The sequence below is a fragment of the Bidens hawaiensis genome, unplaced genomic scaffold (assembly GCF_021521415.1).
Source record: "Bidens hawaiensis isolate Kalapana, Puna unplaced genomic scaffold, B.hawaiensis_p1.1 tig00021509_1, whole genome shotgun sequence".
In the NCBI taxonomy this organism is placed as follows: Eukaryota; Viridiplantae; Streptophyta; class Magnoliopsida; order Asterales; family Asteraceae; genus Bidens; species Bidens hawaiensis.
Window position 1 is genome coordinate 186,247 of NW_027493343.1, and position 70,834 is coordinate 257,080.

Here is a 70,834-nt window from a genome sequence, read left to right on the forward strand (position 1 = left end):
TATATTTAGAGCAACCTAGTCCGATTCTCACGCCGGAGGGTGGTCACAAGGAGGAACCCCCCCCCCCTTCTCAGTGACGAGCTTACGTTGTCTGTTTTGCAGGTGGAGAAGAATAGCCATCTTTGCCAGACCTAACCCTCGTGGGAAACATCTACTTAACCCTAAGATTATCCTTAATCTGTCGGGGTCACTTAGTGTTTCTTCATTTCTATATGTCAATGTGTTTATATATACTCCGTATAATGAATTAAGAATTTAAGATAGCTATGCTCTGTTTTAGTTGTACTACAATTCTACTAATCAAAACTCAACCAAAACAAATTTGAATTACCAATTTAAATTCCTTACTATACTAAAACAATAACATGATAAACATAAATATTCAAATAACAAATCCCAATTTAAACCCAATACATATCACCATCACTTATAAATACCTCCTATTTTATTATTTTCACCATCATTCATCATCTCCCTCCAACAAAACTTACAAATATGTAAACCATTAACCGGAATATCCTCTTACTACTACTACTCCTCCACCTCTTCATCGCCGGAATATTCCCAATGACTTCCATCCACCACCATACTCACCATTGCACCACCACCTCCACCATCCCACTCCACCGTTGCCTGCCACCGTTCCCGCCACTACCACCAAACCACCCACAACAAGAAGAAATCGATCCAAGATACGGCGATGCGAAACGATTAGTCTCATCTGGACCAAACCCAATTCATCATTGAACCAATAATCAAATCTACGATATGGGTTTTTGTTAAAACTTGAAATCTTGGATGCCCATATCGTTTATTCGATCAAACTCATTTGAATCCCGTCAATTCGTTTCAAGTTCAAGATCCATAGTGAAGAAAAGTAGTAGTAGTAGTACTACTACTTTTTATTTTTTTTTCTTTTATTAATATGTTTAGAAGTATAGGTTTATAATTTGAAAATAGGATTGGTGATTCGGTTCTTGTTTAATAATTAATTGGTTAGTTAAGTAATGTTCAAAAATATGCATAAAATTCAAGTTTGGTCATTAATCAGGTTTTATAAAAGTTATCACAGTTGATTACATGATCTGCCACTAAATTGATAATATATAGGTAAAATCTTTAGGTGAATGAGCAAAGTAACCATTGATAATATATCGGTAAACTGCTACTAAATTGTCATCGGTAATATGTCAGTAAAGGGTCATCGATATTTTAGGAAAAAGCATATCGTTTCCAACACAACACAATTGTCGGTAATATATCATTATGCTACCTGTCGATGATCAATCGGTATAATCTTTACCCACTTCATGTTTGCAAATTTGATTTTAATAAGCTACATAATTACTACGCCTAGCGGTATGAAAGTGCATGATATAGTGTTCCTCTCTAATTGGCGATGATTTTATTGTTTTAGTCATATTGTAAAAAAAATGCGTAGAATTATGAGTATATTTAAAGAGTGTATAAGTTAGTCAGTCTATTCTTCTGACTTTCAGTTTCGCTGAAAGAGAGGCTATATATGCTATCAATACATCGACTTTACACTTGTTCAATGACCTCAATTATCTCTATGCGTATTTCGTGCTATTGATATCTTGGAACGGGATTTTGAATACAGATCTTGCTTCAATTTCTTTTGGTATATATGGTTCATTATTGTTTATCCACTTATGTATATGTATATTGTTTACTAATAATTAATGATAGTAAATATTTTCTTATTCATTCATAATAAGTGCTTCAATTCCTAATTATTATTTGTACAAACAAAGTTTAGTTTACTTGACTTTGAACAAGTCTTATTTATACAACACACACCAACTAGAAACTTGAAGCACCGGTTCTTCGATATCGATTAACTGACGTAGTACATAGGATTAGGCATCTTGAAGGTGCGATCTCCGGTGTTGGTACCGATTAAATCGCTCCATTGATCACCTATGTTTCCTCTAATCCTGTATCCAGCCTCTTCTAACTCCTTTCTTTTGCTTGATTTAAACACCACTGCACTATGATCATCATTCGGTCCCCTACACATAGTTTTAAGTTTAACAAATATACATTTTGAAAAAATTATTGATTTTTATAGTATAACTAAAATAAGGAATTCTCAGAGACGGCCTGGAATTACTGACTTTAAGAAGAGCTTCTCCCATTCAGTATAGCCAGCTGCCTTTAGATTTTTTATACGAAGGTCCGTGAACTCTTCATACAATCCAGTGATAAACACGATCTTAAATCCTAACTTTATAAGTCTTTTGTATAACTTAAGAGCCTGGGGTATGGCCTCGGCCTCTGCTTTCTCTATCCAACCCGCAAACGTCGGCTCGTAAATTGCCCTGAATATTCATGACAACATGTTCCAATATATGATTAAAAAAAATCTATCTGGTTTAAGGAAAAACACCATTTTTAACGGTTGCCAATTACCAACTGCCACTGAAGCGCATTTAGCCCAATTGTAGGCCGAGCGTGGTTTAGATGGATTTAGTAGTAGGTTATTAGTTGTTAAAAAAAATTACCAATTGCCTTCAGCAAGGAAATATGGGAGATTAGAGAGTGTGGTTTCATCGACGTCGAAAACCCAAACGTCCTTGCCGTCGCCAGTGACGTTGAGGCCTTTGGCATACGCATAGGCTTCGTCACAGACAAGTTTGCAGTCCTGCTTGTACTGGCTTCCACGCATGTATTGGCCGACATAGTCAAAGCATGCTCCAGGAACTTTTGTCCATTCACGGACGTTGTAGGCCTCAACGCCAAACCGCCAGCTTAAGCAGCGGCCGGAGCCGGAATGGGGCATCACCAAGTAGTTTTGGTCGTTGGTTGGAAATGCAACGGCTGTTGCAATGGTTGCCATAAGGATGAGAAACATAAAACCCATGTTTTGAATAATAAGAAGATGTGTAGTAATGTTGAGTTGTGAAATGGTACTATAAATAACCCTTGTTTGGTCGAATAGGGCTTTGTTTTTCTATATATTACGAGTTTACCACTTAGGGTTCCAATCATTTTACATAATATAAGTTTTATTTCTCATTTATCATAACTATTTTTATTGTCTCACATGTAAATTTAGCATACAAGATATTAGGGCTAGTTGATGTGCAACCAATTGTATGCCAAGTTTCAATATTTATAACACTAGTATACATATTGATAAATGAACATTGTAGAAAATCATATTGATAAAACTTTAAAACCTAACTATACTAAAACTAACTTGTGATCCAAAGCATAAAGTATACCAAAGAAAATAAAACAATTTTGTTCAATATTATACAATTATAATAAGCAAATTTTACACAACTAATTAACTACTTATACTAGTGTATAGTAACCTCAAATTAGTATTAGTTATGATTATCTGTTTAGTTACATATAATCTAGTTAATTAATTTAACAATCGAAAAGAATTTTGAATTAAAAAAATCTCAAAATTTGTTAGTAGGTTATAAAAGCTTTCAATCTAGACACGTGAAAATCATCGGAATGAGGCGGGGTTCCTTTTGTGTATCCTTTGGTAGTTTGGTCCCCATCTTTTATTTTTTAAGCTTGTTGTCTTAGTTATCTCTTTAACTGCGGACAACGTTACCCGTTCTGGGACCATGCTACTCATGATTAGTCCGTAGATTTTTAAAGACATGTGTATATTAATTAAGGAAAAAACTACCTTCAACGATAGGAAAAAAACTTTGAAATCAAAAATAATGAACTATCAGAGTCAAAAGACTCAAAACTAACCAAGTAGATACATGAAACTCTTGCGGTCAAAATAACGTGAAAATGTTGGGGTCAAATTAAATTAACAAAACTATTGAAGTTAAAATAAAATAAACAATGTTATTGAAATTAAAACAAACCGACCAAAGCTTCCACATTCTATTTTTCATACTCTAAACTATGTAATAGAGAGTAGTAGTAAATATCTGTTTATAGAGGTTACTATTCATCGTCTATATAATTATGTGAGTATGTAAAGAAAGAATAATAAAATAAATGTTTGTAAGTAAATTATAATAAGGAATAGAGAGTTAGATGTGACCTTAAATCATTAATTATTATAAATCAATTAGTATAATAGATAGTAAGATAAGATAAAATTGATATAAATTTCAGACCAATTAATTACTTATACTACTAACCTCAAATCACCTCAAATCATCTATATATATTTTAAATGAGGATCCCTGACGCCGATAATGTTTCTTTTTGGAATATTTCAAGTTTTATTCTCGGTATATATTTTCTAATGTAATCAAAATAATGGAATGCTATAATGACCACAAGTGAGCTAATTTTGTCTCGGGCTTGAGACACTCAAGCCCTTGATGACGTTTTATACGGCGTCGTAGATACTTAATTGCAATTTTTAAAGTTTTAATTTTTATAAATATTTAAAAGGTTATTAGTTTAACCAATGAAATTTTTAAAACGTTGGTTAATTTACAGTTTCAGTATAATTTATAATTTAGTTAAATCCTTTATATCGTGCATAGGTAAAAAACCTACAAAAAAATCAGTATTAGTATTGTTGTTTATCTTAACCGATTAAACATTTGTTTTTATGTTTTCAATTCAAATGTCTTTATTGGTAGCTATACCGTGCGCCGGCTAGATAACGGTACAATTACAAACCAAATCGATCTCTCTTAACACATAGCACAAAACGGAAGGGGGGGGGGGGGGGAATCTAGTTGATATTAGTTACATATAACCTAGTTTAATTATTTAACAATCGAAGATAATTTTAAATCAAATAATAATCTCAAAGTTAAGGTGGGGTTCCCTGTTTACCCTTTGGTTCCAATCTTTCTTCTTTATGGTCCTTGTTGTAAGGATTGGAAAACACATATACAACGTTATCCATTCTACAGATCATAATGTTTAGAATTTTTTTGGCCGATAAACAACGAATTGATTATACTCTGTACGAGGTGACTCAATGACGAAAGACCACCACCAGCTGGCTCAACCCAGTCGTACGGAGCCCTTAAGCGTCTCCAAGTTATCTTCAGTTCTGGAGAAAAAACACTTTTTAAAGTTCGGACGCCCTTAGAATGGAACCGGTAATCACAAATATCTCAGTATTTCTTCATTGAGTCACTCATGTTCTCCCCAAAATGTTGTTAGTAAGGATTAAACTTAGATCTCCATTGAAAACCACAACTTTCTACCACTGTGCCATATTAAAAAGCACTTATATGTATAGTAGAGAAAAAGGATTGGTCTGTAGATTTTTTAAAGGCATGTGTATAATAGAGAAAAAAGAATTTCTAGATCTTTTGATTGATTGATAGAGAAAATATATATATATATATATATATATATATATGATCTAACTTGATATGAAAGCTATATGGGTTTGATGAAACTTATAACTCGCTTATTTTTTAATATAAAATTGTTTATTAATTATTAATAATATACTTTAAAAAAATTAATTTTTAATTTTTTATATATCCCTATTTTATAGGATTTGTGTATTAAATCATTGGTGAGAGTAATTTATAATTTAATGAGACTTTATAACCCGTTTAAGGCTATCTGGGTTTGGTGAGACTCATACCCGTGAATTCAGGTCAAATGTATGACAATCATTCATTTACACATAAAACAATCTGGTGGCTTGAGATAATGTAGATAACAACCAGAGATGTATTAAAGGTTTCGTTTATATATATATATTTAAGATAAGATTATATTTGTAAAACTTGAAATTAATTTTATATTTGTAGAATTAATTTTTATATATGTATAAAATTTGAAATAATCTAGGTCTACTCGATTAATTTTTTAACAATCTACTTGATTATTTGAGACATGATGAAAATATTATAAAAAAACAACCTAATAAAAAGACAATGTTATTATTTTTTTTCAATCTCACACACACATTTGGTCACTCCCAACATAACTATAAAATATCAAAACACACACTTAATCAAATATATCAAAAGTTTTATCATAATAATCAAATACATCATGTTTCGGGATAGATTAGGAATAGTGAACATATCAGACAAGATAGGAGAGTGGAGATTGAGATGGTTTGGACATGTGAAGAAAAGACAGACGACGAATCCTGTTAGATCCGTAGAAAACATTACTATAGAGGGGAGGAGGGGTTGAGGACGGCCTAAATTTACATGAGATGAGAGGATTAGACATGATCTGATAGACCTAAACCTCTCAGAGAACATCGTTGAGGATATGAATTATTGGAAAAGTAGAATTAAAGTTAAAGATTTTTATGGAGAAATGAACACTTTATGGCTTTTATCTACCTTATTCTGGTCACACACAATAATGGTATTTTCTTCCCATATATATATATATATATATATATATATTTAAATATATATATATTATTTACCGATGAACTTTGATTTCCTTATATTGCTCCATACATATGTATTCTAGAGCTGATGGTCTTTCTGGAAACCACCTCTTTATCTCTATGGATAGAGGTACGGTGTGCTTACATTCCACCATTTCCAGACTCTATTTATGGTTTTGCTTTTAGTGAGACTTCAATGTGTATGATTGCTTGATTGATTGGAGAGGCTTGTGACCGTAAATGTATTTTTGTAGTAAAGTGTGGTCACTATTTGGTACTCAAGAGCTGATAAACCCACGTTTTATACAAGTAGTGTGTTTTGTTTCTTTGTGAAGTGTCTTCTTGTGTTTTATTTTTCTTTTTTTCTAGAAAGGACTATGTTCTTTTTCTTTTATCATAAGGTTGGGAAAAGTTTGGATAAAATATCTCTTATCGTATAAAGTGTGCGACGGATTTTAGGCCATTGATTTTATTTAAAACAAACACGTGGTCATATATATAATTGCATATACATAACCTAGATCTTTTAGGTAGAAGAGGTTCGTCTTGTCAAACTCTACTATATAAGATTTTAAGTTTTCACTTTATAATTTCTAGCTTATAGATTTTAAAATCATTATTTAAAACATTGTATTTTTGTTTATTTTTTTAATCGTGTCTTTTTTTTTCTTAAAATTGTGTTTTTTTACGTTATTTTTTTTACACATTGTGTATATTTTACAACTTATACCCTTCCTAAATCTAGGAGACTATGTATGATAATGTATCTCTATAAGGCTATGCGTAGTGGAGGAGCTACAAATAAGGACGAATTACGACACGTGGCGTCCAGTAAGCAAGGGTGAGAATTTGTTTTTGATGTGTAATGGTGTAGGGGCTACAAACTGGGCCCACGATATCTTTTTTTATTTTTCTTTTTATAATTAAACTAAACAAATAAAGACCAAGAAAATTAAATAATAAAATAAAAATGTATTTAAATTAAAAAGAAATACAAAAAAAATACAAAACTAGAAAAAACATAACTAAAAAAAGAAACTAATATCTGTAATATTCGCGCATTTTTTCACATCGTCGTTGATACAATAATGCGACATCCTCGTGAAACCCCTCCAATTTGAATGATTCGTAGTCTTATTTCATTTGACGTAATTCCAACGTCTAGTTCAACTTTTCTTGTTGTTTGTCGGATGCTCGAAAGTTGTTTCCTATTTCTGCAGCATTTGTTTCCAAATGACCGACCAACTCATTTAATTGTCCGACGTCTTCACTGTCCGCCGTATTGAATCGTGATGACGACGAACCTTCCCCCTTATTTTTTCTCGATCTCCCGCGTGGTCGAGGCAACTTCTGTACTTCTTCGTCGTCGGCTAAATTAACTGCGTCGTCCTCGAAGAAGTTACGAGCATCGGAGGGTGTGCTTGGTGTGCTCGGATTTGTCGACGACAATGTCGTAGAATTTTTTGAAGGTCGGGATGAGCCGGCTGTGCCCCATTCCATTTCGCGCAATGGCGTAGTTTTTTCCAACAATTTAAATACTTGAACGGTTTCCCAGACCGCCCTTCGGTTTGGCCTTGAGCTCGAAAGTCGCTCAAGGCTTGAGTTATAATGCCGCCGTCGTTATGCACGCTACGCCAACCGGGCCCTTACAACCGGTTAAATATCCCGGCAATTTTTGACAATCGGCGTTAAGCCCCTTCCAGTGTGCTTGAACTGCTTCTTTTCCCGGTAGTCTTCGGGTTACCGGTTATCGCGAGCCAAGCTTCAAATACTTTCTCCCAAAACATCCCGGTGGCTTGAAAAGTTAGCTACAAATTAAAATTATTTGTCACAATTAGTATACATTTTTAATAAACACTAAATACATTTTTAATAAATACTTAATATTAAAAAACTTACCGACGTTGGGATCCTTCGAAATGACGATCCAAGCCCTTGCGAGGGTCACCTCCTCCTCCTCCTCGGTCCATTGCTTGTATGGCTCGCGTTGCGGCGTCGGGTCACCGGGTTGTTTCTTTTTGTGTTTCCGGGTCGGCTTTTGGCTTGAACTGGAGGCCCGTGTCGTTTGCGTCTCCGGCACCGTCACCGGCTCCGACTCCGATGGTGTAGACCCGAACGCCGGCTTTAAGTTTTGGGGCATGAGATAGTTGGCGTACATGTTTAGGTTCGGGTCGGGATATTGAAACGGATACGTCGGTTGGTTTTGGTTGTTCAGGTTCCATTGTAAGTTCACGTTCGGTTAGTTTTGCGAACCATGATATTGACCGAAATGAGTGAATAAGTGGTTCGGTTGGTTCGAGTTGTTTCTAGGATTCATTTTACTAGATTTTTTGAAGAAGTTGGTATGAATTGTGTATGAAATGGAAAAGAATGTGTATGTTTATATATATATATATATATATATATATATATATTGTTTTAATTAATTTTTTATTATTTTTATTTTTAACCGTTGTCAACGGTAATAATATTAAAATATTAATATTTTTCAAACCTTTCCGGCGACAATTAGCCCCCCCCCCCTATCGCCCCAATATCACCGGAGGAGGGGGGCGGTGTTCCTCTTCTTTCTCGCCCCATTACAGTTGGCCTGAAAGCGGGTTCGATATATGTTTGAAAGAACACTTAACTATAAAAACTAATGATTCAATTTAAAAGACATTTTTTTATTCACCAGACATATAAAACATGTTCTCGCCGTATGGTTCTTTCAACTCATAATTATATTTTCTAAAAATACATCTAATAAAATACAATAATTTATTAATGAAGATAACGTTTAATCCTAATTCTAATTCACCTGAAAACCATGGTCTCTCTATAAGTATTCCCCAATTTTGTTCCCAAACTAACATCATATACAAACACTTAGGTGTAAAACCAATTAAGGGTTTTGCTAATTCATTATTTTTCTCAAACGGGACATGCTTATAATTTGATTTTAGGATGAATCGAAAGCCGGTATGACGATCAAGAACATGACAACAATTGCATGCTCCCATTAATGGTGAAATTTTTTTAGGGTTGCATTCATCAAACAAATGGGGAACGAAAATATAGATATAGCCACGGTAATATGGAAATTCAGGGCGGCTTTAGCATTGTCTCTTGGTGGTGTTCTTTATTCATTGATCATACACAAAAGATCGAAAGCTTCTCGATCCCCAAGTGACTATCGTAAACATTCGGATTATGTTGTTTGTTTTCCTACAAAAATCTATTTGTTCATAACTTTCTAATGAAGAATGTTTGTTCAGATTGCAAAAGGCAGGCAAATTCAAAAGGCAATCATCTCCATTTTGATCCTCAGGCATCAGATAAACATGTAAGAACCAGTTTATATATACCAATTTTGTTCTTTTATCATCTTTATATTCAAGATTTTTTAGTCTACAATAGTTATATAAATAATAGAAAATGGGTCGGTTATTGTGTATTATATATGAGGCTGGTTCTATGCGGAACAAAGTTGTTTGCCACTTGTGAGAAACAAATAACAAAATAAATTATGTCTCTCTTTAATCTTAAAAACAACAAAAGTATAAGGAAAAGATTGGAATACAAATTTTATTCATCTGACTTAAATATAAAAAAATAAATCATGAACCAATTTTAATTTTCTATGTATATAACCAACAGATGTGTAAGTCATCTCTAGGTTATCTTATCTAAATATGTGTATATATATAAAGTTATAAACATTCAAAGGTTAAATTAATATATATTAGCATATTAATCTAATGATTTTTTATATACATAACATACACATAGTATGTAAAATGATTTTTTTTTTTTGAAAACATCAACATTTAATAACAAGATTAAATGATTAAGATTTACTGTTTTTGTTCTTGCAATAATTTAGTGAAAGTCTTGTTTTTCTCGTACTGTAGGAAGAAAACAACACCGAATCTCGACAACCAAATATAGAATCTACCAAAGGGTATTCACGAGCAGAAAAGGATACTCATGAGCAAGAGATCAAGAACCTAAGAAACACGGTCAGAATCCTTAAAGAAAGAGAGAGTAACTTAGAGATCGAGTTACTTGAATACAATGGTCTAAAAGAGCAAGAAACTACAGTCATGGAGCTTCAAAACCGTCTAAAATTGAATAAAATGGAAGCTAAATTTTTTGCTCTAAAAATAGAGTCTTTACAAGCTGATATTAGAAGATTTGAGGAACAAATGGCTGACTACAAGAAAGTTGTAGCGGATCTTGAAGCTGCGCGAGCCAAAATAAAGATGTTGAAAAAGAGGATTAAATCAGAAGACGAACATAGTGAAAAACAAAGTTTGGATTTCCAACAACGATTTGAAAAAATGCAGGAAGATGAACAAAAGATTGTGTCGGAAGTTGAAGAGTTAAGAAAAACTAACCATAATTTGCTGTCGGAAAACACGGATTTAGCTCATAGATTAGATTGTGTTCAAAATCTTGCTACATCAATGTTAGAAGATGGCGAGGTAAGCGGATCAATCCCATTTTTTCAGTTTATTTCTAACGAATAATTAACTGTTTGATGGTAAATAAACCAAATCCTGAAGGGTAAACCTAAAACACGAAACTTTCAAAATGGATAATGGGTCAAGTATGGGATCCAGATATGAGATTGGTTTCAAAATTTTCACGAGTAAGGTATTAACTGATACCCTACTACTCATCCAAAATATTCATATCTGTTTACCCAAATCATATTGTGAACATTTTTTTTATTAATTTTTCTTCTTACTTTGGTAATAGAATACTTTACCAATTAACTAATTCTTAGTTTATATTTCTAATTTTATTGTATACTACATCTATATGAAAATTAAAATAGTAAAAAGTGCATTTACCAGTGTTATAAAAGTCGGATTCCAAGGCCTTGGAATTGGCGATTCCAAGGTCCTCAGATGTAACATCCTAAAATTTATAATGTTGAATAAAGAAAGTTACGTTTTGTGATTTCGCGTTATTAATTATTTAATATCGAGTAAAGAACGGATCATGGACTTAGATTAATTGAGATGGGTTAAATGAGAATGGGCCTTAGGTCCATGGGCTTTAAGGGATATAAATATCCCCTAAACCCTAAACCATCATTCATTTCAATCTTATTCTCTAACACACTCCAAAACACACACGACCCGAACCAAGATCCAAAGACGAGGACCCGAGCTTGTTGGTGCTAGATCGTCGTGACGAACCAAAGCAGCAAGACCAGCTCGTGTCGTAGTTCGACTCATTTACGGTACGTTTATATCGAGAACTTGTTCGTTTAGGTTTGGATTAGTATAGAAATGATAGATCTGTGTTTGTATGGTAAAAACGAATCCAACAAAGCTAAACTTACTGAGAAAGAGTACACTGACACTCGCCAGCAGTACTCTTATCGTCCTTATTGGACGTTAACGTCAGGTTCTCGGGGCAAACGTCGGACTCTTCGACGTAAACCTCTGGGTCATGAGAAGAAGAAGACATTTTTTAATGTTAAGGATGAAAGAAAGCGGTTTCAGAAGAATGCTCGCCGGAAAAGATGAGAATTCGCCGAAAATCGCTTAAAAGAAAAAGAAGAGTGAAGTGAAGATAATGGACGAAATACACCCTCTCCACCTTATATACTCATCGCAAGGAATGCGATGAATTTAATGCGAATGAGAGAGAAAGCGTAGGAGCAATGACACGGCGACACGTGTGGATAAAGCAAGCTGGCAACAGATGTCAGAATGGCGCGTGCCATGAAACTCGCGCCCACGCGCCTAAAAAAGCGTTCAGATTGACCACATGCTGTCACGTCGTCACAACTTCCTGCACATCCTGAAACCGTCAGAAGACGCCAACGTCCTCTCAACCTATTGGACTGTCCTTATCCTTTCACCAACCCTCCGAATTTCAAAAAGATTCAAAAAGATTCAAAAATAAGAGGGAATATACCCCCTTACCTTGGAAAGCAAGAAACCATAAGACAAGTAAGGCTACACGTATAAGGCACTAACTCTTATACTTCAGTAATGTCACCTGAAGAAGGAATGAGTAGGGCGGGAATATTCCCGCCCAAAAGAGCCAGTCCGTACGCTTCTAGAAGATCTTTTGTACTATACCTACCAAGGTATGGACAAATAGACAAGATCTGACAAAACCAACCCATGAACCAATCACAGGGTGACAGCTCACTGACAATAGTACGAGGAGGAGCACGCTCCAGTACAAAATGTCACTATCAGCCGCTGCCTACCCACCAACTCCCATCATGGCACGAACGTAGCCCATAGTTGGTGGAAAAGGAATATTATATACAGCTGACCGTACCTGCTTGGAAACCTACCTTCGGCTATAAATACTCCAACACCTTGGAACGGTATCATTATCTTCTCTCTAGCTATTTTTCTTTATATACACTTATATTTAGAGCAACCTAGTCCGATTCTCACGCCGGAGGGTGGTCACAAAGAGGAACCCCCCCCCCTTCCCAGTGACGAGCTTATGGTGTCTGTTTTGCAGGTGGAGAAGAATAGCCATCTTTGCCGGACCTAACCCTCGTGGGAAACATCTACTTAACCCTAAGATTATCCTTAATATGTCGGGGTCACTAGTGTTTCTTCATTTCTATATGTCAATGTGTTTATATATACTCCGTATAATGAATTAACAATTTAAGATAGCTATGCTCTGTTTTAGTTGTACTACAATTCTACTAATCAAAACTCAACCAAAACAAATTTGAATTACCAATTTAAATTCCTTACTATACTAAAACAATAACATGACAAACATAAATATTCAAATAACAAATCCCAATTTAAACCCAATACATATCACCATCACTTATAAATACCTCCTATTTTATTATTTTCACCATCATTCATCATCTCCCTCCAACAAAACTTACAAATATGTAAACCATTAACCGGAATATCCTCTTACTACTACTACTCCTCCACCTCTTCATCGCCGGAATATTCCCAATGACTTCCATCCACCACCATACTCACCATTGCACCACCACCTCCACCTCCACCTCCACCACCCCACTCCACCGTTGCCTGCCACCGTTCCCGCCACTACCACCAAACCACCCACAACAAGAAGAAATCGATCCAAGATACGGCGATGCGAAACGATTAGTCTCATCTGGACCAAACCCAATTCATCATTGAACCAATAATCAAATCTACGATATGGTTTTTTGTTAAAACTTGAAATCTTGGATGCCCATATCGTTTATTCGATCAAACTCATTTGAATCCCGTCAATTCGTTTCAAGTTCAAGATCCATAGTGAAGAAAAGTAGTAGTAGTAGTACTACTACTTTTTATTTTTTTTCTTTTATTAATATGTTTAGAAGTATAGGTTTATAATTTGAAAATAGGATTGGTGATTCGGGTCTTGTTTAATAATTAATTGGTTAGTTAAGTAATGTTCAAAAATATGCATAAAATTCAAGTTTGGTCATTAATCAGGTTTTATAAAAGTTATCACAGTTGATTACATGATCTGCCACTAAATTGATAATATATAGGTAAAATCTTTAGGTGAATGAGCAAAGTAACCATTGATAATATATCGGTAAACTGCTACTAAATTGTCATCGGTAATATGTCAGTAAAGGGTCATCGATATTTTAGGAAAAAGCATATCGTTTCCAACACAACACAATTGTCGGTAATATATCATTATGCTACCTGTCGATGATCAATCGGTATAATCTTTACCCACTTCATGTTTGCAAATTTGATTTTAATAAGCTACATAATTACTACGCCTAGCGGTATGAAAGTGCATGATATAGTGTTCCTCTCTAATTGGCGATGATTTTATTGTTTTAGTCATATTGTAAAAAAAATGCGTAGAATTATGAGTATATTTAAAGAGTGTATAAGTTAGTCAGTCTATTCTTCTGACTTTCAGTTTCGCTGAAAGAGAGGCTATATATGCTATCAATACATCGACTTTACACTTGTTCAATGACCTCAATTATCTCTATGCGTATTTCGTGCTATTGATATCTTGGAACGGGATTTTGAATACAGATCTTGCTTCAATTTCTTTTGGTATATATGGTTCATTATTGTTTATCCACTTATGTATATGTATATTGTTTACTAATAATTAATGATAGTAAATATTTTCTTATTCATTCATAATAAGTGCTTCAATTCCTAATTATTATTTGTACAAACTAAGTTTAGTTTACTTGACTTTGAACAAGTCTTATTTATACAACACACACCAACTAGAAACTTGAAGCACCGGTTCTTCGATATCGATTAACTGACGTAGTACATAGGATTAGGCATCTTGAAGGTGCGATCTCCGGTGTTGGTACCGATTAAATCGCTCCATTGATCACCTATGTTTCCTCTAATCATGTATCCAGCCTCTTCTAACTCCTTTCTTTTGCTTGATTTAAACACCACTGCACTATGATCATCATTCGGTCCCCTACACATAGTTTTAAGTTTAACAAATATACATTTTGAAAAAATTATTGATTTTTATAGTATAACTAAAATAAGGAATTCTCAGAGACGGCCTGGAATTACTGACTTTAAGAAGAGCTTCTCCCATTCAGTATAGCCAGCTGCCTTTAGATTTTTTATACGAAGGTCCGTGAACTCTTCATACAATCCAGTGATAAACACGATCTTAAATCCTAACTTTATAAGTCTTTTGTATAACTTAAGAGCCTGGGGTATGGCCTCGGCCTCTGCTTTCTCTATCCAACCCGCAAACGTCGGCTCGTAAATTGCCCTGAATATTCATGACAACATGTTCCAATATATGATTAAAAAAAATCTATCTGGTTTAAGGAAAAACACCATTTTTAACGGTTGCCAATTACCAACTGCCACTGAAGCGCATTTAGCCCAATTGTAGGCCGAGCGTGGTTTAGATGGATTTAGTAGTAGGTTATTAGTTGTTAAAAAAAATTACCAATTGCCTTCAGCAAGGAAATATGGGAGATTAGAGAGTGTGGTTTCATCGACGTCGAAAACCCAAACGTCCTTGCCGTCGCCAGTGACGTTGAGGCCTTTGGCATACGCATAGGCTTCGTCACAGACTAGTTTGCAGTCCTGCTTGTACTGGCTTCCACGCATGTATTGGCCGACATAGTCAAAGCATGCTCCAGGAACTTTTGTCCATTCACGGACGTTGTAGGCCTCAACGCCAAACCGCCAGCTTAAGCAGCGGCCGGAGCCGGAATGGGGCATCACCAAGTAGTTTTGGTCGTTGGTTGGAAATGCAACGGCTGTTGCAATGGTTGCCATAAGGATGAGAAACATAAAACCCATGTTTTGAATAATAAGAAGATGTGTAGTAATGTTGAGTTGTGAAATGGTACTATAAATAACCCTTGTTTGGTCGAATAGGGCTTTGTTTTTCTATATATTACGAGTTTACCACTTAGGGTTCCAATCATTTTACATAATATAAGTTTTATTTCTCATTTATCATAACTATTTTTATTGTCTCACATGTAAATTTAGCATACAAGATATTACGGCTAGTTGATGTGCAACCAATTGTATGCCAAGTTTCAATATTTATAACACTAGTATACATATTGATAAATGAACATTGTAGAAAATCATATTGATAAAACTTTAAAACCTAACTATACTAAAACTAACTTGTGATCCAAAGCATAAAGTATACCAAAGAAAATAAAACAATTTTGTTCAATATTATACAATTATAATAAGCAAATTTTACACAACTAATTAACTACTTATACTAGTGTGTAGTAACCTCAAATTAGTATTAGTTATGATTATCTGTTTAGTTACATATAATCTAGTTAACTAATTTAACAATCGAAAAGAATTTTGAATTAAAAAAATCTCAAAATTTGTTAGTAGGTTATAAAAGCTTTCAATCTAGACACGTGAAAATCATCGGAATGAGGCGGGGTTCCTTTTGTGTATCCTTTGGTAGTTTGGTCCCCATCTTTTATTTTTTAAGCTTGTTGTCTTAGTTATCTCTTTAACTGCGGACAACGTTACCCGTTCTGGGACCATGCTACTCATGATTAGTCCGTAGATTTTTAAAGACATGTGTATATTAATTAAGGAAAAAACTACCTTCAACGATAGGAAAAAAACTTTGAAATCAAAAATAATGAACTATCAGAGTCAAAAGACTCAAAACTAACCAAATAGATACATGAAACTCTTGCGGTCAAAATAACGTGAAAATGTTGGGGTCAAATTAAATTAACAAAACTATTGAAGTTAAAATGAAATAAACAATGTTATTGAAATTAAAACAAACTGACCAAAGCTTCCACATTCTATTTTTCATACTCTAAACTATGTAGTAGAGAGTAGTAGTAAATATCTGTTTATAGAGGTTACTATTCATCGTCTATATAATTATGTGAGTATGTAAAGAAAGAATAATAAAATAAATGTTTGTAAGTAAATTATAATAAGGAATAGAGAGTTAGATGTGACCTTAAATCATTAATTATTATAAATCAATTAGTATAATAGATAGTAAGATAAGATAAAATTGATATAAATTTCAGACCAATTAATTACTTATACTACTAACCTCAAATCACCTCAAATCATCTATATATATTTTAAATGAGGATCCCTGACGCCGATAATGTTTCTTTTTGGAATATTTCAAGTTTTATTCTCGGTATATATTTTCTAATGTAATCAAAATAATGGAATGCTATAATGACCACAAGTGAGCTAATTTTGTCTCGGGCTTGAGACACTCAAGCCCTTGATGACGTTTTATACGGCGTCGTAGATACTTAATTGCAATTTTTAAAGTTTTAATTTTTATAAATATTTAAAAGGTTATTAGTTTAACCAATGAAATTTTTAAAACGTTGGTTAATTTACAGTTTCAGTATAATTTATAATTTAGTTAAATCCTTTATATCGTGCATAGGTAAAAAACCTACAAAAAAATCAGTATTAGTATTGTTGTTTATCTTAACCGATTAAGCATTTGTTTTATGTTTTCAATTCAAATGTCTTTATTGGTAGCTATACCGTGCGCCGGCTAGATAACGGTACAATTACAAACCAAATCGATCTCTCTTAACACATAGCACAAAACGGAAGGGGGGGGGGGAATCTAGTTGATATTAGTTACATATAACCTAGTTTAATTATTTAACAATCGAAGATAATTTTAAATCAAATAATAATCTCAAAGTTAAGTTGGGGTTCCCTGTTTACCCTTTGGTTCCAATCTTTCTTCTTTATGGTCCTTGTTGTAAGGATTGGAAAACACATATACAACGTTATCCATTCTACAGATCATAATGTTTAGAATTTTTTTGGCCGATAAACAACGAATTGATTATACTCTGTACGAGGTGACTCAATGACGAAAGACCACCACCAGCTGGCTCAACCCAGTCGTACGGAGCCCTTAAGCGTCTCCAAGTTATCTTCAGTTCTGGAGAAAAAACACTTTTTAAAGTTCGGACGCCCTTAGAATGGAACCGGTAATCACAAATATCTCAGTATTTCTTCATTGAGTCACTCATGTTCTCCCCAAAATGTTGTTAGTAAGGATTAAACTTAGATCTCCATTGAAAACCACAACTTTCTACCACTGTGCCATATTAAAAAGCACTTATATGTATAGTAGAGAAAAAGGATTGGTCTGTAGATTTTTTAAAGGCATGTGTATAATAGAGAAAAAAGAATTTCTAGATCTTTTGATTGATTGATAGAGAAAATATATATATATATATATATATATATATATATATGATCTAACTTGATATGAAAGCTATATGGGTTTGATGAAACTTATAACTCGCTTATTTTTTAATATAAAATTGTTTATTAATTATTAATAATATACTTTAAAAAAATTAATTTTTAATTTTTTATATATCCCTATTTTATAGGATTTGTGTATTAAATCATTGGTGAGAGTAATTTATAATTTAATGAGACTTTATAACCCGTTTAAGGCTATCTGGGTTTGGTGAGACTCATACCCGTGAATTCAGGTCAAATGTATGACAATCATTCATTTACACATAAAACAATCTGGTGGCTTGAGATAATGTAGATAACAACCAGAGATGTATTAAAGGTTTCGTTTATATATATATATTTAAGATAAGATTATATTTGTAAAACTTGAAATTAATTTTATATTTGTAGAATTAATTTTTATATATGTATAAAATTTGAAATAATCTAGGTCTACTCGATTAATTTTTTAACAATCTACTTGATTATTTGAGACATGATGAAAATATTATAAAAAAACAACCTAATAAAAAGACAATGTTATTATTTTTTTTCAATCTCACACACACATTTGGTCACTCCCAACATAACTATAAAATATCAAAACACACACTTAATCAAATATATCAAAAGTTTTATCATAATAATCAAATACATCATGTTTCGGGATAGATTAGGAATAGTGAACATATCAGACAAGATAGGAGAGTGGAGATTGAGATGGTTTGGACATGTGAAGAAAAGACAGACGACGAATCCTGTTAGATCCGTAGAAAACATTACTATAGAGGGGAGGAGGGGTTGAGGACGGCCTAAATTTACATGAGATGAGAGGATTAGACATGATCTGATAGACCTAAACCTCTCAGAGAACATCGTTGAGGATATGAATTCTTGGAAAAGTAGAATTAAAGTTAAAGATTTTTATGGAGAAATGAACACTTTATGGCTTTTATCTACCTTATTCTGGTCACACACAATAATGGTATTTTCTTCCCATATATATATATATATATATATATATATTTATATACATATATATATATATATATATATTATTTACCGATGAACTTTGATTTCCTTATATTGCTCCATACATATGTATTCTAGAGCTGATGGTTTTTCTGGAAACCACCTCTTTATCTCTATGGATAGAGGTACGATGTGCTTACATTCCACCATTTCCAGACTCTATTTATGGTTTTGCTTTTAGTGAGACTTCAATGTGTATGATTGCTTGATTGATTGGAGAGGCTTGTGACCGTAAATGTATTTTTGTAGTAAAGTGTGGTCACTATTTGGTACTCAAGAGCTGATAAACCCACGTTTTATACAAGTAGTGTGTTTTGTTGCTTTGTGAAGTGTCTTCTTGTGTTTTATTTTTCTTTTTTTCTAGAAAGGACTATATTCTTTTTCTTTTATCATAAGGTTGGGAAAAGTTTGGATAAAATATCTCTTATCGTATAAAGCGTACGAGGGATTTTAGGCCATTGATTTTATTTAAAACAAACACGTGGTCATATATATAATTGCATATACATAACCTAGATCTTTTAGGTAGAAGAGGTTCGTCTTGTCAAACTCTACGATATAAGATTTTAAGTTTTCACTTTATAATTTCTAGCTTATAGAATTTAAAATCATTATTTAAAACATTGTATTTTTGTTTATTTTTTTAATCGTGTCTTTTTTTTTCTTAAAATTGTGTTTTTTTTACGTTATTTTTTTTTACACATTGTGTATATTTTACAACTCATACCCTTCCTAAATCTAGGAGACTATGTGTGATAATGTATCTCTATAAGGCTATGCGTAGTGGAGGAGCTACAAATAAGGACGAATTACGACACGTGGCGTCCAGTCAGCAAGGGTGAGAATTTGTTTTTGATGTGTAATGGTGTAGGGGCTACAAACTGGGCCCACGATATCTTTTTTTATTTTTCTTTTTATAATTAAACTAAACAAATAAAGACCAAGAAAATTAAATAATAAAATAAAAATGTATTTAAATTAAAAAGAAATACAAAAAAAATACAAAACTAGAAAAAACATAACTAAAAAAAGAAACTAATATCTGTAATATTCGCGCATTTTTTCACATCGTCGTTGATACAATAATGCGACATCCTCGTGAAACCCCTCCAATTTGAATGATTCGTAGTCTTATTTCATTTGACGTAATTCCAACGTCTAGTTCAACTTTTCTTGTTGTTTGTCGGATGCTCGAAAGTTGTTTCCTATTTCTGCAGCATTTGTTTCCAAATGACCGACCAACTCATTTAATTGTCCGACGTCTTCACTGTCCGCCGTATTGAATCGTGATGACAACGAACCTTCCCCCTTATTTTTTCTCGATCTCCCGCGTGGTCGAGGCAACTTCTGTACTTCTTCGTCGTCGGCTAAATTAACTGCGTCGTCCTCGAAGAAGTAACGAGCATCGGAGGGTGTGCTTGGTGTGCTCGGAATTGTCGACGACAATGTCGTAGAATTTTTTGAAGGTCGGGATGAGCCGGCTGTGCCCCATTCCATTTCGCGCAATGGCGTAGTTTTTTCCAACAATTTAAATACTTGAACGGTTTCCCAGACCGCCCTTCGGTTTGGCCTTGAGCTCGAAAGTCGCTCAAGGCTTGAGTTATAATGCCGCCGTCGTTATGCACGCTACGCCAACCGGGCCCTTACAACCGGTTAAATATCCCGGCAATTTTTGACAATCGGCGTTAAGCCCCTTCCAGTGTGCTTGAACTGCTTCTTTTCCCGGTAGTCTTCGGGTTACCGGTTATCGCGAGCCAAGCTTCAAATACTTTCTCCCAAAACATCCCGGTGGCTTGAAAAGTTAGCTACAAATTAAAATTATTTGTCACAATTAGTATACATTTTTAATAAACACTAAATACATTTTTAATAAATACTTAATATTAAAAAACTTACCGACGTTGGGATCCTTCGAAATGACGATCCAAGCCCTTGCGAGGGTCACCTCCTCCTCCTCCTCGGTCCATTGCTTGTATGGCTCGCGTTGCGGCGTCGGGTCACCGGGTTGTTTCTTTTTGTGTTTACGGGTCGGCTTTTGGCTTGAACTGGAGGCCCGTGTCGTTTGCGTCTCCGGCACCGTCACCGGCTCCGACTCCGATGGTGTAGACCCGAACGCCGGCTTTAAGTTTTGGGGCATGAGATAGTTGGCGTACATGTTTAGGTTCGGGTCGGGATATTGAAACGGATACGTCGGTTGGTTTTGGTTGTTCAGGTTCCATTGTAAGTTCACGTTCGGTTAGTTTTGCGAACCATGATATTGACCGAAATGAGTGAATAAGTGGTTCGGTTGGTTCGAGTTGTTTCTACGATTCATTTTGCTAGATTTTTTGAAGAAGTTGGTATGAATTGTGTATGAAATGGAAAAGAATGTGTATGTTTATATATATATATATATATATATATATATATTGTTTTAATTAATTTTTTATTATTTTTATTTTTAACCGTTGTCAACGATAATAATATTAAAATATTAATATTTTTCAAACCTTTCCGGCGACAATTAGCCCCCCCCTATCGCCCCAATATCACCGGAGGAGGGGGGCGGTGTTCCTCTTCTTTCTCGCCCCATTACAGTTGGCCTGAAAGCGGGTTCGATATATGTTTGAAAGAACACTTAACTATAAAAACTAATGATTCAATTTAAAAGACATTTTTTTATTCACCAGACATATAAAACATGTTCTCGCCGTCTGGTTCTTTCAACTCATAATTATATTTTCTAAAAATACATCTAATAAAATACAATAATTTATTAATGAAGATAACGTTTAATCCTAATTCTAATTCACCTGAAAACCATGGTCTCTCTATAAGTATTCCCCAATTTTGTTCCCAAACTAACATCATATACAAACACTTAGGTGTAAAACCAATTAAGGGTTTTGCTAATTCATTATTTTTCTCAAACGGGACATGCTTATAATTTGATTTTAGGATGAATCGAAAGCCGGTATGACGATCAAGAACATGACAACAATTGCATGCTCCCATTAATGGTGAAATTTTTTTAGGGTTGCATTCATCAAACAAATGGGGAACGAAAATATAGATATAGCCACGGTAATATGGAAATTCAGGGCGGCTTTAGCATTGTCTCTTGGTGGTGTTCTTTATTCATTGATCATACACAAAAGATCGAAAGCTTCTCGATCCCCAAGTGACTATCGTAAACATTCGGATTATGTTGTTTGTTTTCCTACAAAAATCTATTTGTTCATAACTTTCTAATGAAGAATGTTTGTTCAGATTGCAAAAGGCAGGCAAATTCAAAAGGCAATCATCTCCATTTTGATCCTCAGGCATCAGATAAACATGTAAGAACCTGTTTATATATACCAATTTTGTTCTTTTATCATCTTTATATTCAAGATTTTTTAGTCTACAATAGTTATATAAATAATAGAAAATGGGTCGGTTATTGTGTATTATATATGAGGCTGGTTCTATGCGGAACAAAGTTGTTTGCCACTTGTGAGAAACAAATAACAAAATAAATTATGTCTCTCTTTAATCTTAAAAACAACAAAAGTATAAGGAAAAGATTGGAATACAAATTTTATTCATCTGACTTAAATATAAAAAAATAAATCATGAACCAATTTTAATTTTCTATGTATATAACCAACAGATGTGTAAGTCATCTCTAGGTTATCTTATCTAAATATGTGTATATATATAAAGTTATAAACATTCAAAGGTTAAATTAATATATATTAGCATATTAATCTAATGATTTTTTATATACATAACATACACATAGTATGTAAAATGATTTTTTTTTTTGAAAACATCAACATTTAATAACAAGATTAAATGATTAAGATTTACTGTTTTTGTTCTTGCAATAATTTAGTGAAAGTCTTGTTTTTCTCGTACTGTAGGAAGAAAACAACACCGAATCTCGACAACCAAATATAGAATCTACCAAAGGGTATTCACGAGCAGAAAAGGATACTCATGAGCAAGAGATCAAGAACCTAAGAAACACGGTCAGAATCCTTAAAGAAAGAGAGAGTAACTTAGAGATCGAGTTACTTGAATACAATGGTCTAAAAGAGCAAGAAACTACAGTCATGGAGCTTCAAAACCGTCTAAAATTGAATAAAATGGAAGCTAAATTTTTTGCTCTAAAAATAGAGTCTTTACAAGCTGATATTAGAAGATTTGAGGAACAAATGGCTGACTACAAGAAAGTTGTAGCGGATCTTGAAGCTGCGCGAGCCAAAATAAAGATGTTGAAAAAGAGGATTAAATCAGAAGACGAACATAGTGAAAAACAAAGTTTGGATTTCCAACAACGATTTGAAAAAATGCAGGAAGATGAACAAAAGATTGTGTCGGAAGTTGAAGAGTTAAGAAAAACTAACCATAATTTGCTGTCGGAAAACACGGATTTAGCTCATAGATTAGATTGTGTTCAAAATCTTGCTACATCAATGTTAGAAGATGGCGAGGTAAGCGGATCAATCCCATTTTTTCAGTTTATTTCTAACGAATAATTAACTGTTTGATGGTAAATAAACCAAATCCTGAAGGGTAAACCTAAAACACGAAACTTTCAAAATGGATAATGGGTCAAGTATGGGATCCAGATATGAGATTGGTTTCAAAATTTTCACGAGTAAGGTATTAACTGATACCCTACTACTCATCCAAAATATTCATATCTGTTTACCCAAATCATATTGTGAACATTTTTTTTATTAATTTTTCTTCTTACTTTGGTAATAGAATACTTTACCAATTAACTAATTCTTAGTTTATATTTCTAATTTTATTGTATACTACATCTATATGAAAATTAAAATAGTAAAAAGTGTATTTACCAGTGTTATAAAAGTCGGATTCCAAGGCCTTGGAATTGGCGATTCCAAGGTCCTCAGATGTAACATCCTAAAATTTATAATGTTGAATAAAGAAAGTTACGTTTTGTGATTTCGCGTTATTAATTATTTAATATCGAGTAAAGAACGGATCATGGACTTAGATTAATTGAGATGGGTTAAATGAGAATGGGCCTTAGGTCCATGGGCTTTAAGGGATATAAATATCCCCTAAACCCTAAACCATCATTCATTTCCATCTTATTCTCTAACACACTCCAAAACACACACGACCCGAACCAAGATCCAAAGACGAGGACCCGAGCTTGTTGGTGCTAGATCGTCGTGACGAACCAAAGCAGCAAGACCAGCTCGTGTCGTAGTTCGACTCATTTACGGTACGTTTATATCAAGAACTTGTTCGTTTAGGTTTGGATTAGTATAGAAATGATAGATCTGTGTTTGTATGGTAAAAACGAATCCAACAAAGCTAAACTTACTGAGAAAGAGTACACTGACACTCGCCAGCAGTACTCTTATCGTCCTTATTGGACGTTGACGTCAGGTTCTCGGGGCAAACGTCGGACTCTTCGACGTAAACCTCTGGGTCATGAGAAGAAGAAGACATTTTTTAATGTTAAGGATGAAAGAAAGCGGTTTCAGAAGAATGCTCGCCGGAAAAGATGAGAATTCGCCGAAAATCGCTTAAAAGAAAAAGAAGAGTGAAGTGAAGATAATAGACGAAATACACCCTCTCCACCTTATATACTCATCGCAAGGAATGCGATGAATTTAATGCGAATGAGAGAGAAAGCGTAGGAGCAATGACACGGCGACACGTGTGGATAAAGCAAGCTGGCAACAGATGTCAGAATGGCGCGTGCCATGAAACTCGCGCCCACGCGCCTAAAAAAGCGTTCAGATTGACCACATGCTGTCACGTCGTCACAACTTCCTGCACATCCTGAAACCGTCAGAAGACGCCAACGTCCTTTCAACCTATTGGACTGTCCTTATCCTTTCACCAACCCTCCGAATTTCAAAAAGATTCAAAAATAAGAGGGAATATACCCCCTTACCTTGGAAAGCAAGAAACCATAAGACAAGTAAGGCTACACGTATAAGGCACTAACTCTTATACTTCAGTAATGTCACCTGAAGAAGGAATGAGTAGGGCGGGAATATTCCCGCCCAAAAGAGCCAGTCCGTACGCTTCTAGAAGATCTTTTGTACTATACCTACCAAGGTATGGACAAATAGACAAGATCTGACAAAACCAACCCATGAACCAATCACAGGGTGACAGCTCACTGACAATAGTACGAGGAGGAGCACGCTCCAGTACAAAATTTCACTATCAGCCGCTGCCTACCCACCAACTCCCATCATGGCACGAACGTAGCCCATAGTTGGTGGAAAAGGAATATTATATACAGCTGACCGTACCTGCTTGGAAACCTACCTTCGGCTATAAATACTCCAACACCTTGGAACGGTATCATTATCTTCTCTCTAGCTATTTTTCTTTATATACACTTATATTTAGAGCAACCTAGTCCGATTCTCACGCCGGAGGGTGGTCACAAAGAGGAACCCCCCCCCCCTTCCCAGTGACGAGCTTATGGTGTCTGTTTTGCAGGTGGAGAAGAATAGCCATCTTTGCCGGATCTAACCCTCGTGGGAAACATCTACTTAACCCTAAGATTATCCTTAATATGTCGGGGTCACTAGTGTTTCTTCATTTCTAGATGTCAATGTGTTTATATATACTCCGTATAATGAATTAACAATTTAAGATAGCTATGCTCTGTTTTAGTTGTACTACAATTCTACTAATCAAAACTCAACCAAAACAAATTTGAATTACCAATTTAAATTCCTTACTATACTAAAACAATAACATGATAAACATAAATATTCAAATAACAAATCCCAATTTAAACCCGATACATATCACCATCACTTATAAATACCTCCTATTTTATTATTTTCACCATCATTCATCATCTCCCTCCAACAAAACTTACAGATATGTAAACCATTAACCGGAATATCCTCTTACTACTACTACTCCTCCACCTCTTCATCGCCGGAATATTCCCAATGACTTCCATCCACCACCATACTCACCATTGCACCACCACCTCCACCTCCACCTCCACCACCCCACTCCACCGTTGCCTGCCACCGTTCCCGCCACTACCACCAAACCACCCACAACAAGAAGAAATCGATCCAAGATACGGCGATGCGAAACGATTAGTCTCATCTGGACCAAACCCAATTCATCATTGAACCAATAATCAAATCTACGATATGGTTTTTTGTTAAAACTTGAAATCTTGGATGCCCATATCGTTTATTCGATCAAACTCATTTGAATCCCGTCAATTCGTTTCAAGTTCAAGATCCATAGTGAAGAAAAGTAGTAGTAGTAGTACTACTACTTTTTATTTTTTTTTCTTTTATTAATATGTTTAGAAGTATAGGTTTATAATTTGAAAATAGGATTGGTGATTCGGGTCTTGTTTAATAATTAATTGGTTAGTTAAGTAATGTTCAAAAATATGCATAAAATTCAAGTTTGGTCATTAATCAGGTTTTATAAAAGTTATCACAGTTGATTACATGATCTGCCACTAAATTGATAATATATAGGTAAAATCTTTAGGTGAATGAGCAAAGTAACCATTGATAATATATCGGTAAACTGCTACTAAATTGTCATCGGTAATATGTCAGTAAAGGGTCATCGATATTTTAGGAAAAAGCATATCGTTTCCAACACAACACAATTGTCGGTAATATATCATTATGCTACCTGTCGATGATCAATCGGTATAATCTTTACCCACTTCATGTTTGCAAATTTGATTTTAATAAGCTACATAATTACTACGCCTAGCGGTATGAAAGTGCATGATATAGTGTTCCTCTCTAATTGGCGATGATTTTATTGTTTTAGTCATATTGTAAAAAAAATGCGTAGAATTATGAGTATATTTAAAGAGTGTATAAGTTAGTCAGTCTATTCTTCTGACTTTCAGTTTCGCTGAAAGAGAGGCTATATATGCTATCAATACATCGACTTTACACTTGTTCAATGACCTCAATTATCTCTATGCGTATTTCGTGCTATTGATATCTTGGAACGGGATTTTGAATACAGATCTTGCTTCAATTTCTTTTGGTATATATGGTTCATTATTGTTTATCCACTTATGTATATGTATATTGTTTACTAATAATTAATGATAGTAAATATTTTCTTATTCATTCATAATAAGTGCTTCAATTCCTAATTATTATTTGTACAAACAAAGTTTAGTTTACTTGACTTTGAACAAGTCTTATTTATACAACACACACCAACTAGAAACTTGAAGCACCGGTTCTTCGATATCGATTAACTGACGTAGTACATAGGATTAGGCATCTTGAAGGTGCGATCTCCGGTGTTGGTACCGATTAAATCGCTCCATTGATCACCTATGTTTCCTCTAATCCTGTATCCAGCCTCTTCTAACTCCTTTCTTTTGCTTGATTTAAACACCACTGCACTATGATCATCATTCGGTCCCCTACACATAGTTTTAAGTTTAACAAATATACATTTTGAAAAAATTATTGATTTTTATAGTATAACTAAAATAAGGAATTCTCAGAGACGGCCTGGAATTACTGACTTTAAGAAGAGCTTCTCCCATTCAGTATAGCCAGCTGCCTTTAGATTTTTTATACGAAGGTCCGTGAACTCTTCATACAATCCAGTGATAAACACGATCTTAAATCCTAACTTTATAAGTCTTTTGTATAACTTAAGAGCCTGGGGTATGGCCTCGGCCTCTGCTTTCTCTATCCAACCCGCAAACGTCGGCTCGTAAATTGCCCTGAATATTCATGACAACATGTTCCAATATATGATTAAAAAAAATCTATCTGGTTTAAGGAAAAACACCATTTTTAACGGTTGCCAATTACCAACTGCCACTGAAGCGCATTTAGCCCAATTGTAGGCCGAGCGTGGTTTAGATGGATTTAGTAGTAGGTTATTAGTTGTTAAAAAAAATTACCAATTGCCTTCAGCAAGGAAATATGGGAGATTAGAGAGTGTGGTTTCATCGACGTCGAAAACCCAAACGTCCTTGCCATCGCCAGTGACGTTGAGGCCTTTGGCATACGCATAGGCTTCGTCACAGACAAGTTTGCAGTCCTGCTTGTACTGGCTTCCACGCATGTATTGGCCGACATAGTCAAAGCATGCTCCAGGAACTTTTGTCCATTCACGGACGTTGTAGGCCTCAACGCCAAACCGCCAGCTTAAGCAGCGGCCGGAGCCGGAATGGGGCATCACCAAGTAGTTTTGGTCGTTGGTTGGAAATGCAACGGCTGTTGCAATGGTTGCCATAAGGATGAGAAACATAAAACCCATGTTTTGAATAATAAGAAGATGTGTAGTAATGTTGAGTTGTGAAATGGTACTATAAATAACCCTTGTTTGGTCGAATAGGGCTTTGTTTTTCTATATATTACGAGTTTACCACTTAGGGTTCCAATCATTTTACATAATATAAGTTTTATTTCTCATTTATCATAACTATTTTTATTGTCTCACATGTAAATTTAGCATACAAGATATTAGGGCTAGTTGATGTGCAACCAATTGTATGCCAAGTTTCAATATTTATAACACTAGTATACATATTGATAAATGAACATTGTAGAAAATCATATTGATAAAACTTTAAAACCTAACTATACTAAAACTAACTTGTGATCCAAAGCATAAAGTATACCAAAGAAAATAAAACAATTTTGTTCAATATTATACAATTATAATAAGCAAATTTTACACAACTAATTAACTACTTATACTAGTGTATAGTAACCTCAAATTAGTATTAGTTATGATTATCTGTTTAGTTACATATAATCTAGTTAATTAATTTAACAATCGAAAAGAATTTTGAATTAAAAAAATCTAAAAATTTTTAGTAGGTTATAAAAGCTTTCAATCTAGACACGTGAAAATCATCGGAATGAGGCGGGGTTCCTTTTGTGTATCCTTTGGTAGTTTGGTCCCCATCTTTTATTTTTTAAGCTTGTTGTCTTAGTTATCTCTTTAACTGCGGACAACGTTACCCGTTCTGGGACCATGCTACTCATGATTAGTCCGTAGATTTTTAAAAACATGTGTATATTAATTAAGGAAAAAACTACCTTCAACGATAGGAAAAAAACTTTGAAATCAAAATAATGAACTATCAGAGTCAAAAGACTCAAAACTAACCAAATAGATACATGAAACTCTTGCGGTCAAAATAACGTGAAAATGTTGGGGTCAAATTAAATTAACAAAACTATTGAAGTTAAAATGAAATAAACAATGTTATTGAAATTAAAACAAACTGACCAAAGCTTCCACATTCTATTTTTCATACTCTAAACTATGTAGTAAAGAGTAGTAGTAAATATCTGTTTATAGAGGTTACTATTAATCGTCTATATAATTATGTGAGTATGTAAAGAAAGAATAATAAAATAAATGTTTGTAAGTAAATTATAAATAGGAATAGAGAGTTAGATGTGACCTTAAATCATTAATTATTATAAATCAATTAGTATAATAGATAGTAAGATAAGATAAAATTGATATAAATTTCAGCCAATTAATTACTTATACTACTAACCTCAAATCACCTCAAATCATCTATATATATTTAAAATGAGGATCCCTGACGCCGATAATGTTTCTTTTTGGAATATTTCAAGTTTTATTCTCGGTATATATTTTCTAATGTAATCAAAATAATGGAATGCTATAATGACCACAAGTGAGCTAATTTTGTCTCGGGCTTGAGACACTCAAGCCCTTGATGACGTTTTATACGGCGTCGTAGATACTTAATTGCAATTTTTAAAGTTTTAATTTTTATAAATATTTAAAAGGTTATTAGTTTAACCAATGAAATTTTTAAAACGTTGGTTAATTTACAGTTTCAGTATAATTTATAATTTAGTTAAATCCTTTATATCGTGCATAGGTAAAAAACCTACAAAAAAATCAGTATTAGTATTGTTGTTTATCTTAACCGATTAAGCATTTGTTTTTATGTTTTCAATTCAAATGTCTTTATTGGTAGCTATACCGTGCGCCGGCTAGATAACGGTACAATTACAAACCAAATCGATCTCTCTTAACACATAGCACAAAACGGAAGGGGGGGGGGGATCTAGTTGATATTAGTTACATATAACCTAGTTTAATTATTTAACAATCGAAGATAATTTTAAATCAAATAATAATCTCAAAGTTAAGGTGGGGTTCCCTGTTTACCCTTTGGTTCCAATCTTTCTTCTTTATTGTCCTTGTTGTTAAGGATTGGAAAACACATATACAACGTTATCCATTCTACAGATCATAATGTTTATAATTTTTTTGGCCGATAAACAACGAATTGATTATACTCTGTACGAGGTGACTCAATGACGAAAGGCCACCACCAGCTGGCTCAACCCAGTCGTACGGAGCCCTTAAGCGTCTCCAAGTTATCTTCAGTTCTGGAGAAAAAACACTTGTTAAAGTTCGGACGCCCTTAGAATGGAACCGGTAATCACGAATATCTCAGTATTTCTTCATTGAGTCACTCATGTTCTCCCCAAAATGTTGTTAGTAAGGATTAAATTTAGATCTCCATTGAAAACCACAACTTTCTACCACTGTGCCATATTAAAAAGCACTTATATGTATAGTAGAGAAAAAGGATTGGTCTGTAGATTTTTTAAAGGCATGTGTATAATAGAGAAAAAAGAATTTCTAGATCTTTTGATTGATTGATAGAGAATATATATATATATATATATATATATGATCTAACTTGATATGAAAGCTATATGGGTTTGATGAAACTTATAACTCGCTTATTTTTTAATATAAAATTGTTTATTAATTATTAATAATATACTTTAAAAAATTAATTTTTAATTTTTTATATATCCCTATTTTATAGGATTTGTGTATTAAATCATTGGTGAGAGTAATTTATAATTTAATGAGACTTTATAACCCGTTTAAGGCTATCTGGGTTTGGTGAGACTCATACCTGTGAATTCGGGTCAAATGTATGACAATCATTCATTTACACATAAAACAATCTGGTGGCTTGAGATAATGTAGATAACAACCAGAGATGTATTAAAGGTTTTGTTTATATATATATTTAAGATAAGATTATATTTGTAAAACTTGAAATAAATTTTATATTTGTAGAATTAATTTTTATATATGTATAAAATTTGAAATAATCTAGGTCTACTCGATTAATTTTTTAACAATCTATTTGATTATTTGAGACATGATGAAAATATTATAAAAAAACAACCTAATAAAAAGACAATGTTATTATTTTTTTTCAATCTCACACACACATTTGGTCACTCCCAACATAACTATAAAATATCAAAACACACACTTAATCAAATATATCAAAAGTTTTATCATAATAATCAAATACATCATGTTTCGGGATAGATTAGGAGTAGTGAACATATCAGACAAGATAGGAGAGTGGAGATTGAGATGGTTTGGACGTGTGAAGAAAAGACAGACGACGAATCCTGTTAGATCCGTAGAAAACATTACTATAGAGGGGAGGAGGGTTGAGGACGGCCTAAATTTACATGAGATGAGAGGATTAGACATGATCTGATAGACCTAAACCTCTCAGAGAACATCGTTGAGGATATGAATTCTTGGAAAAGTAGAATTAAAGTTAAAGATTTTTATGGAGAAATGAACACTTTATGGCTTTTATCTACCTTATTCTGGTCACACACAATAATGGTATTTTCTTCCCATATATATATATATATATATATATATATTATTTACCGATGAACTTTGATTTCCTTATATTGCTCCATACATATGTATTCTAGAGCTGATGGTTTTTCTGGAAACCACATCTTTATCTCTATGGATAGAGGTACGGTGTGCTTACATTCCACCATTTCCAGACTCTATTTATGGTTTTGCTTTTAGTGAGACTTCAATGTGTATGATTGCTTGATTGATTGGAGAGGCTTGTGACCGTAAATGTATTTTTGTAGTAAAGTGTGGTCACTATTTGGTACTCAAGAGCTGATAAACCCACGTTTTATACAAGTAGTGTGTTTTGTTGCTTTGTGAAGTGTCATCTTGTGTTTTATTTTTCTTTTTTTCTAGAAAGGACTATATTCTTTTTCTTTTATCATAAGGTTGGGAAAAGTTTGGATAAAATATCTCTTATCGTATAAAGCGTACGAGGGATTTTAGGCCATTGATTTTATTTAAAACAAACACGTGGTCATATATATAATTGCATATACATAACCTAGATCTTTTAGGTAGAAGAGGTTCGTCTTGTCAAACTCTACGATATAAGATTTTAAGTTTTCACTTTATAATTTCTAGCTTATAGAATTTAAAATCATTATTTAAAACATTGTATTTTTGTTTATTTTTTTAATCGTGTCTTTTTTTTTCTTAAAATTGTGTTTTTTTTACGTTATTTTTTTTTACACATTGTGTATATTTTACAACTCATACCCTTCCTAAATCTGGGAGACTATGTGTGATAATGTATCTCTATAAGGCTATGCGTAGTGGAGGAGCTACAAATAAGGACGAATTACGACACGTGGCGTCCAGTCAGCAAGGGTGAGAATTTGTTTTTGATGTGTAATGGTGTAGGGGCTACAAACTGGGCCCACGATATCTTTTTTTATTTTTCTTTTTATAATTAAACTAAACAAATAAAGACCAAGAAAATTAAATAATAAAATAAAAATGTATTTAAATTAAAAAGAAATACAAAAAAAATACAAAACTAGAAAAAACATAACTAAAAAAAGAAACTAATATCTGTAATATTAGCGCATTTTTTCACATCGTCGTTGATACAATAATGCGACATCCTCGTGAAACCCCTCCAATTTGAATGATTCGTAGTCTTATTTCATTTGACGTAATTCCAACGTCTAGTTCAACTTTTCTTGTTGTTTGTTAGATGCTCGAAAGTTGTTTCCTATTTCTGCAGCATTTGTTTCCAAATGACCGACCAACTCATTTAATTGTCCGACGTCTTCACTGTCCGCCGTATTGAATCGTGATGACGACGAACCTTCCCCCTTATTTTTTCTCGATCTCCCGCGTGGTCGAGGCAACTTCTGTACTTCTTCGTCGTCGGCTAAATTAACTGCGTCGTCCTCGAAGAAGTTACGAGCATCGGAGGGTGTGTTTGGTGTGCTCGGATTTGTCGACGACAATGTCGTAGAATTTTTTGAAGGCCGGGATGAGCCGGCTCGTCGGGAGACCGGAACGGTTGGTGCCCCATTCCATTTCGCGCAATGCGTAGTTTTTTCCAACAATTTAAATACTTGAACGGTTTCCCAGACCGCCCTTCGGTTTGGCCTTGAGCTCGAAAGTCGCTCAAGGCTTGAGTTATAATGCTGCCGTCGTTATGCACGCTACGCCAACCGGGCCCTTACAACCGGTTAAATATCCCGGCAATTTTTGACAATCGGCGTTAAGCCCCTTCCAGTGTGCTTGAACTGCTTCTTTTCCCGGTAGTCTTCGGGTTACCGGTTATCGCGAGCCAAGCTTCAAATACTTTCTCCCAAAACATCCCGGTGGCTTGAAAAGTTAGCTACAAATTAAAATTATTTGTCACAATTAGTATACATTTTTAATAAACACTAAATACATTTTTAATAAATACTTAATATTAAAAAACTTACCGACGTCGGGATCCTTCGAAAAGACGATCCAAGCCCTTGCGAGGGTCACCTCCTCCTCCTCGGTCCATTGCTTGTATGGCTCGCGTTGCAGCGTCGGGTCACCGGGTTGTTTCTTTTTGTGTTTACGGGTCGGCTTTTGGCTTGAACTGGAGGCCCGTGTCGTTTGCGTCTCCGGCACCGTCACCGGCTCCGACTCCGATGGTGTAGACCCGAACGCCGGCTTTAAGTTTTGGGGCATGAGATAGTTGGCGTACATGTTTAGGTTCGGGTCGGGCTATTGAAACGGATACGTCGGTTGGTTTTGGTTGTTCAGGTTCCATTGTAAGTTCACGTTCGGTTAGTTTTGCGAACCATGATATTGACCGAAATGAGTGAATAAGTGGTTCGGTTGGTTCGAGTTGTTTCTAGGATTCATTTTGCTAGATTTTTTGAAGAAGTTGGTATGAATTGTGTATGAAATGGAAAAGAATGTGTATGTTTATATATATATATATATATATATATTGTTTTAATTAATTTTTTATTATTTTTATTTTTAACCGTTGTCAACGGTAATAATATTAAAATATTAATATTTTTCAAACCTTTCCGGCGACAATTAGCCCCCCCCCCCCTATCGCCCCAATATCACCGGAGGAGGGGGGCGGTGTTCCTCTTCTTTCTCGCCCCATTACAGTTGGCCTGAAAGCGGGTTCGATATATGTTTGAAAGAACACTTAACTATAAAAACTAATGATTCAATTTAAAAGACATTTTTTTATTCACCAGACATATAAAACATGTTCTCGCCGTATGGTTCTTTCAACTCATAATTATATTTTCTAAAAATACATCTAATAAAATACAATAATTTATTAATGAAGATAACGTTTAATCCTAATTCTAATTCACCTGAAAACCATGGTCTCTCTATAAGTATTCCCCAATTTTGTTCCCAAACTAACATCATATACAAACACTTGTGTGTAAAACCAATTAAGGGTTTTGCTAATTCATTATTTTTCTCAAACGGGACATGCTTATAATTTGATTTTAGGATGAATCGAAAGCCGGTATGACGATCAAGAACATGACAACAATTGCATGCTCCCATTAATGGTGAAATTTTTTTAGTGTTGCATTCATCAAACAAATGGGGAACGAAAATATAGATATAGCCACGGTAATATGGAAATTCAGGGCGGCTTTAGCATTGTCTCTTGGTGGTGTTCTTTATTCATTGATCATACACAAAAGATCGAAAGCTTCTCGATCCCCAAGTGACTATCGTAAACATTCGGATTATGTTGTTTGTTTTCCTACAAAAATCTATTTGTTCATAACTTTCTAATGAAGAATGTTTGTTCAGATTGCAAAAGGCAGGCAAATTCAAAAGGCAATCATCTCCATTTTGATCCTCAGGCATCAGATAAACATGTAAGAACCTGTTTATATATACCAATTTTGTTCTTTTATCATCTTTATATTCAAGATTTTTTAGTCTACAATAGTTATATAAATAATAGAAAATGGGTCGGTTATTGTGTATTATATATGAGGCTGGTTCTATGCGGAACAAAGTTGTTTGCCACTTGTGAGAAACAAATAACAAAATAAATTATGTCTCTCTTTAATCTTAAAAACAACAAAAGTATAAGGAAAAGATTGGAATACAAATTTTATTCATCTGACTTAAATATAAAAAAATAAATCATGAACCAATTTTAATTTTTCTATGTATATAACCAACAGATGTGTAAGTCATCTCTAGGTTATCTTATCTAAATATGTGTATATATATAAAGTTATAAACATTCAAAGGTTAAATTAATATATATTAGCATATTAATCTAATGATTTTTTATATACATAACATACACATAGTATGTAAAATGATTTTTTTTTTTGAAAACATCAACATTTAATAACAAGATTAAATGATTAAGATTTACTGTTTTTGTTCTTGCAATAATTTAGTGAAAGTCTTGTTTTTCTCGTACTGTAGGAAGAAAACAACACCGAATCTCGACAACCAAATATAGAATCTACCAAAGGGTAATCACGAGCAGAAAAGGATACTCATGAGCAAGAGATCAAGAACCTAAGAAACACGGTCAGAATCCTTAAAGAAAGAGAGAGTAACTTAGAGATCGAGTTACTTGAATACAATGGTCTAAAAGAGCAAGAAACTACAGTCATGGAGCTTCAAAACCGTCTAAAATTGAATAAAATGGAAGCTAAATTTTTTGCTCTAAAAATAGAGTCTTTACAAGCTGATATTAGAAGATTTGAGGAACAAATGGCTGACTACAAGAAAGTTGTAGCGGATCTTGAAGCTGCGCGAGCCAAAATAAAGATGTTGAAAAAGAGGATTAAATCAGAAGACGAACATAGTGAAAAACAAAGTTTGGATTTCCAACAACGATTTGAAAAAATGCAGGAAGATGAACAAAAGATTGTGTCGGAAGTTGAAGAGTTAAGAAAAACTAACCATAATTTGCTGTCGGAAAACACGGATTTAGCTCATAGATTAGATTGTGTTCAAAATCTTGCTACATCAATGTTAGAAGATGGCGAGGTAAGCGGATCAATCCCATTTTTTCAGTTTATTTCTAACGAATAATTAACTGTTTGATGGTAAATAAACCAAATCCTGAAGGGTAAACCTGAAACACGAAACTTTCAAAATGGATAATAGGTCAAGTATGGGATCCAGATATGAGATTGGTTTTAAAATTTTCACGAGTAAGGTATTAACTGATACCCTACTACTCATCCAAAATATTCATATCTGTTTACCCAAATCATATTGTGAACATTTTTTTTATTAATTTTTCTTCTTACTTTGGTAATAGAATACTTTACCAATTAACTAATTCTTAGTTTATATTTCTAATTTTATTGTATACTACATCTATATGAAAATTAAAATAGTAAAAAGTGTATTTACCAGTGTTATAAAAGTCGGATTCCAAGGCCTTGGAATTGGCGATTCCAAGGTCCTCAGATGTAACATCCTAAAATTTATAATGTTGAATAAAGAAAGTTACGTTTTGTGATTTCGCGTTATTAATTAATTAATATCGAGTAAAGAACGGATCATGGACTTAGATTAATTGAGATGGGTTAAATGAGAATGGGCCTTAGGTCCATGGGCTTTAAGGGATATAAATGTCCCCTAAACCCTAAACCATCATTCATTTCCATCTTATTCTCTAACACACTCCAAAACACACACGACCCGAACCAAGATCCAAAGACGAGGACCCGAGCTTGTTGGTGCTAGACCGTCGTGACGAACCAAAGCAGCAAGACCAGCTCGTGTTCGTAGTTCGACTCATTTACGGTACGTTTATATCGAGAACTTGTTCGTTTAGGTTTGGATTAGTATAGAAATGATAGATCTGTGCTTGTATGGTAAAAACGAATCCAACAAAGCTAAACTTACTGAGAAAGAGTACACTGACACTCGCCAGCAGTACTCTTATCGTCCTTATCGGACGTTGATGTCGGGTTCTGAGGGAAAACGTCGGACTCTTCGACGTTAACCTCTGGGTCATGAGAAGAAGAAGACATTTTTTAATGTTAAGGATGAAAGAAAGCGGTTTCAGAAGAATGCTCGCTGGAAAAGATGAGAATTCGCCGGAAATCGCTTAAAAGAAAAAGAAGAGTGAAGTGAAGATAATGGACGAAATACACCCTCTCCACCTTATATACTCATCGCAAAGAATGCGATGAATTTAATGCGAATGAGAGAGAAAGCGTAGGAGCAATGACACGGCGACACGTGTGGATAAAGCAAGCTGGCAACAGATGTCAGAATGGCGCGTGCCATGAAACTCGCGCCCACGCGCCTGTAAAAGCGTTCAGATTGACCACATGCTGTCACGTCGTCACAACTTCCTGCACATCCTGAAACCGTCAGAAGACGCCAACGTCCTTTCAACCTATTGGACTGTCCTTATCCTTTCACCAACCCTCCGAATTTCAAAAAGATTCAAAAAGATTCAAAATTAAGAGGGAATATACCCCCTTACCTTGGAAAGCAAGAAACCATAAGACAAGTAAGGCTACACGTATAAGGCACTAACTCTTATACTTTAGTAATGTCACCTGAAGAAGGAATGAGTAGGGCGGGAATGTTCCCGCCCAAAAGAGCCAGTCCGTACGCTTCTAGAAGATCTTTTGTACTATACCTACCAAGGTATGGACAAATAGACAAGATCTGACAAAAGCAACCCATGAACCAATCACAGGGTGACAGCTCACTGACAATAGTACGAGGAGGAGCACGCTCCAGTACAAAATGTCACTATCAGCCGCTGCCTACCCACCAACTCCCGTCATGGCACGAACGTAGCCCATAGTTGGTGGAAAAGGAATATTATATACAGCTGACCGTACCTGCTTGGAAACCTACCTTCGGCTATAAATACTCCAACACCTTGGAACGGTATCATTATCTTCTCTCTAGCTATTTCTCTCTATATACACTTATATTTAGAGCAACCTAGTCCGATTCTCACGCCGGAGGGTGGTCACAAGGAGGAACCCCCCCCCCCCTTCTCAGTGACGAGCTTACGGTGTCTGTTTTGCAGGTGGAGAAGAATAGCCATCTTTGCCGGACCTAACCCTCGTGGGAAACATCTACTTAACCCTAAGATTATCCTTAATATGTCGGGGTCACTTAGTGTTCTTCATTTCTATATGTCAATGTGTTTATATATACTCCGTATAATGAATTAAGAATTTAAGATAGCTATGCTCTGTTTTAGTTGTACTACAATTCTACTAATCAAAACTCAACAAAAACAAATTTGAATTACCAATTTAAATTCCTTACTATACTAAAACAATAACATGATAAACATAAATATTCAAATAACAAATCCCAATTTAAACCCAATACATATCACCATCACTTATAAATACCTCCTATTTTATTATTTTCACCATCATTCATCATCTCCCTCCAACAAAACTTACAAATATGTAAACCATTAACCGGAATATCCTCTTACTACTACTACTCCTCCACCTCTTCATCGCCGGAATATTCCCAATGACTTCCATCCACCACCATACTCACCATTGCACCACCACCTCCACCACCCCACTCCACCGTTGCCTGCCACCGTTCCCCGCCACTACCACCAAACCACCCACAACAAGAAGAAATCGATCCAAGATACGGCGATGCGAAACGATTAGTCTCATCTGGACCAAACCCAATTCATCATTGAACCAATAATCAAATCTACGATATGGGTTTTTGTTAAAACTTGAAATCTTGGATGCCCATATCGTTTATTCGATCAAACTCATTTGAATCCCGTCAATTCGTTTCAAGTTCAAGATCCATAGTGAAGAAAAGTAGTAGTAGTAGTACTACTACTTTTTATTTTTTTTTCTTTTATTAATATGTTTAGAAGTATAGGTTTATAATTTGAAAATAGGATTGGTGATTCGGGTCTTGTTTAATAATTAATTGGTTAGTTAAGTAATGTTCAAAAATATGCATAAAATTCAAGTTTGGTCATTAATCAGGTTTTATAAAAGTTATCACAGTTGATTACATGATCTGCCACTAAATTGATAATATATAGGTAAAATCTTTAGGTGAATGAGCAAAGTAACCATTGATAATATATCGGTAAACTGCTACTAAATTGTCATCGGTAATATGTCAGTAAAGGGTCATCGATATTTTAGGAAAAAGCATATCGTTTCCAACACAACACAATTGTCGGTAATATATCATTATGCTACCTGTCGATGATCAATCGGTATAATCTTTACCCACTTCATGTTTGCAAATTTGATTTTAATAAGCTACATAATTACTACGCCTAGCGGTATGAAAGTGCATGATATAGTGTTCCTCTCTAATTGGCGATGATTTTATTGTTTTAGTCATATTGTAAAAAAAATGCGTAGAATTATGAGTATATTTAAAGAGTGTATAAGTTAGTCAGTCTATTCTTCTGACTTTCAGTTTCGCTGAAAGAGAGGCTATATATGCTATCAATACATCGACTTTACACTTGTTCAATGACCTCAATTATCTCTATGCGTATTTCGTGCTATTGATATCTTGGAACGGGATTTTGAATACAGATCTTGCTTCAATTTCTTTTGGTATATATGGTTCATTATTGTTTATCCACTTATGTATATGTATATTGTTTACTAATAATTAATGATAGTAAATATTTTCTTATTCATTCATAATAAGTGCTTCAATTCCTAATTATTATTTGTACAAACAAAGTTTAGTTTACTTGACTTTGAACAAGTCTTATTTATACAACACACACCAACTAGAAACTTGAAGCACCGGTTCTTCGATATCGATTAACTGACGTAGTACATAGGATTAGGCATCTTGAAGGTGCGATCTCCGGTGTTGGTACCGATTAAATCGCTCCATTGATCACCTATGTTTCCTCTAATCCTGTATCCAGCCTCTTCTAACTCCTTTCTTTTGCTTGATTTAAACACCACTGCACTATGATCATCATTCGGTCCCCTACACATAGTTTTAAGTTTAACAAATATACATTTTGAAAAAATTATTGATTTTTATAGTATAACTAAAATAAGGAATTCTCAGAGACGGCCTGGAATTACTGACTTTAAGAAGAGCTTCTCCCATTCAGTATAGCCAGCTGCCTTTAGATTTTTTATACGAAGGTCCGTGAACTCTTCATACAATCCAGTGATAAACACGATCTTAAATCCTAACTTTATAAGTCTTTTGTATAACTTAAGAGCCTGGGGTATGGCCTCGGCCTCTGCTTTCTCTATCCAACCCGCAAACGTCGGCTCGTAAATTGCCCTGAATATTCATGACAACATGTTCCAATATATGATTAAAAAAAATCTATCTGGTTTAAGGAAAAACACCATTTTTAACGGTTGCCAATTACCAACTGCCACTGAAGCGCATTTAGCCCAATTGTAGGCCGAGCGTGGTTTAGATGGATTTAGTAGTAGGTTATTAGTTGTTAAAAAAAATTACCAATTGCCTTCAGCAAGGAAATATGGGAGATTAGAGAGTGTGGTTTCATCGACGTCGAAAACCCAAACGTCCTTGCCGTCGCCAGTGACGTTGAGGCCTTTGGCATACGCATAGGCTTCGTCACAGACTAGTTTGCAGTCCTGCTTGTACTGGCTTCCACGCATGTATTGGCCGACATAGTCAAAGCATGCTCCAGGAACTTTTGTCCATTCACGGACGTTGTAGGCCTCAACGCCAAACCGCCAGCTTAAGCAGCGGCCGGAGCCGGAATGGGGCATCACCAAGTAGTTTTGGTCGTTGGTTGGAAATGCAACGGCTGTTGCAATGGTTGCCATAAGGATGAGAAACATAAAACCCATGTTTTGAATAATAAGAAGATGTGTAGTAATGTTGAGTTGTGAAATGGTACTACAAATAACCCTTGTTTGGTCGAATAGGGCTTTGTTTTTCTATATATTACGAGTTTACCACTTAGGGTTCCAATCATTTTACATAATATAAGTTTTATTTCTCATTTATCATAACTATTTTTATTGTCTCACATGTAAATTTAGCATACAAGATATTACGGCTAGTTGATGTGCAACCAATTGTATGCCAAGTTTCAATATTTATAACACTAGTATACATATTGATAAATGAACATTGTAGAAAATCATATTGATAAAACTTTAAAACCTAACTATACTAAAACTAACTTGTGATCCAAAGCATAAAGTATACCAAAGAAAATAAAACAATTTTGTTCAATATTATACAATTATAATAAGCAAATTTTACACAACTAATTAACTACTTATACTAGTGTATAGTAACCTCAAATTAGTATTAGTTATGATTATCTGTTTAGTTACATATAATCTAGTTAATTAATTTAACAATCGAAAAGAATTTTGAATTAAAAAAATCTCAAAATTTGTTAGTAGGTTATAAAAGCTTTCAATCTAGACACGTGAAAATCATCGGAATGAGGCGGGGTTCCTTTTGTGTATCCTTTGGTAGTTTGGTCCCCATCTTTTATTTTTTAAGCTTGTTGTCTTAGTATCTCTTTAACTGCGGACAACGTTACCCGTTCTGGGACCATGCTACTCATGATTAGTCCGTAGATTTTTAAAGACATGTGTATATTAATTAAGGAAAAAACTACCTTCAACGATAGGGAAAAAACTTTGAAATAAAAAATAATGAACTATCAGAGTCAAAAGACTCAAAACTAACCAAATAGATACATGAAACTCTTGCGGTCAAAATAACGTGAAAATGTTGGGGTCAAATTAAATTAACAAAACTATTGAAGTTAAAATGAAATAAACAATGTTATTGAAATTAAAACAAACTGACCAAAGCTTCCACATTCTATTTTTCATACTCTAAACTATATAGTAGAGAGTAGTAGTAAATATCTGTTTATAGAGGTTACTATTCATCTTCTATATAACTATGTGAGTATGTAAAGAAAGAATAATAAAATAAATGTTTGTAAGTAAATTATAAATAGGAATAGAGAGTTAGATGTGACCTTAAATCATTAATTATTATAAATCAATTAGTATAATAGATAGTAAGATAAGATAAAATTGGTATAAATTTCAGCCAATTAATTACTTATACTACTAACCTCAAATCACCTCAAATCATCTATATATTTTTTAAATGAGGATCCCTGACGCCGATAATGTTTCTTTTTGGAATATTTCAAGTCAAAATAATGGAATGCTATAATGACCACAAGTGAGCTAATTTTGTCTCGGGCTTGAGACACTCAAGCCCTTGATGACGTTTTATACGGCGTCGTAGATACTTAATTGCAATTTTTAAAGTTTTAATTTTTATAAATATTTAAAAGGTTATTAGTTTAACCAATGAAATTTTTAAAACGTTGGTTAATTTACAGTTTCAGTATAATTTATAATTTAGTTAAATCCTTTATATCGTGCATAGGTAAAAAACCTACAAAAAAATCAGTATTAGTATTGTTATTTATCTTAACCGATTAAGCATTTGTTTTTATGTTTTCAATTCAAATGTCTTTATTGGTAGCTATACCGTGCGCCGGCTAGATAACGGTACAATTACAAACCAAATCGATCTCTCTTAACACATAGCACAAAACGGAAGGGGGGGGGGGATCTAGTTGATATTAGTTACATATAACCTAGTTTAATTATTTAACAATCGAAGATAATTTTAAATCAAATAATAATCTCAAAGTTAAGGTGGGGTTCCCTGTTTACCCTTTGGTTCCAATCTTTCTTCTTTATGGTCCTTGTTGTAAGGATTGGAAAACACATATACAACGTTATCCATTCTACAGATCATAATGTTTAGAATTTTTTTGGCCGATAAACAACGAATTGATTATACTCTGTACGAGGTGACTCAATGACGAAAGACCACCACCAGCTGGCTCAACCCAGTCGTACGGAGCCCTTAAGCGTCTCCAAGTTATCTTCATTTCTGGAGAAAAAACACTTTTTAAAGTTCGGACGCCCTTAGAATGGAACCGGTAATCACAAATATCTCAGTATTTCTTCATTGAGTCACTCATGTTCTCCCCAAAATGTTGTTAGTAAGGATTAAACTTAGATCTCCATTGAAAACCACAACTTTCTACCACTGTGCCATATTAAAAAGCACTTATATGTATAGTAGAGAAAAAGGATTGGTCTGTAAATTTTTTAAAGGCATGTGTATAATAGAGAAAAAAGAATTTCTAGATCTTTTGATTGATTGATAGAGAAAATATATATATATATATATATGATCTAACTTGATATGAAAGCTATATGGGTTTGATGAAACTTATAACTCGCTTATTTTTTAATATAAAATTGTTTATTAATTATTAATAATATACTTTAAAAAAATTAATTTTTAATTTTTTATATATCCCTATTTTATAGGATTTGTGAATTAAATCATTGGTGAAAGTAATTTATAATTTAATGAGACTTTATAACCCGTTTAAGGCTATCTGGGTTTGGTGAGACTCATACCCATGAATTCGGGTCAAATGTATGGCAATCATTCATTTACACATAAAACAATCTGGTGGCTTGAGATAATGTAGATAACAACCAGAGATGTATTAAAGGTTTCGTTTATATATATATTTAAGATAAGATTATATTTGTAAAACTTGAAATTAATTTTATATTTGTAGAATTAATTTTTATATATGTATAAAATTTGAAATAATCTAGGTCTACTCGATTAATTTTTTAACAATCTACTTGATTATTTGAGACATGATGAAAATATTATAAAAAACAACCTAATAAAAAGACAATGTTATTATTTTTTTTCAATCTCACACACACATTTGGTCACTCCCAACATAACTATAAAATATCAAAACACACACTTAATCAAATATATCAAAAGTTTTATCATAATAATCAAATACATCATGTTTCGGGATAGATTAGGAGTAGTGAACATATCAGACAAGATAGGAGAGTGGAGATTGAGATGGTTTGGACATGTGAAGAAAAGACAGACGACGAATCCTGTTAGATCCGTAGAAAACATTACTATAGAGGGGAGGAGGGGTTGAGGACGGCCTAAATTTACATGAGATGAGAGGATTAGACATGATCTGATAGACCTAAACCTCTCAGAGAACATCGTTGAGGATATGAATTCTTGGAAAAGTAGAATTAAAGTTAAAGATTTTTATGGAGAAATGAACACTTTATGGCTTTTATCTACCTTATTCTGGTCACACACAATAATGGTATTTTCTTCCCATATATATATATATATATTTATATATATATATATATTATTTACCGATGAACTTTGATTTCCTTATATTGCTCCATACATATGTATTCTAGAGCTGATGGTCTTTCTGGAAACCACCTCTTTATCTCTATGGATAGAGGTACGGTGTGCTTACATTCCACCATTTCCAGACTCTATTTATGGTTTTGCTTTTAGTGAGACTTCAATGTGTATGATTGCTTGATTGATTGGAGAGGCTTGTGACCGTAAATGTATTTTTGTAGTAAAGTGTGGTCACTATTTGGTACTCAAGAGCTGATAAACCCACGTTTTATACAAGTAGTGTGTTTTGTTGCCTTGTGAAGTGTCTTCTTATGTTTTATTTTTCTTTTTTTCTAGAAAGGACTATATTCTTTTTCTTTTATCATAAGGTTGGGAAAAGTTTGGATAAAATATCTCTTATCGTATAAAGCGTACGAGGGATTTTAGGCCATTGATTTTATTTAAAACAAACACGTGGTCATATATATAATTGCATATACATAACCTAGATCTTTTAGGTAGAAGAGGTTCGTCTTGTCAAACTCTACGATATAAGATTTTAAGTTTTCACTTTATAATTTCTAGCTTATAGAATTTAAAATCATTATTTAAAACATTGTATTTTTGTTTATTTTTTTAATCGTGTCTTTTTTTTTCTTAAAATTGTGTTTTTTTTACGTTATTTTTTTTTACACATTGTGTATATTTTACAACTCATACCCTTCCTAAATCTAGGAGACTATGTATGATAATGTATCTCTATAAGGCTATGCGTAGTGGAGGAGCTACAAATAAGGACGAATTACGACACGTGGCGTCCAGTCAGCAAGGGTGAGAATTTGTTTTTGATGTGTAATGGTGTAGGGGCTACAAACTGGGCCCACGATATCTTTTTTTATTTTTCTTTTTATAATTAAACTAAACAAATAAAGACCAAGAAAATTAAATAATAAAATAAAAATGTATTTAAATTAAAAAGAAATACAAAAAAAATACAAAACTAGAAAAAACATAACTAAAAAAAGAAACTAATATCTGTAATATTCGCGCATTTTTTCACATCGTCGTTGATACAATAATGCGACATCCTCGTGAAACCCCTCCAATTTGAATGATTCGTAGTCTTATTCCATTTGACGTAATTCCAACGTGTAGTTCAACTTTTCTTGTTGTTTGTCGGATGCTCGAAAGTTGTTTCCTATTTCTGCAGCATTTGTTTCCAAATGACCGACCAACTCATTTAATTGTCCGACGTCTTCACTGTCCGCCGTATTGAATCGTGATGACGACGAACCTTCCCCCTTATTTTTTCTCGATCTCCCGCGTGGTCGAGGCAACTTCTGTACTTCTTCGTCGTCGGCTAAATTAACTGCGTCGTCCTCGAAGAAGTTACGAGCATCGGAGGGTGTGTTTGGTGTGCTCGGATTTGTCGACGACAATGTCGTAGAATTTTTTGAAGGCCGGGATGAGCCGGCTCGTCGGGAGACCGGAACGGTTGGTGCCCCGTTCCATTTCGCGCAATGCGTAGTTTTTTCCAACAATTTAAATACTTGAACGGTTTCCCAGACCGCCCTTCGGTTTGGCCTTGAGCTCGAAAGTCGCTCAAGGCTTGACTTATAATGCCGCCGTCGATATGCACGCTACGCCAACCGGGCCCTTACAACCGGTTAAATATCCCGGCAATTTTTGACAATCGGCGTTAAGCCCCTTCCAGTGTGCTTGAACTGCTTCTTTTCCCGGTAGTCTTCGGGTTACCGGTTATCGCGAGCCAAGCTTCAAATACTTTCTCCCAAAACATCCCGGTGGCTTGAAAAGTTAGCTACAAATTAAAATTATTTGTCACAATTAGTATACATTTTTAATAAACACTAAATACATTTTTAATAAATACTTAATATTAAAAAACTTACCGACGTTGGGATCCTTCGAAATGACGATCCAAGCCCTTGCGAGGGTCACCTCCTCCTCCTCCTCGGTCCATTGCTTGTATGGCTCGCGTTGCGGCGTCGGGTCACCGGGTTGTTTCTTTTTGTGTTTACGGGTCGGCTTTTGGCTTGAACTGGAGGCCCGTGTCGTTTGCGTCTCCGGCACCGTCACCGGCTCCGACTCCGATGGTGTAGACCCGAACGCCGGCTTTAAGTTTTGGGGCATGAGATAGTTGGCGTACATGTTTAGGTTCGGGTCGGGATATTGAAACGGATACGTCGGTTGGTTTTGGTTGTTCAGGTTCCATTGTAAGTTCACGTTCGGTTAGTTTTGCGAACCATGATATTGACCGAAATGAGTGAATAAGTGGTTCGGTTGGTTCGAGTTGTTTCTACGATTCATTTTGCTAGATTTTTTGAAGAAGTTGGTATGAATTGTGTATGAAATGGAAAAGAATGTGTATGTTTATATATATATATATATATATATATTGTTTTAATTAATTTTTTATTATTTTTATTTTTAACCGTTGTCAACGATAATAATATTAAAATATTAATATTTTTCAAACCTTTCCGGCGACAATTAGCCCCCCCCTATCGCCCCAATATCACCGGAGGAGGGGGGCGGTGTTCCTCTTCTTTCTCGCCCCATTACAGTTGGCCTGAAAGCGGGTTCGATATATGTTTGAAAGAACACTTAACTATAAAAACTAATGATTCAATTTAAAAGACATTTTTTTATTCACCAGACATATAAAACATGTTCTCGCCGTCTGGTTCTTTCAACTCATAATTATATTTTCTAAAAATACATCTAATAAAATACAATAATTTATTAATGAAGATAACGTTTAATCCTAATTCTAATTCACCTGAAAACCATGGTCTCTCTATAAGTATTCCCCAATTTTGTTCCCAAACTAACATCATATACAAACACTTAGGTGTAAAACCAATTAAGGGTTTTGCTAATTCATTATTTTTCTCAAACGGGACATGCTTATAATTTGATTTTAGGATGAATCGAAAGCCGGTATGACGATCAAGAACATGACAACAATTGCATGCTCCCATTAATGGTGAAATTTTTTTAGGGTTGCATTCATCAAACAAATGGGGAACGAAAATATAGATATAGCCACGGTAATATGGAAATTCAGGGCGGCTTTAGCATTGTCTCTTGGTGGTGTTCTTTATTCATTGATCATACACAAAAGATCGAAAGCTTCTCGATCCCCAAGTGACTATCGTAAACATTCGGATTATGTTGTTTGTTTTCCTACAAAAATCTATTTGTTCATAACTTTCTAATGAAGAATGTTTGTTCAGATTGCAAAAGGCAGGCAAATTCAAAAGGCAATCATCTCCATTTTGATCCTCAGGCATCAGATAAACATGTAAGAACCTGTTTATATATACCAATTTTGTTCTTTTATCATCTTTATATTCAAGATTTTTTAGTCTACAATAGTTATATAAATAATAGAAAATGGGTCGGTTATTGTGTATTATATATGAGGCTGGTTCTATGCGGAACAAAGTTGTTTGCCACTTGTGAGAAACAAATAACAAAATAAATTATGTCTCTCTTTAATCTTAAAAACAACAAAAGTATAAGGAAAAGATTGGAATACAAATTTTATTCATCTGACTTAAATATAAAAAAATAAATCATGAACCAATTTTAATTTTCTATGTATATAACCAACAGATGTGTAAGTCATCTCTAGGTTATCTTATCTAAATATGTGTATATATATAAAGTTATAAACATTCAAAGGTTAAATTAATATATATTAGCATATTAATCTAATGATTTTTTATATACATAACATACACATAGTATGTAAAATGATTTTTTTTTTTTTGAAAACATCAACATTTAATAACAAGATTAAATTATTAAGATTTACTGTTTTTGTTCTTGCAATAATTTAGTGAAAGTCTTGTTTTTCTCGTACTGTAGGAAGAAAACAACACCGAATCTCGACAACCAAATATAGAATCTACCAAAGGGTATTCACGAGCAGAAAAGGATACTCATGAGCAAGAGATCAAGAACCTAAGAAACACGGTCAGAATCCTTAAAGAAAGAGAGAGTAACTTAGAGATCGAGTTACTTGAATACAATGGTCTAAAAGAGCAAGAAACTACAGTCATGGAGCTTCAAAACCGTCTAAAATTGAATAAAATGGAAGCTAAATTTTTTGCTCTAAAAATAGAGTCTTTACAAGCTGATATTAGAAGATTTGAGGAACAAATGGCTGACTACAAGAAAGTTGTAGCGGATCTTGAAGCTGCGCGAGCCAAAATAAAGATGTTGAAAAAGAGGATTAAATCAGAAGACGAACATAGTGAAAAACAAAGTTTGGATTTCCAACAACGATTTGAAAAAATGCAGGAAGATGAACAAAAGATTGTGTCGGAAGTTGAAGAGTTAAGAAAAACTAACCATAATTTGCTGTCGGAAAACACGGATTTAGCTCATAGATTAGATTGTGTTCAAAATCTTGCTACATCAATGTTAGAAGATGGCGAGGTAAGCGGATCAATCCCATTTTTTCAGTTTATTTCTAACGAATAATTAACTGTTTGATGGTAAATAAACCAAATCCTGAAGGGTAAACCTGAAACACGAAACTTTCAAAATGGATAATGGGTCAAGTATGGGATCCAGATATGAGATTGGTTTTAAAATTTTCACGAGTAAGGTATTAACTGATACCCTACTACTCATCCAAAATATTCATATCTGTTTACCCAAATCATATTGTGAACATTTTTTTTATTAATTTTTCTTCTTACTTTGGTAATAGAATACTTTACCAATTAACTAATTCTTAGTTTATATTTCTAATTTTATTGTATACTACATCTATATGAAAATTAAAATAGTAAAAAGTGTATTTACCAGTGTTATAAAAGTCGGATTCCAAGGCCTTGGAATTGGCGATTCCAAGGTCCTCAGATGTAACATCCTAAAATTTATAATGTTGAATAAAGAAAGTTACGTTTTGTGATTTCGCGTTATTAATTAATTAATATCGAGTAAAGAACGGATCATGGACTTAGATTAATTGAAATGGGTTAAATGAGAATGGGCCTTAGGTCCATGGGCTTTAAGGGATATAAATATCCCCTAAACCCTAAACCAACATTCATTTCCATCTTATTCTCTAACACACTCCAAAAAACACAAGACCCGAACCAAGATCCAAAGACGAGGACCCGAGCTTGTTGGTGCTAGATCGTCGTGACGAACCAAAGCAGCAAGACCAGCTCGTGTTCGTAGTTCGATTCATTTACGGTACGTTTATATCGAGAACTTGTTCGTTTAGGTTTGGATTAGTATAGAAATGATAGATCTGTGTTTGTATGGTAAAAACGAATCCAACAAAGCTAAACTTACTGAAAATGGTTGTGATTTGATGGGTTAATCGATTGATAAAAGAACCCGTAACATATATGCCTAAATCGCACCCTTTAAACATCGATGTTAGGTCGATTTGATGGTTGGGGTTTGTAGGCGCTGGTCAGACGATTCCGTGGATACCTAAATCGAGTTATTTGGTTAAGAAACGAAGATGATTAAGGGAGTTAAGAACGAACAGTACCGCAGCTGGACAACTTCGCCTGCAAGCTAAGTTCGTCTGATGAACTTCGCCTGCAAAGCTAAGTTCGCCTGATAAAAACTTCGCTGCAAAGCTAAGTTCGCCTGATGACAACTTCGCCTGCAAAGCTACTCGTCTGATGACAACTTCGCCTAAAGCTAAGTTCGCCTAAGGTTAACTTCGCCTAAAGCTAAGTTCGCCTAATGACAACTTCGCCTAAAGCTAAGTTCGCCTAAGGTTAACTTCGCCTAAAGCTAAGTTCGCCTGATGACAACTTCGCCTAAAGCTAAGTTCGCCTAAGGTTAACTTCGCCTAAAGCTAAGTTCGCCTGATGACAACTTCGCCTAAAGCTAAGTTCGCCTAAGGTTTAACTTCGCCTAAAGTCAAGTTCGATTAGAAAATAAATTAAAAACCTAATGAAAAATGTGCTAAGACAGGGGCTCTGCCCCTTGGACCCTGCTAGGGGCTGCCGCCCCTAGACCCCGCTGCCAGGGGCGCTGCCCCCGGACCCCCGTTCGTTGTGGGTAGTAATTAAGACTAGAAAGATGATATAAGTAGTGATAGTTAATTGATATGTATACTTGTTATACAGTCAGCCGTGCACAACTGAGGAAAGGGATTACGATTAACGGTGAACGTAACCGTGTTCAGGTGAGTTTCTAGCCCCATTTATGTGTTATGTTTTCGGGGCTGTGTGCATACTCAATATGTTTGTTAATACGCTTATCCTAAGAGATAAGTGTATGCCTTATGTGAATAATGTGAAATGTTTGAATGATTGCTTGATGGTACGTGAACGATCTTCGGATATTGCACGTACTGTCAGGTTGTAACGCTAAGTATAAGGTAAGTATGATATGTATGCTTATGTGTATGAATGTGATAACGTTAATAAAAGAAGGAAAGGATGGTTGTATGGTAACGAAGAGGGAATCGAACCCTACTAATATTCAAGAACTAGGGAACCGAACCCTACTAATATTCGAGGAAAGAGGGACCGAGCCCTAATAATACTCGAGGAAAGAGGGTACCGAGCCCTAATAATACTCGAGGAAGGAGGGTACCGAGCCCTAATAATACTCGAGGAAGGAGGGTACCGAGCCCTAATAATACTCGAGGAAGGAGGGTACCGAGCCCTAATAATACTCGAGGAATGTAGGGCGTAATGCTCTTTATAACGTAAGATATGAAAGTAAGTTAATACAAAAGAAAGTATGAAAGTAAGAAAGTATGAATGAAAGAATATAAGTTTATGTGTATTGTATAGTGTATGATTAACTAGAACTCACTCAGCGTAGCTGACTTTTAGTATGCACGCAGGTAAGTAGGATGAGGCAGCTCGCTTGAGGAGACACGTGGCACTGAATAAGAAGCTGGCATCGGAAGACTCAAGACGTTTAAATTTAATGTTTCGTTTATTTTGAAAGACAAAATGATGTTTTAAGACAAGACGTGTTTGTTATGAAATGTTTTATGAAAGCTTTTATATTCCGCGAATGTTTTAATTAACTCTGATATTTAGAACTGCGTTTATGAGTAAATCCAACACGAAAGTAGGGCTACCGGTAACGGGGCCTTACAGGTTGGTATCAGAGAAAAGTTCGAGAGATTTAAGCATCCTACATGCTTAGACTCGAACAGATAATGGGATTTAAGTAAGAAAGGAAAGAAGATGCCAGTCCAAGAATGCCATGTGTCGCTCAAGCAAGATCAGTAAAGGTAAATTGTATGATTAAATGATATATGTTAATGAGAAAGAAAAGATATGTGAACGACAGGGATAGGAATAATTGATTGTTTGATTTGACTAACTGCTTAAGTAGAACCAGCACAAATAGACTCATAAAGGGAAGTGTATAGGACACGAAAGCAACGTGATCAGCTAGTCACAGCTGGCCACTGTTATTACCTGTTAGCCTTGCTATCCTTGTACTAAATAGTTCCTTGAGTGATGATGTTTGTGTTCTCCCTTTTAGAATACGATGGCTGGAGCTGGAGACATTGTTGGAGCTGGAGGTCGCACTGGACGACGCGGCAGGCCTCGTCGTGTCCAGCAACCTTCGGTTGAGACAGCTTCCAACACCGAAGCTGAAGGAAGCGCAGCTGGAAGAAACCCGGAAAACAATGAAGGAGTTCAACTGGATCCCGCAATTCAAGCAGCTATTGTTCAAGCTGTAGCCACTGCTGTGAAAAATATTACTCCGGGAGGGTCTGCTGGAAGCCGTAAAAGAACCGTTGAAGGGGCAGGTGGTAATGGTAGGAAAGATGATGAGAGGGAAAAGGGTGATTCAAGTGAGGTGAGGTCTGTGAAAGTTGATGATGGGAAGAGGGGCCGAGGCGGTTGCAACTATAAGTCCTTCAAAGGTTGCGACCCGCCTAAGCTGACTGGTTTAGGAGATGCAATCGCTACTCTTCAGTGGATAACCGCCATGGACAAAATTATCCGAATCAGCGAGTGTCGTCCTGACCAAGCTGTCGGTTATGCCACCCAATCATTTGAAGATGAGGCTATGTATTGGTGGGAGAGTGTGGAGCAGAGGAAGACCCGTGAAGAGATCAAAGAGATGAAGTGGGACGATCTGAAGGAGTTAGTGATGATGAAGTTCTGTGCTGACGCCGAGGTTGAAAGGGCGGAGATGAAGTTCCTAAACTTGAAAGCTGGGACAATGACACATCGTGAGTACACCACCGAGTTCAATCGAATGTCTAGGTTGGTGCCCGATATGGTCAACACTGAGGCTAAAAGGATCAAGTGTTACGTGAGGGGATTACCACAGAGAGTCCGCATGTTAGTCAGGACAAGTAAACCTGCTACTTTCGATTCTGCTGTCGAACTCGCAGAAATGGTCGATGCAGACTTGGCTGCGGATGATGTGGTGGTGGGAGACGAGAAGAAAGAGAAGAAATGGGTCGCTCCAGTTAAACGACCCGGTACCCAGATGTGGAACCCTAAGAACAAGCAGCCGAGAGTTTGGGAGAACAGGTCGTGCAAGACTTGTGGCAAGGCACACAGTGGTGAGTGTAGGTGGGGAAAGGGTTCGGATACATGTCATAAGTGTGGAAAGATACATGCCGGAGAATGTAGATTTGGGTCGAATGTTTGCTACAAGTGTGGGAAGGCAGGTCATTATGCTCATGAGTGCAGTTCTAAGCCTGCATGCTACAAGTGTGGTAAGACGGGTCATTTTGCTAGGGAGTGTACCGAGAGTGAAGCTGGACGTAGTAGAAGGAAGGATGCCGATCAAGTTAGGCCAAGAACTAGAGCCGACATGCTGACCCAAGAACTAGCCAAGCAGATTCCGGATGTTGTCACAGGTACGTTTCTAGTGAACGGTGTTTCCGCTATTGTATTATTTGATTCGGGCGCAAACAAAAGTTTCGTAGCCACACCATTTAGTAAACTAGCTAAAATGAAATGTTGCCGAGTGTCTGAGACTCTTATAGTAGAAACCGCTAGTGACACTTCGGTTAAAATAATGAAAATGGTTAAAGACTGTAGGATAGAATTGGAGGGACATGAGTTCCCTGTTACCTTGTATGTTATGACCTTAGGAGGGTTCGATGTGGTTTAGGGATGGATTGGTTGTCTGAGTTTGAGGCTCAGATAGTATGTAAGAGTAGGATAATAAGGTTAAAGTCCTTGGATGGTAGTGCGGTGACGGTTTATGGTGATAAGGAAAGTTCTGGGCTTAATGTCATTTCGATGATAAAAGCCGAGGGTTTGCTAAGGCGAGGGTGTTGTGCCTACCTGGCGTATGTCGTCAACGCTACGGCCGAGACAAAAGAAATGAAAGATGTTCCTATTGTGCGCGACTACCCAGAAGTATTCCCTGAGCAACTTCCGGGGTTGCCACCGGAGCGAGAGATAGAATTTTGGATAGAGTTAATACCAGGAGCCCAACCTGTCGCAAAAGCGCCTTACCATCTAGCACCGTCCGAGATGAAAGAATTGATTTCCCAACTGCAAGAACTCCTCGACAAAGGTTTCATAAGACCAAGTGTTTCCCCGTGGGGCGCACCAGTATTGTTCATGAAAAAGAAGGATGGAAGTATGAGAATGTGCATAGACTATCGTGAGTTGAATAAGCTTACGGTAAAGAATAGATATCCTTTGCCAAGGATTGATGATCTGTTTGACCAACTGCAAGGTTCAAGTTGGTTCTCACGAATAGATCTCAGATCAGGCTACCATCAGCTGAAGGTGAAGGAGGCAGACATCCCTAAGACAGCGTTCCGAACGCGGTATGGACACTACGAGTTCCTCGTAATGTCATTCGGTCTAACAAATGCTCCTGCAGCATTTATGGACATGATGAATAGGGTGTGTCGGCCGATGTTGGATAAGTCGGTTATCGTCTTCATTGACGATATATTGATTTATTCAAAGAACGAGTCTGACCATGCTGAGCATCTGAGAGAGGTATTGGAGACTCTGAAGAAAGAGAAGTTGTATGCCAAGTTTTCGAAGTGCGCGTTCTGGTTAAGAGAAGTGCAATTTTTAGGTCACGTGATTAATCCTGAAGGGATTACCGTAGACCCAGCTAAGATTGAAGCGATAACGAATTGGAAGACTCCGTAGAATCCGACTGATATACGAAGCTTCCTAGGGTTAGCTGGCTACTATAGGAGATTCATCGAAGGTTTCTCCAAGATAGCTGCACCGCTGACCGGTATGACCCGAAAGTCGATAGTATTCAGTTGGGGAAAGTTTCAAGAAGAAGCCTTTGAAGAATTAAAGAAGAGACTCACGAAATCTCCAATCCTTGCTCTACCCGATGGTGACGAGGATTTCGTTGTTTGTGCTGATGCCTCGCATCAAGGGTTAGGTTGCGTGTTGATGCAACGAGGGAAGGTGATAGCTTACGCATCTAGACAGTTGAAGGTCCATGAGAGTACTTATCCTACGCATGATTTGGAGTTAGCAGCTGTAGTGCATGCTCTTAAGATATGGAGGCATTATCTGTACGGTACTAAGTGTACTATCTATACAGATCATAAGAGTTTAAAGTACTTCTTCGAGCAGAAAGAATTGAACATGAGGCAGAGAAGATGGTTAGAATTGATAAAGGATTACGACTGTGAGATTAAGTATTACCCCGGTAAAGCTAACGTGGTCGCTGATGCGCTAAGTCGTAAGAATGAGGAAGTCCTTGCAACAGTGAAGTCCTACAAGTTGATCATGAACCCAAGTCTTTTTGAAGAAATCATCAAGGTGCAGTCAGAGGTGTTAGTAGATGAAGGGTTAGTAAAGAAAGAAAGGATTTATGGCCAGCAAGATGAGTTGGTGGAAAACGCTCATGGAGTTAAGACTAGGTTCGACCGTATGTGGATCCCACGCCATGGTGATCTTAGAAGTCGAATCTTAGATGAAGCTCATAAGTCAAGGTACTCAATCCATCCTGGAGCTACAAAGATGTATCAAGACTTGAAAAGAGATTACTGGTGGCCAGGAATGAAGAATGATGTAGTGGATTATGTTAGTAAGTGCTTAACTTGCTTACAAGTCAAAGCCGAACACCAAAAGCCTTATGGGAAGATGCAACCGCTAGAGATACCTGAGTGGAAATGGGAACACATCACCATGGATTTCATAACTAAGCTACCTCGTACAGCTAAGCAACATGATACCATCTGGGTGATTGTGGACCGTTTGACCAAGAGTGCTCACTTTCTGCCCATACGAGAGGCTATCTCGTCAGAAACATTAGCAAACTTGTTCATTAATGAGGTTGTGGCTAAGCATGGAGTACCGTTATCAATCGTGTCTGATAGAGATACACGGTTTACTTCTAGGTTCTGGAAGAAATTCCATGAAGCTATGGGGACGAGGTTGAACATCGGTACGGCGTATCATCCTCAAATCGATGGACAGTCTGAAAGGACGATCCAAACCCTTGAGGATATGCTACGTGCTTGTGTTTTAGATTTTGGTGGAAGTTGGAATGATCATCTGCATCTGGCAGAGTTCTCCTATAACAACAGTTACCATTCAAGTATTGGTATGCCACCGTTTGAGATGCTTTACGGTAGACGATGTAGAACCCTGGTGTGTTGGGGTGAGATTGGTCAGAAAGAAATGGGAAGCCTAGAAGTGGTTCAAGAAACATCTTCAAAGTTCGATCAGATCAAAGCAAGAATGAAAGCCGCTCAAGACAGACAAAAGTCTCTTATGCAGATAAGCGGCGACGACCAATTGAGTTTAACGTTGGTGACTATGTGATGCTCAAGGTCTCGCCTTGGAAGGGGATTATCCGTTTTAGGAAAAGAGGAAAGTTGAGTCCGAGGTACATTGGACCGTTCAAGATTGTAGATCGTGTGGGTGAAGTAGCTTATAAACTGGATTTACCCGATGAGTTAGAAGGAATTCATTCAACCTTCCATGTTTCTCATCTGAGGAAGTGTCTAGCTGATGACACGTCTCACGTGCCATTGATGGACATTGAGGTTGATGAACAATTGAACTACATCGAGCAACCGATAGAGATCGTTGACCGCAAGGAGAAGCAGCTTCGTCACAAGATTATACCTTTGGTAAAAGTGATATGGAAACACCGCAAGGGATCAGATGCTACTTGGGAGGCCGAGGATGAGATGCGCAAGTTTTACCCTAGTCTGTTTATGTAATAGTTAGGTTTCAGGGACGAAACCTCTTTAAGGAGGGAAGACTATATGAATACTTTACCAATTAACTAATTCTTAGTTTATATTTCTAATTTTATTGTATACTACATCTATATGAAAATTAAAATAGTAAAAAGTGTATTTACCAGTGTTATAAAAGTCGGATTCCAAGGCCTTGGAATTGGCGATTCCAAGGTCCTCAGACTTCAACCTTGCCGTCTTTTTCCAACTCGGCCACCATTGCTCGCCAAGGTCCAACTTGGTCAAAAGTCGGAGTACTCGAGATTACTCGGCCTCCAAGGTCAACTCGGCCACCAATTTTTCTTTTCTTTTTTTAGTAAAAAAATAAAAATAACAACATAACATGAATTTTTAAATTATGTTTTTTTTTCATATAAAATATGCTTATTTTGACGTGAATTATGTTTGTCTTAACGTATATATAATATCCAATAATTATCTTGTGTTATATTTATCATGTCAAAGTACTTGTAGTAGGGGGTCGGCCGCTAGGGACCGCCTAACGAGTTTTACGTATCTAGTATTTAGAAATCCTAAAGAGTAACGTTTCTCATGCATTGTTGATTGAATCAGCAGATGGAAAAGGTGAAAGAAGAAAACGAAAGTTTGAAGAAACGAAACGAAGATTTATCAAAAGAAAACGAACGATTGCAAGCAGACAGATGTACAGACGTGGAGGAACTCGTTTATCTTCGGTGGATTAACGCATGCTTACGATACGAACTTAGGCATTATCAACCAGGACCTGGTAAAACCGCCGCTAGGGACCTTAGTAAAAAATTAAGCCCAAAATCCCAAGAGAAAGCAAAACAACTAATCCTCGAATACGCGGATAAAGAAGGTGGCATAGACTCCGAACAATGGTCAGTTTCTCAAGCCTCTATCATCACGGATTCAGGAGAGTTTAACGAATCGTTCATCGACAATCAGTTACATCACAAAAACGATAACGATACGTTCTTTGGTACGCTAATGCGAGTGATAAGAGGAAAAGATAGCCATAATAATGAGAATATTATTCCATGCAGTCCTTCTGAGAGTTTAAGATTAAAATTACCATTAGGGGAGTCAAAAAAATTAACTCACAGCCATAGTGAATCAAACTTTTATAAATATCTTGAGTCAGCCGGCGACAATGGCGGTGGTCGTTGTCGTCGTTCGAATTCATCGGGTGGACATAAATCCAAGTTAGCGAAATATGCAGAAGCTTTGAAAGATTCTAGTCCCAAATCAAAGTCTCATAGGAGCTCCCCTTCAGGTTGTTTCTTTTAATAGTTTTCTTTTTTATAGAAAGCAAATGTATATGTATGATTATTATTTGTATCACACTAAATTAATTAGTAGGAGGGGTGGATCTCTTGTTATAACCTTTATTACTATTATTATTATTAGTATTATTATTACTATTATAATTTTTATTTTCTATGTATAATTTTTATTACTATCATATCCAATTGCCTTATTATTATTATAATTTTTATTTTCTATGTATTATTATTATTTGCTTAATTTACATGGTTTTGTTTTAGTTTATCTATAATGAAATGTTACATGAAACTTACTAATATCATATTGTTTAATTTATTATTTTTATACCGATATTTTTCTTATTTTATTTACTTAATTATTTTTACTTGTTTATTTACCCACTTTCGAGTTGAGGGTATCGTCGGAAGCAACCTCTCTATCCTTAAGGATAAAGGTAAAGTCTGTCTACATCCCCCAGACCCTACTGATAGCTTAAGCTATTTGTAGGATATATTGGGTACGATTGTTGTAAATTAATTAGTAGTCTTAAATACATAACAATTCAAAGTATATATATATATATATATATATAAAAAAAAAGAAGCCCACATAAATCATTTGTATCATATTGATTATAAGATATAGCGGATCACGGACTGAGGTAAGCATTTACATGATTCTTTTACTAAAATGTTTAAAGTTGCGTAATTGTTTTATGTATCACATTTAAAACAAAAGTTAAAGGTACTTTCAACCCGTTGTATTTTAAACTTTTTTTTAAAGTAATATGATATTTGAAGTTCTTTTATTTAATTTAATACGAAAGTTAAAGGACGTTCCTCTTCAAGGTGAGTCTTGCGGGTCCAACTGGGCTCTGCTGGGACCTACCTCTTCAAGTCCCCCCAGTCCAATGTTCTTCTCATGAGTGTTTAATAAAGTGAGGTGAACTTTTGGACTTAAGCAAAGGGTTTTTGAAAAGGGTTTTTTAAGGTTTTCCATGGGGATTCCTCCCGCGGAAGTCCTTGTCACTTGCAGAAATGCCCGAGTTTCCTGCTTGGTCTTTGGGTATGATGCGGGTAGGTCTGTAACCTCCTCGCAAGTCAGGAGCGTTGAGTCCCACTTGTGTGGATTCTCCATGGGGTTTTGGTAGTTTTGAACATAGTGATCAATTATGTTAAGACCACCAATTCCCTCCTGGAGCTTCAAACAACGTAGTTCTCGACGTTCCCGCTATGCGGGGATGTTATTTCCGTTTCCGCAAGCATTGCCCAGAAGATCCTTCTTGGTTTCAATTCCCAGCGGAGCGCTAGGTATGTGAAGGGTTTTGCCTTAACACTGTACCAGCGCTCGTCTTACGGTTACTTTACTTCCAAGGTATTCCTGGCGTCAATTCCCTGCGGGTGCTAGGTATGTGAAGGGTTTTGCCTTTACACTGTACCCGCACCCGTCTTATAGTTACTTGGTTGCCGAGGTATACTTGGCTTCAATTCCCTGCGGGTGCTAGGTATGTGAAGGGTTTTGCCTTAACACTGTACCCGCATCCGTCTTACGGTTACTTGTTTGCCAAGGTTTTCTTGGCTTCAATTCCCTGCGGGTGCTAGGTATGTGAAGGGTTTTGCCTTAACAATGTACCCGCATCCGTCTTACGGTTACTTGTTTGCCAAGGTTTACTTGGCTTCAATTCCCTGCGGGTGCTAGGTATGTGAAGGGTTTTGCCTTAACACTGTACCCGCATCCGTCTTACGGTTACTTGTTTGCCAAGGTTTACTTGGCTTCAATTCCCTGCGGGTGCTAGGTATGTGAAGGGTTTTGCCTTAACACTGTACCCGCATCCGTCTTACGGTTACTTGTTTGCCAAGGTAAGGGGTATTTTCCCGCTTACTTTTTAATCTTTGAATTTTGAATTTTGAAATTCGAAGAGTTGGTGGAAAGATAAGAACAGTCCAAAACTCTGAAACGTCGTGCGACGGTTTCTTCTGACTGTGTCAGGACGTGCAGGAAGTTATGGTGACGTGACAGTACATGGTCATTCCAGACGCTTTTTTAGGCGCGTGGGCGCGATTTTTCGGGCGCGTGGCCGCGAAATTAATGGTATGCGTCCTGTCAACAGCTGTTGCCAGCTTGCTTTTTGCCACGTGTCATAGTTTCATTGCACCTTCGTTTTCTCTCTCTTCCGCATTAATTTCATCGCATTAATTGCGATTAGTATATAAAGGGGGAGAGGGCTCTTTGTAATCCACACTCACTCTTCTCTTCATCTTTTAAGCGATTTCCGGCGAATACTCCCCTTTTCAGGCAAGCATTTTCCCGAAATCGTTTTCTTCTTTCCTTCACAAGATGTCGTCTCGAGATGTTGAATCCACAGCCGATGACAAGAGTACTGCTGGCGAGTGCCAGTGTGCTCTGCCTGGCGATCTGTACCGGTATGTCGTCAGGAAGTTCATGCTCGAATCTCTCGAGCCTGAGTTTCCTGAACCCCATCATACTGTGTACGATGCCCCCAGAGGCAAGATCGGGGTTTATGCAGCATTCTTTGTTTATGGGAATCTTAGGTTCCCATTGACAAAGTTTGTTTACCGTGTCCTTGAGAGGCACGGTGTTCATTTGACCGAGTTGCACCCCATGGCGATCGCCAAGATTCGCCACTTTGAGTGGGTGTGCCGGATATTGGGCGTTGAGCCCCATGTTGACCGCCTGATGACCTTCTACACTTGGAGGTGCATCCAGGGGTGGTACACGTTGACAACCCGGATTAAGGGTTTAAAGATCTGTGCGACCGAGCGCAGTCTTCGCGCGTGGAAGTGGGAGTTCTTCTTCATCTCCGCTCGCGCCATCCCCCTTGCCATGAAGTTTAAGAATGGGCAAGCTCTCCCAAGCCTTCACGCCTCCAACTACCAGGAGGCGGAATGGTTCTCGAAGATATCTCGGGTCCAATCTCCGGTTTACCGGTTTGCGGAGTCCGGGATGGTCATGTTGGGGATGAGCCAGGTGTGGAAGGCGGCGGATGCGCAAAAGGTCCCAATCGTCCTCGAATACGGTTCGAACTCTGTTCCTTTCGGTATGCTTTGTTTCTTATTGTTGATTCTGAATTTCTTCTAACTTTTTTCCTGTTTATTTCAAAGGGGAACGACCTGCAGTCGCTCCTTAATCCGCGGGAGGCTGACGGTCCCGCCCGGATGGGTACTCGCGCTCTGGACGAGAACGAGTTGCCCATCCTCGAACAAACGGCGGATCGGTTCGTGGAGGTCTATCCGGAAGGCCATGAGATCCTGAGCGCCAGGCGGCCAGGTAAGGCGCTCTTCAACCCTCGACCCCTCAATGTTGAAACCTCTGCTGGAATTCCTTTAATCGTATGCTCTGATGAGGAATCCGCAGATGGTCCTCCGTTGGTGCGGAAGAAGAAGGCTGCCGGCGGGAAGGGAAAGGAGAAGGCCTCCACTGCCGATCAAGCGCCTCGGTCTGATTCGGAGACCGAGAGCGAAGAGGTGGCGGGGAATCCCGGTGGTGATAAGACCACTGCTCCGGAGGTTGCGACTGTCACCTCCGGAGAGCCCAAGAAGACGACGGTGACCGGCGCAAAGAGGCCGGCTCCATCGGGTTCGTCCCCGCCTCTCCGTACCTTCAGGCTCAAGAAAACCCGTAAGTACAAATTTCCTTTTTCTTTTATCTTCATAGCTTAATATCATTTAACACTTTTCTTCTTTACGCAGGTGTGGATGTTGACGCATTCCAGGGTGGAGCGCAGAGGAGTACCTCTCCGCCAATGACGGTAGGCTTGGTCAGCCTACCTGAGGCGTCGACCCAGGCGCCTGCGCCTGCTTCCGCTGGTTCAGTTGCTCACTCCTTTGAGCCGACTGTTCCAGCTGAGATGACGTCACCGCCGGGTGTGAGTGCGATTTTTACAGCATCTTTCACTGGGCCGGCGGTCACTCTTGCTGCGGATTCCGCGGCGGCGACCGCGGCGGCTGCTACCATGCCCCCGCCATCGGCAACGACGGCCGATCCATCAGGTACGCATGGGGCTTCTCGCCAATCTTTGCCACCTTCCCATCTGCCTGACCTCTTGGATGGATTGCCTTTGGGTTCAGGTGATGGGTTTGGCGGCTATCGGCCTGTTATTGACCCTACAGGTGCGTAGGGTTTCTTTGGCCCTTTTTTATATATATTTTTTATCATCTTTTCCTAACTGCTTTTTGTTTTTTGAAGTGTCGGATTCCAATGAAGTGTATGTTCCACGATGGAACATTCGCCGAGGAACAACCCTTCGCACCCCTGTGGAGTGCGTGGAATGGGCTCGTCACGCTGCTCCCAGTGGTGCGTTGGGGGAAGCCATGGCTAGCTACCAGGAGGGTAGGCTAAGCAATGAGCTTCGGGTTCTCCTGGCCCGGATGCAGCCGCGCGTCGAGCTGCTTTGTCGTGAAAACGACAAGTTAAAAGCAGCTCGCGCTAAAGAACAAGCTCAGGCGCGGGCTGTCCGGGAGGAGAACCAAAAACTTACCGCAGTGGCTGCGGAGAAGGAGAAGGCCTTCAAGGCCCTCGAGGTTGAAGTTCAGGCTCGACTCGAGGCCCGTTCCAAGGCTGCCCAAGCTGTTAATGAACAGCTTCGGCTGGCTAAGGAGACTGCCAGGAACGCAACCGAGAGGGCCACCAAGGCTGAAGCTGTTGCTGAGCCTCTACGCGTGGAGAATGAAGAACTTAAAGCCAAATTAGAGGCTCTCCAGCAGGCTCATGATGCCTTGGCGATGGAAGACGCCAAAAAGCTCCAGGAGATCTTGGACCAGAGGGGGGTGCTTGACCATACTGAGCGGAAGCTAAAGGGCGTCGAAGAGGCTGCGGCTAAAGAAGTGTTGCTTGCCAACCTTAACAAGAGTGAAGCCGAACGCGCCCGTAACGAAGCTCAAGCTGCCCTCCAAGAAGCTCTGGTTGCCAAGGAATGGCTTCTTCGAGAAGCGTTGTCTCAGGTAAGCTTTCATGTCTTTACGCTTTTCTTTGTAAACAGAAAAGGTTTTCACACTTGTATTTTTTCTTTGTAGGTTGTGCATCGGGTCTTCTCAGAGACATCTTACGACGATGCTATGAGCGCAGCCCTCAACGCTTCTCACGAGGATGGGGAAAAGGCCGGCTTCCTGCTTGGTCTAGGGTTCGTTGAGAAAGGCATCCCGCCTTCCAACTTCCCTTTATTCGATGTAGATACTGAAGCTGTATATGACCAAGCAGTAAATCAATACGCCGCCTTCCCGCATCCGGTGGTGGAGAAGGTAAACGAAGTTGCTGCTGCTGATGATGGGCTAGCTATCCTCAAAGCTTTCCTTGAACTGCCACGCTCTACTGATGGGGCTGGTCCAAGTGGAAGTGGCCCTGAAGCCTGATCCTGAAGATCCCTTCCCACTGCTAGGATAGATTTAGCTTGTATAGATCCTTTTTTTTTTTTTTTGTAGGCGGGTAGTTACCCTGCCATTCTTGTAATGAATCTTTGTGAAATATAAATCTTTGTGCGGGTAAGACCGCTTCTTTTATTGGATTCCTTGCTTTGTAAACGTTGTATGACTTGCATACTTTAGTTTAAATTAGCAATTTTCCAAGCGTTTAGAATAAGTTAACCTTTGAACGTGGTAGATAGGTGTGAAGTTTTGCTTCCTCTTCCGTGATTGTGCGGGTAGGACCGTCACTTGCACGTAGTAGGATGGCTAAACTTTACCATCTGACCTACGTGTAGGTTTTCCTCATCTTTTGAGGATAAGTTAACCTTTGAACGTGGTAGATAGGTGTGAAGTTTTGCTTCCTCTTCCGTGATTGTGCGGGTAGGACCGTCACTTGCACGTAGTAGGATGGCTAAACTTTACCCATATCTGACCTGCGTGTAGGTTTTCCTCATCCTTTTGTTAGAAATTCTGTTTTGAACCGTTCGACGCGCGGTTGTCAATAGGTTAGTGTTCAGTTCCCTTTTTCATGATTCATGCGGATAGACCGGCACTTTCATTTAGTGGGATTACTGAACTTTTCCCCTTCGACTGTCCTGCGTGAAGGTTTGTCGTTTTTTGGGTTTATGCGGGTTTTGCCGCCTTCCCCACGCAACGACTTCACGTAATTATGCGGTGAAAACCGGCATATCCGTGTTTGATAGTTCATAAAAATGTAAAATCATCAGCGTCAATGTTTTAAGGAGAATCGTTTCCATTAGAAGTGGCTCTTGGCCTTTTCTTTACAAATTTGGAATTGATTTACATGCAAACTGTGTAAATGAGCTCCCTTCCATGTTGTTGGGATGGGAGTGCCATCGAGCCGATACGCACCTGGTTCGGGATCTCGTTCTTTACGCAGCATGTAGTCTCCACATTGAAGCTAGAATTTTATTCGTGATTTCCCCAGCTGGGGTTCTACACGCATCAGCCTGCTCAGCGTTCATTGCGCCACGAGGTGCGCGAGCGTCCCATCTCTGACGAATGCTTCGACCATGTCCTTTACGTCTATGCATTCTTCAGTGTTGTGGCCTTTTGTCCTGTGAAAGTCACAGTATTTGCTCCGATCAGCATTGTGACGATGTCGGATTATTTGGGGCTTTGGCCATGGGAGCTCCTCGGTGGCGAATATCTCGGTGACGCTTTTGGTGAGCGGCGTCCATCTGGGGTTCTTGGACTGTACGTTATCCCTTCCGCCTAACCGATGCTGCAAGCCGGATGAGGTGTCAAAGTTTACCATTGACTGCCAAATGCCTAGCTTCCGCTTTTTGTTTAATCGGGCGGTGAGAACGTTGTCTTCCCTTGTTTTCTGGGTGTAGAGGTTTGTGCTCTGTGGGAGATCTCTACCCAGTTGCTTCTCCGTTTCCTCAAAGCGTTTAGCTGCTGTCATGATGGCATCCCATGTGGATGGCATGCCATCTTTACCCGTTAAGGTGCGGATGAGCTCTGGGTCGTTCGCGCCTTGGATAAAGGCAGCGCGAACAAGATCTTCGCTAATGTTACCCAGACTTAGCTTCTTCGAATTGAAGCGAGTGATGAAGTCTAGCAAAGATTCATCTTTTTCTCGAATGCACTTGAGGATTGTCCATTGCTCCTCAGTATACTTTCTTTGCTGGCTGAAGTGTTGGCTAAACTTCTGTTGGAAGTCAGCCCAATCGTAGATGTGGTTAACCGGTAGACGGTCGAACCACGCTCTAGCAGCCCCGACCAGTGTCATTTGGAACATGTAACACCATGTAGGTTCCGTCCAACTACTGACGGTTGCCCCCGCTATGAATCTGTTCAAATGGTCATCTGGGTCGGATATACCATCATATGTGCCTATGCTGGACATTTGTTTGGCACTTTTTGGGGCAATTGCTTCCGCAATGTCCCTTGCAAATTTTGACGTTCCCGCATTTGCAACGTTCGGTCTGAATGTTTTGGAGAAGTCTCGTGGACTTCCACCTGTGCTTTTTGGTTTGAAGGCTTGTCCAAAATGCCTTCTCGGTTGGGAGTCCGTTTCCTTACGCTTCCCTTTTGCCCTGTGGCGAGGGTTCGCGTCGGAGTCGGACTCCTCCGAGTCATCCTCCCAGTATCCTTCGAATTCGTCGGCCTGTTGGACGGAATGCAAGCGTTCGTCCAACTCAGCTTGGAATTCCTTTTGACGTGCCTCCGCCCATGCCTTAACTTCATCGAGTGTTTGGCGAGGGAGTCTTGTTCGTTTCTCTAACTGGGTATCGGTGATTTCCAGTGAGCGATTATTTACTGCACTTGCCCCAGCTTGGGTAGCTGGGGTAGTGTTCGTAAAATTTACTTCACTTGCCCCGGCTTGGGTAGCCGGGGTAGTGTTTGTAGAAACTGTGTTGCCGGTATTCCCCCCAGTAGCTGGGGTTGTGGTTACCGGAGTTTCTTTAACCATCTTAGAAGTTTGAAAAACTGGAGAAAAATAAAGTTCTAGCTTTATGCACGGATGGCGCCAATGAAGAAACACTAAGTGAACCCTGGGCAGATTACTGGTAACCTGGGGGTTAGATAGATGTTTCCCACGAGGGGGTTAGACCCTGAGAAGATGGTTCTTCTGATAACCTGCAAAACAGACACCGTGAGCTTGTCACTGAGAAGGGGGGGTTCCTCCTTGTGACCACCCTCCGGCGTGAGAATCAGACTAGATTGCTCTTTAAATATAAATGTATATTAAGAGATTGCTAGAGCAGATATCAGGTATAATATGATGATAGTATGTTAAGATATGATGATCATACCATTTGTGGTATTTATAGCCGAATGTAGGTTTCCAAGGAGGTGTGGCCGGCTGCGACAGTGTTCCTGTTCCACCAACAGTGGCCTACGCACATGCCCTGCTGGTAGTTGGTGAGTAGGCAGCGGCTGATAGTGACCAGGCCTGCTGTGTACTATTCCTTTTCCACCAACTGCCGGCTACGCACGTGGTATGGCAGTAGTCGGTGAGTAGGCAGCGGCTAATAGTGACACAGTACAGGAGCATGCTGCTCGCCATACTGTGTCAATAAGCTGTCGTATCTTTAGTCAGATCTTTTTCCCATACCTCGTCAGGTACAGTACAGAAGATCTTCCCGTATTGTACGGACTGGCTTATTTGGGCGGGAGTATTCCCCCTCCCGCCCTTGTGCGGGATTGTTCCCGGCTTCGCTCATTCCTTCAGGTGACACTGAGTGATTGAGGGCTAAGTGCCTTGTGCGTGTAGCCTTGCTGCGCGGGTGGCCTTCCCTGATGGCTTGTATCCGAGGCTGCGGGGACAGGCGGAGTCCTTCACCATTGGGAGGCATTTCCTGCGGGACCAGCTTGCGTACTGCGCGTAAGGACGTCACGTCTCTGAGCATGGTTGGTCCTGCGGATCCAGTTGGTTTCTGCGCAGACGTTCCTCTTCAAGGTGAGTCTTGCGGGTCCAACTGGGCTCTGCTGGGACCTACCTCTTCAAACAAATGTCAGATTATTTAAATATTTAATACACTCTTGTAAATAAGTTGTAATTGATGAACAATAACTGTAGAAATCTGAAACAAGTCTTTTACATGTGATATAAATACACAAGTAGAAAAACAACAGTAGATGTAACAGAAACACAATTAACAGTGTACATGAATTATACAAAGTTTAATAAAAGAGTGCAGTAGTAATTATTTAATCAACTGATGAGTGAAATGCCTTGGAGGATTAAAGCATCAGCAAGAACTTGGTTAGCCGCTTCAGATGGATGAACACTGTCCCAAAACACATACTGAGTCGCGTTGCTACATGTACCTATCGATTTCGGATTGCATAAAAAAACGGTTGTTTCCACCCTTCCTGTTCCACAACACCCTCTTGTAGCCTCCAAAAAACCTTTAAAAAAATCACACAAACACAAATAATTAATGTCAATTATAAATTTAGTTAAAAAGATTCAAACCCTTATACATTTTTGTCCAAAAGTTTAAAGCTTTGGACAAATTAATATTAAAGAAACACTGCAGGATAAATCTTTGCACAGACTAAAATTAAAAAAATTCTAAATTTAGGCAAAAGTTTAAATATTTGAACATATACTAATATTAAAGAAACAAACAAACAGACACTAATTATTAAATGTAGGCTAAAAAGATTCAAAACCATTACTTTCTTGTCAAAAAATTAGAATTTTTTGATTAAAAATTTCGGTCAAATTGTATTTACCATGAGAAGCAGGATCTTTAACGAGGTCGTAGAGCGGTTGGAATATGTCAAAGATAACAATCTTTAGACCGGGGAGTTGTTTCCCGAGTTGGGTTGCTGCTGCATTCACCTTCTTGTTGAAGGCTTGAGCATCCGTGTTGAAACGGGCTACACATCCCTTTTCATGGGCCCCAAACAACGTTCTAACCGCGGGCAAACACCCCAATGGTGGGAGCGATGTCACTCCGATTCTCCTTGCTCCTAACCCATACAAATCCTGTTGTTTGTTTGTAAAACAATTATCAAATTAATTGATGCATTTACACAATGGCTAAGGAACTTGAACTCGACTTGAAAACCCGAAATGCAAAACATCCAAGATTGGTATTCGGATTTGGGACTTGTTTCAAAAGAATTCATAGATATGAAACGGGAGTATGGTAGTAGCTGATACCCGACCTAATTACCTGAATCATGCACAACCGTCTACCCAAACTATACTTGTAAACATTTTCTCTTTATTTTTATATATGTTTTGGTGTAATAAATGATCTACTTTTTTTTCGAATAATATTTAAATGATCTACTGGTTAACTAATTTTTTTCCTGAACGGCAAAATTTTAATCATTTTCATATGTGAGACTTGAAGCCAAGACTTATACAGCTCCAAAACATAAAGGATAACAATATTACCTTAACAAAGCTTGAAAAGATTCCGACAAGGTACGATCCGTACTGGTCAGCGGTGTATAGCTTGTTAATAAAGGGATTAACATAATAATTCTGAACGAAATCGCTGTTGCCCGCACTAATCAAGTACAAAGCATCTTTAATTATGGAGGTTGATTTACTTCCGGCCACCTGTGATAGTTTACCTTGATACTCTTTGTAGTATGCCAGTTGTTGTGATAATGGAATTGCATGCTGCAAATTACGTAATTAACCTTTAGTTTATGTAACCAACGAGCAGGGCCGTCTAGGAGGGGATACAGGGCTCAGCCGCCGTCTAGATCATGTTGCCCAAAATTTTTAAATAAATTTATGTATGTCATGTATATGTATATATATCAAAATAGTAAGAGATTGGGATGTTTTTTTTAATTATAATTAGCATAAGTCAAAATTTTATAACTTTAAATATAAGACAAGTTCACAATAAAGATTTTTAAAAAAATAATGGTTATATATATAATAATATAGGGCCCATTTTATTTTACTCATATGAGGCATCCAAAATCTCGGAGATAGCCCTGGCAACGAGATGTTAAGGTTTGATGTTTTACGCTTGCAATGGCGGTTTTGTCATCGTAACCAGATCCGGCAGACGCAAAGTTAGCTCCGATCAGAAGCTTCTTTCCAGTAGCCTCCGGGCTGAGATACGCCGGTGGGTATGTGCTGAATCCCAACGTATCAGCTACAGTAACGGAGCAAACATTAATTAGATATGTTTAAATTCTTATAAAGAAAGTAGTTTAAAATAATTAATATTAAAAATTCTAATAAAGGAAACTTATTTCAATTAGAAAGTCACATAAAAATAAAATAAAATTCTGCAGCCAAGCTAGCTAGGGATGGTAAACGAGTTCGAATCTGACAGGAAAACCTGAATTCCAAAATATTCGAGAAATATATTTGGAATAGGATTGGGTAAGGTATTTATATTAGAGATTTTGAAAGAATGGGATGGTTATGGTAATGGTATTAGGGGGGTGTTTAGGACTGCTTCTTGAAATTGCTTATGGCTTTTTAGAGAGGCAAAATGTCCAAAATGCCTCTCCAAATTTGGAGAGGCATTTTGGACATTTTGCCTCTCCAAAAAGCCATAAGCAATTTTAAGAAGCACTCCCAAACATGCTCTAGACGTTGCCCATCCCGAGTACATAAGACGTACATATACGCGTTTATCAAAACCATACCTACAAATATTTTAGTTTTATTTTGTTTTGCCTTTGTTAATCTATTAGTTCATTAATTTTTAACTTTTGGATAACAAAATTATACAAAAATTAAATCAGTGATCTATTAATTAATTAATTTTAACTTTCGATAATAAAATTATATCAAAAACTATAAGTAAGAAATATATTTTGGAATCTTAAACTGTAACTTTAAATAAACTAACGTCTATACTCAATTATCTATAACCAACGGATATCGGGTCGAGTATGTATAGGATATTGGACTGAGGTTACCAATTCCCGTTCAAAACCGTATCATTGTCATCCCTAATCCAAACACTCAATAATGATATTCAACCTCTAAAAATTAACTGTTTAGATAAATTTAAGAAAAAAGGAAATAAAGTTTATAGTAACAATTTTTTTAAACGGCAGATATTTTATTAAAAAACGTTGAATTCGGCAAGAGCCGAAAACAAAATAAACAAATTACATCAAGAGAAGAGGGTTTTTTTAACCACTCGTCCCAAGAAAATAAAACTTGATGGTTCGTATGAGCATACCAAAAATACGAACAATATAAAATAGAGTCAAAAATCTCGGTGTTCCTTAGCTTCGATGGTTGCTCCAAGTAGTAGTAGTAATAATAATAATAATAATAATAATAATAATAATAATAAAGTAATTACCAGTGATATCAGTAGCTAGTTTGCCATTGCAAAATCTCCCAGTAGGTTGATGGTTCACAAAGTCACGTCCATAGGGCGGATAATTAGCTTTAAAAATAGTTGGAAGGTAATCATTGTTACCGACATCAACCGCGGAGTCACCAAACGCAATAATAGCCGGGACAACCGACGAGGAGTCTTGGGCTTCACCAACAGTGACAACAATCGCAACCACCGTCACAACGAGCAACCACATGGGTCTAGAATCCATGAACATGTTAAGTTAGGTTTGGAACAAGTGTGTGAGTGTGAAGATAGACAGCAGTACGTGTTTATAAAGATGTTGCATTTAATGTAGGTCGTCAATGTTGGTACAAGATCGATAAAAGCAGTTAAAAGAGATATAGATGGGTGATCATTATTCAATATGCATTGATCATGGTTTTGGTTCGACATATGTGCATGACAAAAGCTAGTAGTTTTGAGCGTGGGCTTGTGTGGTTATCACTAAAAGGTGTTACATTTTACTTATTCACGTTAATATTAAATGGAAATGTACCACTAGAAGGTACACGTTAATGTCTACTTATTTATCTTGATTTAAATGCACAATTTCAAGATTTTTTTATTTATCTTTTTAGTGTTCTAGAGTATGCGTGTTTATGTTGTAAAATGTGTGTGCATGTTTAGCTAAATAAATGGGTCGGATTAGGCAACCATGTGAGTTTACGGATTTATCTTTTTTATTTGTTATTATATTTTTAAAA

General features: G+C 36.8%; 8 protein-coding genes across 8 annotated transcripts; 3 read left to right on the plus strand and 5 right to left on the minus strand.

Moving 5' to 3' along the window:
• Positions 1–1,704: 1,704 nt before the first annotated feature.
• Positions 1,705–2,913, minus strand: LOC143563699 (acid phosphatase 1-like). Its single transcript, XM_077051187.1, has 3 exons — positions 2,526–2,913; positions 2,139–2,342; positions 1,705–2,033 (listed from the first exon to the last, which is right to left on the minus strand). The coding sequence occupies exons 1-3, from the start codon at positions 2,882–2,884 to the stop codon at positions 1,859–1,861; spliced, it is 738 nt and encodes a 245-aa protein (XP_076907302.1). The 5' UTR covers positions 2,885–2,913; the 3' UTR covers positions 1,705–1,858.
• Positions 2,914–9,381: 6,468 nt separating this feature from the next.
• LOC143563718 (protein CHUP1, chloroplastic-like) lies at positions 9,382–10,851 on the plus strand. Its single transcript, XM_077051202.1, has 3 exons — positions 9,382–9,508; positions 9,598–9,665; positions 10,234–10,851. The coding sequence occupies exons 1-3, from the start codon at positions 9,382–9,384 to the stop codon at positions 10,849–10,851; spliced, it is 813 nt and encodes a 270-aa protein (XP_076907317.1).
• A 3,584-nt stretch (positions 10,852–14,435) lies between these two features.
• Positions 14,436–15,648, minus strand: LOC143563700 (acid phosphatase 1-like). The gene is made up of 3 exons (XM_077051188.1): positions 15,257–15,648; positions 14,870–15,073; positions 14,436–14,764 (listed from the first exon to the last, which is right to left on the minus strand). The coding sequence occupies exons 1-3, from the start codon at positions 15,613–15,615 to the stop codon at positions 14,590–14,592; spliced, it is 738 nt and encodes a 245-aa protein (XP_076907303.1). The 5' UTR covers positions 15,616–15,648; the 3' UTR covers positions 14,436–14,589.
• Positions 15,649–22,122: 6,474 nt separating this feature from the next.
• On the plus strand, positions 22,123–23,591 carry LOC143563719 (protein CHUP1, chloroplastic-like). The gene is made up of 3 exons (XM_077051203.1): positions 22,123–22,249; positions 22,339–22,406; positions 22,974–23,591. The coding sequence occupies exons 1-3, from the start codon at positions 22,123–22,125 to the stop codon at positions 23,589–23,591; spliced, it is 813 nt and encodes a 270-aa protein (XP_076907318.1).
• Positions 23,592–27,167: 3,576 nt separating this feature from the next.
• On the minus strand, positions 27,168–28,378 carry LOC143563701 (acid phosphatase 1-like). The gene is made up of 3 exons (XM_077051190.1): positions 27,989–28,378; positions 27,602–27,805; positions 27,168–27,496 (listed from the first exon to the last, which is right to left on the minus strand). The coding sequence occupies exons 1-3, from the start codon at positions 28,345–28,347 to the stop codon at positions 27,322–27,324; spliced, it is 738 nt and encodes a 245-aa protein (XP_076907305.1). The 5' UTR covers positions 28,348–28,378; the 3' UTR covers positions 27,168–27,321.
• An 11,493-nt stretch (positions 28,379–39,871) lies between these two features.
• Positions 39,872–41,067, minus strand: LOC143563702 (acid phosphatase 1-like). Its single transcript, XM_077051191.1, has 3 exons — positions 40,693–41,067; positions 40,306–40,509; positions 39,872–40,200 (listed from the first exon to the last, which is right to left on the minus strand). The coding sequence occupies exons 1-3, from the start codon at positions 41,049–41,051 to the stop codon at positions 40,026–40,028; spliced, it is 738 nt and encodes a 245-aa protein (XP_076907306.1). The 5' UTR covers positions 41,052–41,067; the 3' UTR covers positions 39,872–40,025.
• Positions 41,068–47,501: 6,434 nt separating this feature from the next.
• Positions 47,502–57,913, plus strand: LOC143563720 (protein CHUP1, chloroplastic-like). The gene is made up of 4 exons (XM_077051204.1): positions 47,502–47,628; positions 47,718–47,785; positions 48,355–48,927; positions 57,218–57,913. Exons 1-4 carry the CDS (start codon positions 47,502–47,504, stop codon positions 57,911–57,913), a joined length of 1,464 nt encoding a protein of 487 aa, XP_076907319.1.
• Positions 57,914–66,895: 8,982 nt separating this feature from the next.
• LOC143563711 (GDSL esterase/lipase APG-like) lies at positions 66,896–70,404 on the minus strand. Its single transcript, XM_077051198.1, has 5 exons — positions 70,089–70,404; positions 68,785–68,915; positions 68,195–68,425; positions 67,522–67,777; positions 66,896–67,191 (listed from the first exon to the last, which is right to left on the minus strand). Exons 1-5 carry the CDS (start codon positions 70,342–70,344, stop codon positions 66,995–66,997), a joined length of 1,071 nt encoding a protein of 356 aa, XP_076907313.1. The 5' UTR covers positions 70,345–70,404; the 3' UTR covers positions 66,896–66,994.
• Positions 70,405–70,834: the final 430 nt, after the last annotated feature.

Bases quoted from the DNA above. Each gene is read 5' to 3' on its own strand.
- LOC143563720 (XM_077051204.1), top strand. From the start codon at position 47,502: ATGGGGAACGAAAATATAGATATAGCCACGGTAATATGGAAATTCAGG. The intron at 47,629-47,717 runs GTGACTATCGTA...ATGTTTGTTCAG, and splicing joins GAAAGCTTCTCGATCCCCAA to ATTGCAAAAGGCAGGCAAAT. The intron at 48,928-57,217 runs GTAAGCGGATCA...TTGAATCAGCAG, and splicing joins CAATGTTAGAAGATGGCGAG to ATGGAAAAGGTGAAAGAAGA.
- LOC143563719 (XM_077051203.1), top strand. From the start codon at position 22,123: ATGGGGAACGAAAATATAGATATAGCCACGGTAATATGGAAATTCAGG. The intron at 22,250-22,338 runs GTGACTATCGTA...ATGTTTGTTCAG, and splicing joins GAAAGCTTCTCGATCCCCAA to ATTGCAAAAGGCAGGCAAAT. The intron at 22,407-22,973 runs GTAAGAACCTGT...CTCGTACTGTAG, and splicing joins CTCAGGCATCAGATAAACAT to GAAGAAAACAACACCGAATC.
- LOC143563711 (XM_077051198.1), bottom strand. From the start codon at position 70,344: ATGTTCATGGATTCTAGACCCATGTGGTTGCTCGTTGTGACGGTGGTT. The intron at 68,916-70,088 runs GTAATTACTTTA...CCGTTACTGTAG, and splicing joins ACTAGCTACTGATATCACTG to CTGATACGTTGGGATTCAGC. The intron at 68,426-68,784 runs GTAAAACATCAA...CGTAATTTGCAG, and splicing joins ACAAAACCGCCATTGCAAGC to CATGCAATTCCATTATCACA.
- LOC143563699 (XM_077051187.1), bottom strand. From the start codon at position 2,884: ATGGGTTTTATGTTTCTCATCCTTATGGCAACCATTGCAACAGCCGTT. The intron at 2,343-2,525 runs GTAATTTTTTTT...ATGAATATTCAG, and splicing joins TTCCTTGCTGAAGGCAATTG to GGCAATTTACGAGCCGACGT. The intron at 2,034-2,138 runs GTCAGTAATTCC...AACTATGTGTAG, and splicing joins TGGGAGAAGCTCTTCTTAAA to GGGACCGAATGATGATCATA.
- LOC143563702 (XM_077051191.1), bottom strand. From the start codon at position 41,051: ATGGGTTTTATGTTTCTCATCCTTATGGCAACCATTGCAACAGCCGTT. The intron at 40,510-40,692 runs GTAATTTTTTTT...ATGAATATTCAG, and splicing joins TTCCTTGCTGAAGGCAATTG to GGCAATTTACGAGCCGACGT. The intron at 40,201-40,305 runs GTCAGTAATTCC...AACTATGTGTAG, and splicing joins TGGGAGAAGCTCTTCTTAAA to GGGACCGAATGATGATCATA.
- LOC143563700 (XM_077051188.1), bottom strand. From the start codon at position 15,615: ATGGGTTTTATGTTTCTCATCCTTATGGCAACCATTGCAACAGCCGTT. The intron at 15,074-15,256 runs GTAATTTTTTTT...ATGAATATTCAG, and splicing joins TTCCTTGCTGAAGGCAATTG to GGCAATTTACGAGCCGACGT. The intron at 14,765-14,869 runs GTCAGTAATTCC...AACTATGTGTAG, and splicing joins TGGGAGAAGCTCTTCTTAAA to GGGACCGAATGATGATCATA.
- LOC143563718 (XM_077051202.1), top strand. From the start codon at position 9,382: ATGGGGAACGAAAATATAGATATAGCCACGGTAATATGGAAATTCAGG. The intron at 9,509-9,597 runs GTGACTATCGTA...ATGTTTGTTCAG, and splicing joins GAAAGCTTCTCGATCCCCAA to ATTGCAAAAGGCAGGCAAAT. The intron at 9,666-10,233 runs GTAAGAACCAGT...CTCGTACTGTAG, and splicing joins CTCAGGCATCAGATAAACAT to GAAGAAAACAACACCGAATC.
- LOC143563701 (XM_077051190.1), bottom strand. From the start codon at position 28,347: ATGGGTTTTATGTTTCTCATCCTTATGGCAACCATTGCAACAGCCGTT. The intron at 27,806-27,988 runs GTAATTTTTTTT...ATGAATATTCAG, and splicing joins TTCCTTGCTGAAGGCAATTG to GGCAATTTACGAGCCGACGT. The intron at 27,497-27,601 runs GTCAGTAATTCC...AACTATGTGTAG, and splicing joins TGGGAGAAGCTCTTCTTAAA to GGGACCGAATGATGATCATA.